The 72,089-nt window shown below is 35.1% G+C and overlaps 5 protein-coding genes and 1 non-coding gene across 9 annotated transcripts in view; 4 read left to right on the top strand and 2 right to left on the bottom strand.

The window, feature by feature from the left end:
* Window positions 1-7,230, bottom strand: part of LOC115966260 — a 12,877-nt gene extending 5,647 nt beyond the window's left edge. The window contains exons 1-6 of one of the 2 annotated variants that reach the window (XM_031085513.1): window positions 6,272-7,230; window positions 5,369-5,645; window positions 4,985-5,170; window positions 4,337-4,489; window positions 2,527-2,994; window positions 1-1,704 (exon numbers count right to left, since the gene is read on the bottom strand). The exon at window positions 1-1,704 is cut by the window's left edge and continues 900 nt beyond it. In XM_031085513.1, coding sequence (XP_030941373.1) covers window positions 1-1,704; window positions 2,527-2,994; window positions 4,337-4,489; window positions 4,985-5,170; window positions 5,369-5,645; window positions 6,272-6,987 — 3,504 coding nt within the window. In that variant the 5' untranslated portion in view covers window positions 6,988-7,230. The remainder of the gene's footprint in view (window positions 1,705-2,526; window positions 2,995-4,336; window positions 4,490-4,984; window positions 5,171-5,368; window positions 5,646-6,271) is intronic. The other variant, XM_031085514.1, reaches the window with a different exon arrangement.
* Window positions 7,231-12,090: 4,860 nt separating this feature from the next.
* On the top strand, window positions 12,091-13,080 carry LOC115969049 (auxin-responsive protein SAUR76). The gene has a single exon (XM_031088608.1). It carries the CDS (start codon window positions 12,180-12,182, stop codon window positions 12,534-12,536), a length of 357 nt encoding a protein of 118 aa, XP_030944468.1. The 5' UTR covers window positions 12,091-12,179; the 3' UTR covers window positions 12,537-13,080.
* An 18,678-nt stretch (window positions 13,081-31,758) lies between these two features.
* Window positions 31,759-34,131, bottom strand: LOC115967490. 2 transcript variants are annotated; one of them, XM_031086593.1, is made up of 3 exons: window positions 33,726-34,131; window positions 32,354-32,962; window positions 31,759-32,121 (listed from the first exon to the last, which is right to left on the bottom strand). In XM_031086593.1, exons 2-3 carry the CDS (start codon window positions 32,820-32,822, stop codon window positions 32,111-32,113), a joined length of 480 nt encoding a protein of 159 aa, XP_030942453.1. In that variant the 5' UTR covers window positions 32,823-32,962; window positions 33,726-34,131; the 3' UTR covers window positions 31,759-32,110. The 2 variants fall into 2 exon arrangements, with proteins under 2 accessions (XP_030942453.1, XP_030942454.1); XM_031086594.1 differs by having other exon boundaries at window positions 32,354-32,915.
* A 12,170-nt stretch (window positions 34,132-46,301) lies between these two features.
* Window positions 46,302-46,709, top strand: LOC115968490. Its single transcript, XM_031087900.1, has one exon. It carries the CDS (start codon window positions 46,302-46,304, stop codon window positions 46,707-46,709), a length of 408 nt encoding a protein of 135 aa, XP_030943760.1.
* An 815-nt stretch (window positions 46,710-47,524) lies between these two features.
* On the top strand, window positions 47,525-47,597 carry TRNAA-UGC. Its single transcript has one exon. It is a non-coding gene; the product is annotated as a tRNA-Ala (tRNA).
* A 52-nt stretch (window positions 47,598-47,649) lies between these two features.
* LOC115968812 (2Fe-2S ferredoxin-like) lies at window positions 47,650-51,497 on the top strand. 2 transcript variants are annotated; one of them, XM_031088320.1, is made up of 7 exons: window positions 47,650-47,991; window positions 49,336-49,451; window positions 50,252-50,358; window positions 50,749-50,798; window positions 50,912-50,994; window positions 51,103-51,195; window positions 51,360-51,497. In XM_031088320.1, the coding sequence occupies exons 1-7, from the start codon at window positions 47,851-47,853 to the stop codon at window positions 51,364-51,366; spliced, it is 597 nt and encodes a 198-aa protein (XP_030944180.1). In that variant the 5' UTR covers window positions 47,650-47,850; the 3' UTR covers window positions 51,367-51,497. The 2 variants fall into 2 exon arrangements, with proteins under 2 accessions (XP_030944180.1, XP_030944179.1); XM_031088319.1 differs by having other exon boundaries at window positions 47,651-47,991; window positions 51,103-51,497.
* Window positions 51,498-72,089: the final 20,592 nt, after the last annotated feature.

Below are 72,089 nucleotides of genomic sequence, written 5' to 3'. Positions count from 1 at the left end.
TTTGGTATGCTTCTTTGAAAGAAGATATTTACGTAAATATTCAGTGTATAAAGAGGTCCCATATGGATATGCAGTTATGTGCAGTGGAATACTATTTACATGTCTAATCTTATCTGGATTATCAGCAAGAAGTTTGCTACCAACTAATTGATCCTTCTTTTCATTTTTGTACTGAGCAACATGGATGTTAGTCTTACTACCCTGAGACCTATCCATACTTTTCCCATTAGAGGAATTGAGGTTTTGTGTGGTTTCCTCCTCTACCCTTCCAGTTCTTGTATCATGCTGTGAATGAATGCTATTCTCATGGTGATTATATACAAAAGGAGCATCTAAATTATCAGACCGAATGCTTTGTGTATTTTCGTTTTTTTCTTCCTCATCCAATTTGTGGTCATCAATGATGCTATGTTGGTCGGAACCAGAATCAGTTTTCTTCTCCTTAATGTCATTCCTGTCCTTGTCTCCATTTTCATCATCTGAACCCTCCTCCAATTGAGTTATCATATTTTCTAGTACACCAAAAACACTGTTCACAGCCACTTGGGTGGAATCATCCATCCCTGTTAGAGTATCAAATGCTTGGGATACACTGAAGGTGGAGGGACTAGGATCAGACATAATAGAATTAGTTTGATCCTGAACAGGCTGCACACTTTTGTTATCTCTCTTCAGATTATCGTTACCTTCATTTCCCATTGCATCAGCATCAGAGGAGGTCCCAGGAGTTACTTCTTCTGTTATACTGGATGATGCCACCTTGCCTTGGTCAGTTGAAGAATCTCCAGTTTCCTGGTTATTATTCTCCTCTTTTTCCTCTATTTGAGCTATTCCACCATCCTGGTCATTTTTCTCATTAATTGTAGGCTTAACATCTGTTTCTGATCCAATCTCACCATTGTCAAGATATGTAGCAGATTTTTCTTTAGAGGACTCATCATATTCATCGTTATTTCCTGACTCACTGGTGTCCTCGACTGAACCAGATCTTTCAACTCCATCACCCCTTGTCAATTGAGATAGATCTGATTCTAGATCCCCAGTAGGTTTGTCTACGCCAGGTTGAGTGTCAGAGGAGGTCCCAGGAGTTACTTCTTCTGTTATACCGGATGATGCCACCTTGCCTTGGTCAGTTGAAGAATCTCCAGTTTCCCGGTTATTATTCTCCTCTTTTTCCTCTATTTGAGCTATTCCACCATCCTGGTCTTTTTTCTCATTAATTGTAGGCTTAATATCTGTTACTGATCCAATCTCACCATTGTCAAGATATGTAGCAGATTTTTCTTTAGAGGACTCATCATATTCATCATTATTTCCTGACTCACTGGTGTCCTTGACTGAACTAGATATATCAACTCCATCACCCCTTGTCAATTGAGATGGATCTGATTCTAGATCCCCAGTAGGTTTGTCTACGCCAGGTTGAGTGTCATTCAAGCTATCTGTGAGTTCATCAGCCCTTTTTATCTGGTCTGAAGAAAGATGGTCAGTGTTTAAACCTTCTCCACCTGATATTCCAACTTTTTCTTGGATCTTGGCCTTCAATCCTGTTGAAACATCAAGAAGTCCATTAAAATTTAAGTTTGTGCCTTGGGTATGCAAAATTCCAGTTACAGCAGTTGTAAGCTTTTCACGAACATCTTCTGGCACAGCATCTTGCAAAGCTTTCACAAGTGTTTCTCCTTGATCCACAGCAGTCAAGACCTGGACATTATTATAAAATAAATGTCAATAAATACACACAATTATGGTAAGCAATGAAGTGACAGTAAATACATACTATCAACTATCAAGTAGCAGGTAGAAATGTCTTAGAAAACAATTAATTTTCTACATAATTTTAATTGATGCGACTCCTAAAAAGGTTTTTATTCTCCCTCCCAAGATAGATAATATGAGTCTAATCATCACAGGCCAGATGAAAGGTTAAATATCAAAAAATTCAGATATTCCTCTCTAGCTGCAAAAGGCCTTACATTCTACTTTTAAGCATTAACGTGAATCAAATCCCCAGAAAACATGAAAATGGAAAGAATACTAATTAGCATTTGCAGCAAGCAATTATCTTAAAAGGAAAAATAAAAACCATTGACAACAACAATGTAAAAGACAATCAAAATGTTGTTAATCCAGATTACAAATTAGATTAATAAGTAGTTAACGCAAGTTATAAATCCACATATATGACCAACATGAAATGACATACAAAAATCATACATTTTAACTAAATTTTTCTTCACATGCACATAATACAAATAATTGAATATCAACCTCAACTTTGCCAAATTACAAAATTTCTATGTTCGCTGCAAGTGCATAGAACACACAGAAATTATTAATGGCGATATTTTTTTAATAAGTAATTTCATTCAAAACGTGCAATAAAAAGGAGTGCAAACCTAGTACATAGGAAGTATAAAAAGGAAGAGTCAAAAGAGGCGATTAATAACAATATTAAACATTAATATGATTGTAGAAGTGACATCATGGCAAAAATATCATATAAATGGGAATTCTAAGCCTTACCTTCTGTTTTCTTTCTTCTGTTAGAGTACCAGGCATGGTTATATCAAGCATATTCATAACCGCTTGTGCTGTCTGTAGCCCTTGACCTCTTTCACCATCTACTGAGCTGACTTCCTCCTCTTTGATCAATTCTGAATCAACAGAGCTAATCTGCTGCAAAGCACCATTTTCTATTTCTTGCAGGCCTGCATCTTCAGCTTCCAAATTTTCTTGGGAATCTCGTCTGGAACTTAAGCATGAACTAGCAACAGTGTCGCCATCTTCAAGCATACCCTTTATAGGATCCACAGAGTATCCATTCAAAGCATTTGGCTGAGTAAGATCTGAGAGCTTATCAACCTCATCATTCTTATCAGATGATCTGCTTTCCACAAGAGCTAAGCCTTTTGAAGGGTTGATGGTAACGTCCACATCTTTTAGGAGAGGATGGCGGCCCTTCAGAAATCCCAGCTCCACTGCTGTCAGCCACTGCACATCCCACATCAGAATATCATTTGCAAGAATGCAGGGTAAAATTCCACCAAGTTTTTCAGCAGGGGGTTTTAGTAAAATAAATAAATAATAATAACCACATCTTCAAGAGAGCCAGAGAATCATATTAAGAGTATCAGACACTAGCAAAGATGGGCACCACATTTGCCAAGATTGATAAGTTGGAAATAGCAGAAAATTTAACCTTAAAAGCTTGTTCTTGATAAATCATGTGGAGTGAATTCAATAAGGGTTGAAAATTGAAAGGAAAAACTTAACTGTATTCTTTTCTCTTTATTAGTAATTACACATGCATCCAATGGATCTTGAACCCATGGCCTCACTCTTCACATTGCCCTTATAAGGAAATGACATACCATTGAGCTAGAGCTCAATAGAAACATAACTGTATGTTTCATAAAAAATACTAACCCTTACCTATGGAGGCCCCTAATCCCAAAGGCATCACCAAGATGCATTAATTACGTACATGCTTTGGCCTGAAAATAGTATAAAGGCTATATGAGAGTACCAAATAAGAATCAGGTTTGACTTTCTGGAACATTACATATTTACATGATGGTCATAACTCTACAATATCTAGATTGAATATTGAAAAGGGGGAGTATGATTTCAGAGCATGGTTTTTACTGTTGTTACCATAAAAAAGCCAACAATTCATGGAGCAGCATGATAGTGTAGGTAATGGGGTGCCTATGTAAGACTTGGCCTCAGCATAGAATCCCATTAAGTGAGAATTTCCCTTTACAAGACTTGGTCTTAGCACAAAATTTTTTTTACATACAGATTGATAAGGTTCAGTTAATACAAAAAATAATCATAAGTGAGAATTTCAGGAAGGTCAAAGTTAAAGACATGAAAAGTATATTAAACTCAATGATCAACCCATATTAAACACTTAACCCGGACTACAACAAAATATTGCAAAGAATCCAGAATATACTATATGCTTATTATTGCCTAACCTCAACATGGTTCTTAAAAGTTATATATAGATTATAAAGCAATAAAGTAAGTTTAAGCAACCGATATTTCAAAGGGAAGTTATAAAAATTTCATTTTTTTTTTTTTTTTTTGGATAAGTAAAGAAGATTTTATTAAAGGAGAGAAAAGTACTCTGTGTTCACGATGATGAACACAAAAGTACTGAAAAACAAATACAAGCAAATCAATTAGAAAGTCTAACAGAGGAATGAAAATCAAAAATCAAAGTACAATGCAAAAACCCCCCAATCCTGAGACCAAACAAACAAAATCCTGATATGCAGGACTTCAACTGGTCAGTAAAGATAAGAGGAACGCTAAAAAAGGCTATTACCTCAATCGTAAGTTGCTGGCACCAGGATATGACAGATGTGCCACTTGCAACAACAGTAGAGGGCATACAAGAACACAAGAGCAGGCTTGTAAATGGATTTTCTGCTATCAAGCCGCGTGGGATAGAGAATAGTGGCACCGTCCCATCATCATTCTGATAAATTGATGGATTTACAACTAGTTAGACCTTTTCTCATACCAACAGGGTGTTGGGGTTTGGGTTTGTACTATAAACAATATTATGAATATGTAATGAAAGAATCAATGAAGTATTTCACTTAATCAAAACTTAGGGACTTTGCAACTTTGATTACTGACAGAGTTGAACAACAGTAGCTCATTGCTCCATTGTTTCCAACAGAAACCAGTTTACAAAATTTTCTTGGAATAAATATTTACTCCCTTTTTTTCTTTCTTGTCTATTTCTTTTTAAAGTGAAACTAGGGAAATTTTAGCATGGCTCCAAAATAAGTTTTAGTAAACCATCTCTTTCAACTGATTTTTTTTTAACCAAAAAAGGCTAAGAATTGTTGAAATAAACAGGGTATCTACAGGAAGATTTTTAAACAGTAAACAGATGCAGGACATGACTAATCTAATCCTGAATAAAAATTAAAGCAGGATGGCATTAAAGTTGGATAAGTTTGACCTGTATAAAGAGAACAGGAATCTTCACATTCCCAACCACGTCTCTTGTGCTAGACTTTGAATAAAAGTCTTCTAGTACCTCAAAACCATAAGATACCATAGATATTGCTTTTTCAAAATCACGAACAGACTTTGCCAATAAAGCCTTCTCCACGTCAAACCCTTTTGCTTTGCCTTGAAATAGTTCCTAGAAGTTAAGTAGACATTAAACATAAGTTATTCCCAATTAAAAAATTAAGCATAAGTTATTATACTTAAATGGCCAACACAACTCAAAGCATACCACATCAATGATTATGTTTGTTCAACATTAAAACAATGCTAGAATGGAGGGGCTTAAAGCATTTGAACCAAAATAGATAGAAGATTGAAAGCAATCACCAACCTTATTAGATCTTAGAATATCTATCAGTCCACCAGTGAGCTTCTGATCAATGACCATGTGATAAGGAGAGGACCTTGTAGCCTCTTCTAAGTCAAATGGATTGTCTATGCATGTGGCAGCTGTAAGCGGTGTATTCTCTCCAGCTTCTGCCAAGTACTTTGTCAACATGTTTGCACCATATTCCCAACCAACAGCCATCAATGTTGTCCATGGCCTTGCCTTATTAATGAACTGTATAGCTGTGGAGATATCATCGCTGTCAGCAGCCGTAAATAACCTACAGAAAATAGAATAGTAAAGAAGATCCTACTATCAGCACATTCAAAAGAAACCTGTATTAGACAATTCTCCTGTCCATGAACCTGAGCATGAGATTGATTAAGACTTACCATTGACAACAACTATTTTGAAGTAAAAGTCCGTCAAGGTTTCCTCCCATACCCACACCACCGAAATTGCAGTATTTTAGAATCTTGTTTGAATGGATGACACCGTCAGGGTTATTTTCCTCTACAAACTTACTAGATTTTGATGATCATTGTAACTTTAGAGTTGAATTGTGGCACCAACAGCCTTGTAACTCAACTAATACTTCCTAGGGTTTCCAACGAAAATGTCCACGATTCAAATCCCCACTCCCCCAACTATCAAATTATCAAAAACCTTTATAGGGTTTAATTGTGGGTGTAACTATAGTATACTCCGCGTCTACTTGTTTAATATCCCAATTCTCACCTCATGCAATTTCAAAACCAAATCAACCACAATTATGTTCCATTATTATTGAATCATCACTGATATAACTCCAATGTTAGCACAAGCATATAAATACATAAATACCATACCAAAGTTGAAATGAATTCAAATTTCAAACACTTAAAAACAAGCTTAATCGGTACTTACCGTGCCGTGGTGAGAGGTGAACCGGCACAACCCCTCGGGTTCATGACGACCGGAAAACAACCGCGGTTGAGAGATTCAGCAACAAAGGACCTCACATTCTTGTCCAAGCTACCCTGAGGCGAACCAGGGATCAGCAACAACGTGGTGTCCAATCCATGCTCTTTCTCCAAGTCCAAATTCGCCGGCCAATCCAACGAAACCACTCCTCCATCCTCCGTACTCACACAAACTCTCTGTAACTCCAATTCCAAACTACAACTCTCAATTTCATTGCTCACTACAATTCTTCCTTTGTTCAACCTCACGAAATGCCTGTCCTCCTTCACCAGCCTCTCGTTCGCATCCTCGCCTCCAGCGAACGACACCGAAGGGCACCGCAGGAACACGAACCGGCTAAACGGCATCGGACTGGTGAAGAGAATCCACTCCCCGACATCGGAATCGCCTCGATGTCTCAGCCGATCCTTGGAGTGGCGGTGGAGAGCGAAACCGCCGGCGAAACCGAGCGCCGGAGCGATGAATTCCAAGGAATTGACGGAAGGGAACCGAGAAACTAGGGATTGGAAGAGGTCTTCGAACTCGAACTGGGCACAACGGAGCGAACTACGTGTCGTTTGCTTGAGCCTTCGGCGTCGGAAAACGCGGAACTCGCGCACTTGGAAGTGTCGTTTGGAAAAGAGGATGAGGGAATTTGTTGAGGCAGCAGCGAGAGTCATTATTGTTGTTGTGAGTGTATGGGAATTTGTTTTTGCTATTGCACTTTTGGTGGTTATGAGAGGTGCGTTTGCGATTGAGATATGAGAGGTGAGAAAGTAATAAATAATGACAAAAGAGAAACTCAAAACGAGTTTCGATTGCGATTTCGAAAGCTCCAGAAAAAGAGGTGTGCATGGCTCAGAATTTTTTGCAGAGTATTTTTTGGATCCCACCCCAGTCAGCCACAGATGGAGATTGGAGACGCTTCGATTCACGGTCAATTTTGTTTTGGAAGGAAGCGTTTTTGTTGCTTTCTTTTTCCCCGTACTAAACGGCATGCCGTTTATAGATATTTTTTGAATAATAGATAGAGGTAAGCGGCAATGGAATGGATTAGTGGGTCACATGAGCAATGAGCTACATTTGAGGTAGGCCCAATGATTAATGGGCCACAATCGTAGGCAAGTGAGGAGGGACTAGTCATGTTGAGTAAAAGGCCGGGTACTGTGGACTTGTTGGGAGAGGGAGATGATTACGAATTTACGATACTTAGAAATATAAAGTTGGCTGAGTTTTATGAAGGCAACTCCCAATGTTTCAACACTAGGGCAGAGCAGTCTTGCCGAGCACAATGATCGCTTGAAGTTAGAATGGTCATGAGCCACGAAACTCACATGTAATTCAAGAAAATATTATTTGGTTCTTTTGAAAGACAACCTCAACAATGTCCAATGATCCTTCCACCCAATAATATAATGTCATTTGTACAAATTAATTGAGTCAGATCCTATTCACAATCCAAATCACACTATCCAAATATATAAAATATAATAATTAGCCAAAAGCAACTATTTAGAATTGAGTCATTTGATACCATTCTCTCACTCTCATCGATCTGGCACGAATCTAGTGAGGACAAATCTGAAGCTAGAAAAACAAATGTCCACATTTGATGAGGCGGGCAACCATTGTGCTGCTATGGATCCAAATATGGGGACGGTGGATGGTGGTTTAGCATTGTTTTTTATTTTTATTATTTTTTTTGGTGGTGCAGGGAACTTGTTAGCATTGGGGTAAGTGGTGGTGATGGTCTCATCTATGAGGGTTATTTATTTATTTTATTGATTAGGACGCTACTTTATTAATTTAGACATATGGTATTATATTATTAGATGGGAGAACCACTGGACATTACTGAGGTGATCCTTTAAAAGAATTGAATATTTCCTCCAATTTAAGAGCTTCACTCCGTAGTAAGGCGTAACTCCCCGCAAAATGGTTTTTCTAATAGAAACCCGGTTGGACAATAGAGGTATACAAAGATTTCGTCAGAAATTGGGTTGTTAAAATGCTTTGGTGGTTGATAGAGTAAGCAAAGGTGGTGGCGTAGCAGTTGTTTCTATCACTTCTGAAGAGATAATACAAAGTACAAACTATTCCACTTCCAAAATGAAATTAAAACAATATTTTTTTCCTACCAAAATGGGATCAAACTAGTATTATAATCTACTTGGATATACAAAAATAAATAAATAAATAGTACATTATAAATACTTTATGGATTGGTGGGTTACAAGGGGGATGTATTCTTTCCTTTTATGTGGAATATTGGGCAATCCGGTTGGCTGATCGAGCTTGATTTGACCTCACTTTCTTAATGGCCTTCACTAATCACTCATATGTGACTTTCATAAATGTTAAATGGGTTGGTGAGTAACAAAAGCAGTGTAATCTCCCCCTCTATGCGCCTAATGAAGGTTGAAATTAAAAAAGGAAAGAGAGAAGACTCTCTCACTCAGATTATCAACTCTCTTTACTACTATGGTTCTTATTAGTCTCTGAATTTTGTGTGTCTAGTAAGCACAACCACGAGCAGTGGAGTTTTGTTAGCTTAACAGATAAAGTCATTAATAGTTGAATAAGAGAGTTGGGGTTTAAAAACTGATTAGTGCATTGATCTGATGATAAAGTTATCATCAGGAACAGACGTTATAGGTTAAAACTTTCTAAAAATAAATAAATACTATGTGCGTGGAACATAGAGATTAGATCACAACTTAAAAGAACTGCATACAAAACCCAAGAGATATATCTGATGATTAGAACTTGGAGAAAATCGAGGCTCTTGCTTCATTGCATGCTTATGAATCATTACATGCATCCATTATGTTGTTTTAATTATAGCCAACAGACAAAGCAATCAACCATTAAATTGAATGTTAAATAAAAACTTTATGCTCAGTTTCTTGATAGAGTTTGTGATATTAATTATATTAAACTGAGAATTGGACGCATGCAATATTTGAGCGGCTGCCTGACAAGATTGACATTAATGTTTCAAAGTTTTATAACTTAAGCACATGCCCTAAACCCTGATAATCATTCAACGATATTGGCCTGAACTCCTTAAGCACATGCTCCTAAGCACCATTTTGGGCCCTCAATCACAGAGATAGAGAAACATTTATTGTGATGCATGTTGTCTGTTTTATAATTATATATATGTTGATATTCTCTTGGTTGGATACCCAGCAATTTATAAGATTTGTGTTTCTAAAAGAGAATCAAACTCCAGTACCATCCAAAATAAACTTCTGTTCATTGATTTTGACAAAACCTGATCACCATCATTCAACTCTCTCTAAATCGCTATATATCTAATACAAATATTGTTTTAGAAAGTACATAAGAATCTTGAATACATTGTATCTCACACATATATGCTTTTCTTTAATTTAATTATTTTTGTCTTCTCAAAGTGTCATTAATCGTTTTTGTTTTTCATTTTCGTTCTATCTGCAAAACAAACGCGCGCTGACAAAGAGATTGGCTTATTTAGTATAATCACATTATTTTAATTTGACACAAACATTAATTATCAATTAGAAATTTAGAAATTAAGTTTTTATAAGATCATGACAAGATTATGTTCGGTGTCCAAGTTCTAATATTGAATTTCATTTTTTATTTAAAGAATGAAGATTTAAAAAAAAAAAAAATCATTTTAAGACATTTATCATAGTTTCCTTTACCGTGCAATGCTATGCGTCCATCATAAACTAAATTTTTAGCTTTTATGTTCAATTTTTTAAAACCTCTTTTTTTTTTTCTTTTTTTGTCACACTTTATTTTCTTAATTTTTCAAAAATATAAGTATGTTTTAACACACCATCAGCCAAAAAAAAATTCAATAAAAAGTTAAATAAACTATTCCCAAATAATTTAAACAAATAGTATATAATTTCTCTGCAACATAAACTTTGGGCACCTTATTAGTGTCAAAGGCTCTTAAATCTTAAATAGTTTTTTTAAATGATCCACACACCAACCTAAGATTTTATAAGGGTTTCAATGATTTACTATGATGCAAATTATTAATTAATTAATGTGGCTAGCTTGCATCTAAAGTATGCCTTCCTTATATATATAAATTCTCATACTGGTAGTTACCATCGGCAGGTCCAGAGATTCTAGAAAGAGCAGGGAATCCTATTCCTCTCTTCCTATATAGTAAATATATTATTTTACATTTTAGAAATCTTCTACGAGAAAAAATAATTAAGAATTTCACGTTAACCAGAAAAAAACAAACAGATTGAAGACCTTGACGACGCTCTTGCACATGTCCATCGCTTTCACTAGACAGTTTTTCTCAATAAATTAAAAGACAAGGTAGAATAAAATTAGTTTGGTCACACTGTTATGGAAAGCAGCAGCTTTCCAGTTGGTACGTGAATATATTTGAAGAGCTAGCAAATGTGGACAAAAAGACTTCGGCATTGTTACCTACTACATGTTAAAACCTAAAAGTAAGTAAAAAGTGCCCATCCATTCTCAAGTAAATTTGAAAACATACAAAATGCTTTACATTTTAAAAATATTTTCCAAAAGAATGTGAAATTTTTTTTTTCCCCTTTTTATCTTCAATCTTATCATATGGCTTTATTACTATTTTATTGTAAAAATTGCTACTATTTAATTAGTTCAAAAATGAAAAGCACAAAAGTAAAACACTGTTTCAAAAGAGCATGCGATGCAATCTTAAAAGGCAGACGTAGGACCATGGGAGAATATGCGAGCCAAAAGAAAAAGATGGCACTGGTGAGTAAATAAGTAGGATAGAACTTTTGTAACGAGAAAGTGTATCATAATTTTTTTCAAACTCTAAAGTAATTGATAGTGAATGTTAAAAAAAAACAATGATGGGTCAATTTGGAGCTTATTGTTTACCAATTACAATAGATTACGACCAAACAACTTGATTGAAGAATAATGGCTTGTAATTCACGCTTAAGTTATAAGCTGTTGTACCACCAGCTAGTGTGGCTTAGTGGTTGCCCCCTTCTTGATGGCTGTGCCAGGCACGGGTTCGAGTCCTCATACCCCATAGGTGTGAGGTTTTTGGACTTTGGTTTCTAAAAAAAAACAAAGTGCATGGGTGGAGTCCAAGTCGCGGGCACCATTATGTGCTGGTGGTACTCACAGGCGATGTATCTGTGGGGTGTGGTCGGCTGTGATATCACACGTGAGCCACCCTTTTTGGTTTCTCAAAAAAAAAGAAGTTATAAGCTATTGTTATCATTTAGGCCGAAGTGTACCCATGAGTATAACAACACATTATTATCTATCATTAACAGTTTGTCATTTAAGATCTTTTATAAAATTGTCATGGGCAGAAAATTCTTAGGTGCTCCTGGAACATGAAGAAATGTTGCTCTCTCCTCTTAGATTTATGATGAACCTCACTATGAATTTAATGAATACCTAAGAAAAAGTACAATTCTTCATACTCTGAGAGTATCTAAGAATTAAGGGGTGTTTATTACTGTTATTTAAACAACAATTTTCAGTGTTTAAATAACATTACACACATATTTTCATATATTTTTTAACCTACACATTTCTCCACAAAACAACAACAAAATCACTTACCAACCGTGCCTATGGTAAAATATTTGCCGTCACCCCAGAAATCATCTCCTTCCAAATTACATTACATCATCCAGGCCCATGAGCTCCACACTGGACCATAGTCACAAAACTGAAATGCAAAGTGAGTTTACCATTTCACCCCTATCACTTTTCCTTTATATTGAAACCTTCCTCTTTCTTTCTGAACTCCCCTTAGCCTAGAAGAAAACCCACTCTCCTTCTTTCTCTTTCTCAAAGACAAAGTCTTTCAGGCTTATAATTTGTCATAAGCCAAAAAAAAATGGCCAAAGGAGGCAAGCTGACCAAGCTGAAGTCAGTTCTAAAGAAATGGAACTCATTCAGCAACAAACAAAGCCGTCACAACGTGAGCTCCATTGCTTGTGACGATGACTCCTCTTGTAGCAGAGACCTCCACCCCGTCTATGTCGGCAAGTCAAGGCGGCGCTACCTTGTCACCTCCGATGTCATTGACCACCCTCTCTTCAGAGAGCTAGTGGAGAGGTCCGGCGACTCTGATGACGACACAATCAATGTCTCATGTGAGGTCGTTTTGTTCGAGCACTTGCTTTGGATGCTTGACAATGCTGATCCACAGCCAGAGTCTTTGGATGAGCTCGTTGAGTTCTACGCCTGCTGAGCAAGGCTGCTATATTGGTTTCTTTATCTGCAATGCATGGTAACTCTTAGCTGGGCCTCGGTGACTTCAAATAACTAAGAGGGTGTGGGATTTAATTTTATATATTTATATGTTATATATATATATATATATATATATATGGGTGATGATGATGATGATTCTCTCTAAACTCGTCCACACGCTATAAATTTGTACATTCTTTAATTTGAAGCTTAATTAGCGATGTAGAGACAAATGAAAGATAGAGAAGAAAGGGCATGTTGAGCATTTGAGTGATTGAAACGGTGAGGATTAAGGGTTTTTTTTTTGGTTTTTGCTTAATGAAAAAGGGGGTCTTATCGACTCCACTCTACGTAACGGCAATGAGTAATATCACACCTTACTGGCGGTGAGGATTAAGTTAAGTAAACCATTTTCACCCCGGCTATTCTTTTGGCTCGACTGCCTTTCTTTGTTCATTTGTACTCATATCATAATGTTTAATTATTTCCTAAATTTCTGTATAATTAGACATATTTTCATTGATGAGAATTGCTGCTTGTTAGCCTTTTCCTTCATTCATTAAGTTTCCTTTTTTTCTTTTTTTTCTTTTTTTCTTTCTTTCTTTTTTATCCATGTAGTATGGTGCACATGTTTGTTGATTTTATATGAAGAATAATAACATGAGGAATTTCTTATCCTCACAATAGATACCTGATCTTCCTGCTGCAAGAACTGCTAGAAGAATGTTAGTAATGTGGAACCATATATATGTCCAAATGATGAAGACATTGATCATGATAGGATCATAGGAATTAGAGGTGTTCACCAAACCGCACAAATCGCATAAACTGCAAAAACCGCACCAAAACCACCCGTAAAATGGCATAACCACGCCACACCGCATCCTCTCTATATATTAATATATTTATTTTTTTAATATTAATTATATTATTAATAGTTTAATAACCCTAGTTCCCCCCCCCCCCCCCAAAAAGTTTAATGGCCCTAACAAGTGTTGATTAGGAAAGCCAACCCAAAATAAAGAAAAACTAGCTCAATAGTTAAAAACTTTGCTCAAACCAAATGGAAAAATTAGTTCTAGGCTAGGCAAGAAAAACCTAAAATTTTAAAAATCAATTGGTTTCAAACCGTTCAAATCGCATTTTATATACCTCGCCGCACATATGATCGCAAAAATGAGATATGGTACTGCGGTTATGGTTTTAGCTAAATTCTAAACCGCATCGCACCGCACATGTAACCACAAATTTGAGGTGTAGTGCAGTTATGGTTTTGGCTAAACTGCACCACAAAGTGCGATGCTAAAAATAGTTCAAAATCACACCGCACTGCACTGCAAACACCTCTAATAAGAATTGAATCATTGATGTCGAAATTTTGTCATTAAACCCCAGTTCGATAAGTACCTTTGTATATGTTTGTCCTCCACATTGCTAAGAGGCCTCTTTCACCAAGTGATCAAGTACATTTGTTATTGAGGAAAAGTCAATTAGTGTTCATGTCAGGAGCTTTATAGCTCAACTAACAATCTAACACTTCCTAGAATTTTCAACATAAATGTTAAAAGTTTTATATCTTAACTAACTATCTAGCATTTTTTAAAATTTCAAACGGAAAGATTCTCCCACTATTGTAATTATCAATTTATATCTTAAAAAAAAAAAGTTATTATCAAACCGTTTGATGGACTTCATTTTAGGAAAAAGATTAAATTTAACTTCCTTGAGATAAGGGATAAAAAGCAGGGCCAATGGTGTCATGTATGCATAACGTATGTGATCATGATGGTGAAGTAAATCCACCACTCACCCGCACCCTTAGAAAAATTGACTCCATCATAATGCTCATGTATTAAAAGGGAGATTGGAGAACAAATACGTATATAATCCAAAAAAAGGGCTTATACATGCATTTATTGTTTCCGCATATATTGTGTTATGGCGTAGGACCGCCTAAGTATTAATGAGATTTTTCTTTACTCAAACCTACGAGTCCTAAACTCACACAAGTGTGATGGATGACAATAAGACTTGCTCCCTCTAGGCCACCTCCTCATGTGTGGTGAAAAACATAATTTACTGGTGCAAAAATTGACAATGCAATATAAACCTTCTAGCTAGATGGAGAGATTTATGAGATGTTCTGGTACCCCATAGAAATTGATGGATCCACTGTGTCTAGCTTATAAGACAGTTGCCTCATTAAATCACTAGTTAAATCAGCCATACTGTCATTCAAGATAAGGTATGCCGTTTTCTACGAAATATCAGACAACAAATCCTAGAATATATTTGTTGTGTTATATATTGTAGTTTTTTTTAACCACCCCCCCCCCCCCCCCCTCCCAACACGTACACGCACACGCATACAAGGGTTGTAGTGTGTGTTTGGCAAAAAATTATATTATTTGACTATTCAACTTATTTTTGTTATTATTCATGGGCTCCACTGCACTTTTTAATACTATTCATGGATCTCACTGTACTATTTTAGCAAACTTTTACCTTATATTTATAGTACTTTAAGTAAAAGTTTTTAGTTTCAACAAAATAAGCGGATCTCAAACAGACCCATAGTATCACACTTTCTTTACCCCAGGTTTACCATTTGGGTTTGGAGTTTTTTTTTTTTTTTTTCTAAAAGAGTTTGGGAGTTTATATACATAAGTCAACAATCTAATTAATCAAAATAGTTTTCTTAAAAATAACTATTATTATTCAAAATAGTTAGTTAGGATGGGTTGGATTGCACTGAAAAGGAAACAGACGCGCATTTGCATTTTTTCTATGGGTCTCGTGTACTGTTTACGGGACCCGCAAGTACAAATTTCAGCAATTTTTTTTTAAACTGAGTCCCACAACATTATTTACACATTTAAAAATTATTTTATTACAGTGTTTTCAGTTTTCAGTAATAAACGGTATCCAAATAAACCCTTAGTCAAATATCTAAGGTATTTTGAAAAGGAATGATAGATTTACTTTCAAACTAGTTTTGAGAAAATTTTTTGCAACCAACTATATAACGATTTATAAAATTATGGACAAAGTTTGGCTGACTCCCACCCACTAAAAATTTTAACTTTACTACATATTTTGAAATCTAACCGATAGATTAAATATTTTTTATGTTATTAACGCCAATACCAAATTTCATGCTAATCAAATGTTATTTACTATTCAGTATGTCAAATTATTTTTAATGCATAATTTTAAACTACAAAATTTTAAAATTTAATCATTTGATTAATTACATAGTTGTTGATCTTTGATCTTCTAAAAATTTTGCAAATGTTGAAGATATAAAAATAAAAATGTAATTTAATGATAGAATTTGTTAAAATTCACAATCAATAAGAAAAATATTGAATAGAGTTGTAACCAATTTTTTTTTTTTTTCTAAATGTGTACTTTTAGTCACCTGAGATATTAATGAGTCACATGACTCTTTAAAATAATTTAATGAGGCATAATGTGCTTTAACACATGGATTGCCTTATAAACCGTCATATAATGGATGGTAGAAGATTCCTCCGGGTTAGTTCGGAAATAAATAATGTCCAAGAAAAAATTCTCTCACCATAAGCTATTATACTATGACAAATTACCATTTGTTTAAAAAACTTTTTAACCACTAAATTAACCTTATCTTACGTGTGAGTAAAGTTCCGCATATTGAGTGGAATCCAAATAGGATAGAGAATGGAGGCAGGAATAGAATCAAGATCAGAAAAGCATTTTTTAGAAACTCTTTTTTACCTATAAAGTCTGATATCATGAGACTATATTACTTCTTCTGAGAATTTAAACGGTTAAGAAAGTATGAATTTAATAATTATTCTAATAATAACTTGCTTGTCTTGGCTAGACTTGGTTGTAATTGGATTGGTGATTAGTGATTACCAACCTGCCATACAAGTATAAAACAAAACAAAAATGGTCACTTTTTTCAAGTAACAAAGAGTGGTTGAAGAAAAGGTCCATATTCTGAGACAGCAAGGAAGTCAACAACTTTTAAAGGAGGCACTCAGGCAACATATATACAATACAACCCCAGGTTGATTATGGTTTTTATATTGGCCTTATAATATATATATATATATATATATATATATATATATTAATATTTTTCACTTAGTGTGCAAATGATAAGGTAGTTGGAGATGCTTTTGAAATATACCTTTACACGGCCATTCTATTTGCTTTGCTGGTTTGGTTAGATAAAAGAGCTCTTTATTATTGCAAAGTGGAAGACATGAAATTTGTTCAAAACACGCTTTAGTACCTGTAACGCGTTTTCAAGCTGCCATTGCCACCCTACGAATAAAGCTGTGCTTGCTTTCACAACAGAAATGTTAGTCATGCTGCTAATCATCAAATTAAAGATTGGCATGAAATATAGTTTCTGTTTTCGAATTTGGCTGCCCACCTTTTATTTATTTTTTAATATTTATGACTTTATTAATTATAAATTTTTGGATGAATGACTCAATTTAATGATGTCTATCCCCAAAAAAATAATGAAATAATAATAAAAGGTGAGTGTTACCTATAGTTTCGATGTCATTGGCTAAAAGAGAGAGAGAGAGAGAGAGAGAGAGAGAGAGATATATATATATTTATTTATTGGTCATTCAATTTTAGTCTCGTTTATCTAATAGACGACGATAGAACTTCTTTTGATAATCAAACTGTAAAGAAAGTTGGAGAATGGACAAATGGAAAGAATACCAGTATGGTGTTGGCCAAAGGCCGTTCGATGATCAAAGTTAAAAAGGTGAAAAGATTCACTTAATTAATATGATCAATAAGAAAGAATAACATGGCTAGTGTGTTTAGATCAAAGTGGATACCTTTTTACCTTCGTTCCTCTTGGATTTTATAGTCTCCTCCTTTATTCTCTATAATGAATATTTGCATTTATTATATACGAAACTACGTACGGTAGTAAATGGAAAACTTTTTTTTTTTTTTAAGAATATTAAGGATGCGTTTAGGTAGTTTATTTTTTGCCAACTTATTTTATTATTTAACTTATTTTTGTTATTATTTATGATCCCTATTGTACTTTTTGGTACTATTCATAAATTTCATTGTACTATTTCAATTAACTTTTATCTTTATTTACAGTACTTTCAGTAAAAAAATTTTAATTTCAGTAAAATAAATGAATCTCAAACAGACTCTAAATATTTTTAATGCACACAAGGGAAAGAGGAAGGGAAAAGGCCTTAAAGAATAGTAAATGGAAGACTATTAATGCTTCCAACGGTCTTCTGTTCATTGGTCCGTATCTTTGGTTGATTGATCTCATAATTGTCATTTATTACTATGATATTGCATCAATATGAACTATATTAATAAATTCATATGCATTCATCAAATGTTATGGATGACTTAACATCCAATGGACGACTTTGGCCTTTTGGATGACCTTCATATATATATATATATATACACTTCCTTTTTATTTTTGTCTAATCAAAAGTGGAGACCTAATTTTTTTTATTTTTTTAATTAAAAAGTGAAGACCTATGATGTTATACCTAACGATTTTAGACTCTATGCCTTTTTCTTTTTGACCCGACAAGCTCAATATATCACAGCACGTAGCTTAGATATGGTGCCCTTTAAATTCACGGGAAAAAAAAGAAATAGTAAAGCTAAGGTGACTGTTGTGTTACTGTATTAGTGCATTGTAATATATATCATTATGGAGAAATTTACAACATGTCTCTTCCCAGGCCGTTTATCCATAATTGATCTTAAAATTTTAGAAATTAAGATTTGGTTTTTTTTTCTTCTTTAATTTAACCATATGATAATTCCATATTTCTGTCTTAATCAATATAGATATATGAGATTGATTAGAAGGTAAAAAATTGCTAGAAAAAAAATTAGTATACAGATTTACAGATTCAATGTCTTAGCCATCTTTTTTTTTTTTTTTTTTTTTTTTTTTTATATACGATTTGTGGATATTAATTTAGCAATATAATTTAGCTGTTGAGACAAAATCAAATAGTTCAAAACACCCACTTAATTTAGCTTGTACTAAATTTTGGAATAGATGTTCCTCCACCAATTAGTTTACTAAAGACTTTTCGGTGGATGGATCAAAATTAATATAATTATAGACCCAAAAAAATAAGCATAAGTTGACAATAGGATATAAATAAGTTTATTTACAGTTTGATTACTTATAAAATAGAAGTAATGATGACTGAAGAGACTATCTTAAGTTGCGTTTGGAATTAGAGTTTAAAGTCAGTTTATTTTACTATTTAGTTTATTTTTGGTAATATTCATGAGTCTTATTGTACTTTTTTGTACTATTTATGGTTCTATTATATTATTTCAACTAGTTTTTACCTTTATTTACAATACTTTAAGCAAAAAAATTTCAATTTCAACTAAATAAGTTGTTCTCAAATGAACTCTTACTGATTTGAATTGAAACGAAAAAGTGCAAAAAAAAAAAAAAAAAAAAAAAAAGTCTGCACTAAGTCAGGAAAATTAGAAACTTAGTAAAAGATGACGGAAAAAGCTTAGGTAGTTCCGTGAGGCTGTTCCGATACTACCATACTACCTAAGTATTGTCCAAGGATACATGACAACATGATGACTTCATTAGTTCATAAAAGATGACGGAAAAAACTTAAGTAGTTCCGTGAGACTGCTCCGATACTACCCAAGTATTGTCCAAGAATGCATGACAACATGATGACTTCATTAGTTCATTAGACAATGAATAAAAGCTTTGAAAAAAAGGTTGCTTTCATGGACATTGAAACTTGGTAGTTATAGCCGATCTGGAAAGAACTCGAGCTTTAGAAAAAAAAATGATAATAATAATTTGATGGACCCAAATTAAAATGAGGAAAAAATTGAACTTCCTCATACAGAAACAGAATGAACGGTGCACAACATACCACACGGAACATCAAGAGCGGGGTGAAAAGACGAAAATACCCTTAGCAGTCTCCTGCTTGTCAGGAATGAAGAAGACAAAGCTGGAGGCCGTCTTTTGCGGCTTTTGATGAAAAGATGCTCCCGCAATCATGTTTGCTGTGATATGCTTGTCCGTTCGGGGGCAATCATGTCATTTAACATAGTAAACAGTGAACTCAGTCAGTCAGAGGCCAAAAGACCAGCCCACGTGGGGAGGGGTCGAGAAATCGGATTTTGGCTCCTCAAAGGACCCCACCTTGGCACAGCCACGTTTGTCAAATTTATAAGTTTTTAATTATTTTATAATAATATAGGTAAGTTTGAATGTCGTTTATTTGTTAAAAATTAAAAATATTGTAGCAAAATATTTTTTAAAGACGTGAATAATACTGTGGGATCAAAAAATGCATGGATATGTGCATTTTGCTGAATTTGGTGGTCTCATAAACAATGCCATGAAACCAAAAAAATGTCAAACGCAGTTGAAAATTTCATTCAATACTATCCAAACTCATACTATATCAATTTATAATATGGATAAACTTGGAAGTGTACTCTTAACAAATATCATTTAAACATTTGTTAATAAATCATTTTAGGAAAGTTTTGATATTACTTTTTTATGGACAATATAAAAAACTATCAAACAAGTCAATTGCTTTTTTCTTTTTCCATAAAATTTTTTAAAAAAAATTGTTAATTAACAAATGCCTTTAGGGCATCTGTTAATATTTTCCAGTTTGAAAAATGCTAAGATCATAACTTATTGCACAACTTTTTCCATTATTTGCTATGTTGCAATTTGTGAGTGGTTAAGAAAAAATGGTGAGTCCACACCACTATCACTCACAACTTGCCACATGGCTAGTTGTGGTAAAAATTGTGCAATAAAATGTGGTTTTAGCATTGCTTGATAAATTTAGCTACATCACTACATTAGGTTTTTCAATGTTTAAGATTTAATTGTTCTAAGAAAAGATAACACTTTTTTTTTTTTTTTTTTTTTTGCTTAGACCTACATTAAAAGAAATTTAAGAGATACAAAGTTTAGTGTAAACAATACCCACACTATCAGATAAAATATGATACAAAGTAAAGGGATGAGAATGACAATGCAATACAAATTTGCCCAAAAGGTCAGCGCAAGATTCTCTTCACAATGAATGTGACTAATATGAGCTTCTTCAAAATGCTGGAGGATGGACTTGCAATCAATAATTAAAATACTACATAGATGAGAAACGTCAATTAAAGAACTATGTGATGTAAAAATATTGACAACAACTTGTGCATCTATTCTAATGGGAAAGCTTGCATATATTGAGTGTTTTTGCAAGAGCAAAGTCGTCTCTAAACCTCATAATTAAACTGCCATAGAATTTTCAATGCTTCTAGTGAAACTAGACATGGCAAAACAAGCGGGTCAAGTCTGGTTCGGGTTGGGTCAATCAGGTTGCAGGTTCAAAACGGGTTCAGGTCAATCGGGTTTCGGGTCGGGTCGGGTTGACCCATATTTTTCACATGAATTATATATATATATATATATATAAAGAAAATAATAATACAAATCCTAACATTACTATCTAAAACAAAATAACACAAAGATAAGTAAAACAAATACACAAATTTTATTTCTACACAATATCAAGATTCCAAAATATAAAACAAAATTACAAATGACTTATTGGATAACTCATTTGATAAATAATAAAAACATATAAGAAATTTACAATCTTGAAAATTAATTTTATAATCTATTATCAATTGTGATTGGCACTCTATTTCAATTTGAGATATACATTAAAGTTTGATTGTTTACTTATTTATATATGGTCTCTTTTATGAATATCATATCACTATTAAGCAACACACACTCTAAGAAATATTATAATTTATTTTGGAAAGTCGTTTATTTTGGACATAAATTGTTAAAAAATAGGTCTAAGCATTTATTATTTATACTAATTTGATACTTTGACTTCACTATTTTCACACTTGTGAATATTTCTCACACATGTCTTCAATTTTAAATCTATATTTTTAACTCTATTGTAACCAAATTATCTTGATATATGCTTTTCTATTTAATATCCAAAAATCTTTACTCATTACAGAATGCTCAACCATTCATCTTTCAATTAATTTGCATGCAGTTATGTAAATGTATCAATTGTTTCCTTAAAGTTCACAACAAACAATTAAACCAATATTGTCTTAATTTTACTTTTTTTTTTACCCAAAAAAAAAAGTTTTAAAAAAATGCTTCGAGTCGGGTCACAAGTCGGGTCGGGTTGACCCACAAAAAACACAGGTTGGGTCACGAGTCAACTCATTTTTGCTTTGGGTCAAAAAAATGGGGTTCGGGTCAAGTATTTTTCAAATTGGGTTAGGTCAGAAAATTCTAACCCATTTTGCCATGTCTAAGTGAAACTTCCTATTCAAGAGTCAGCAAAGTCCCTAATGAGAGCACCAGCACTTGCTCCACCCAAATTCTCAATGGTAGAGCCGTTAGTGTTGAGCTTTTAGAAACCTGAAGGAGGGGTCTACAAGGGACAACGTGCTAGACAATGTAAAATATTGTACAAGGGACTACATATATTTAGGTAGAGTATGTGTGCTATAGAAGTTATAAGAGCACTAGTATTGGTGGTGCTAAAAAGTTATATAACTATTTTTAGCACCACCAAATACCAGAATGTGGCTACATTGGTGGAGCTAAAGCCATATTTTTTGGCTCTATAGCTACAGTGCAGAGCTACTTTTGGCTGTGCACTGTAGCTCATATGTAAAAAAATAAATAAATAAATGTTGTGTTCACACTGCTTTTTAATAAAAGAAAATATTTTTTCTCTTTACTTTCTTTTTCTCCATTTCTCCTCTTTGCTTTGTTTCTCCTCTCTCTGCCTTGTTTGTACTCTGCATTTCTCCTCTCTCTGCATTGTCCTCTTCTTTGTTTCTCATCTCTGCTTCGCCAACCATCTCGGTGACCCATCTTGCCGACCCACAAACCCATCTCCCCAAACCAATCTTGCCTAGACCCCATCTCCCCAGACCTATCTCGTCGAGACCCCATCTCCCCAAGCCCCATCACCGATCTATTACCCAAGCCCCATCGCTGCTGAGTTTGTGTTTGTGTTTGTGTTTGTGCTGGGTTTCCGCCAAGTTTGTGCTGGGTTTGTGTTTGTGTGCTGAGTTTGTGCTGGGTTTGAGCTGATTTGAGGTTGTTGGGTTTATGCTGAGTTTCACATTGGTGGTGGAGGTGATGCCTGAAGATAGTGATGAAGACAATGAAGAATAGGGAAAAAATAATAAATAAATGAATTGTTTAGTGTAGTAGATATATTATTTTATCGTGTTGAAAGCTAAAATAAAACGACTGATGTTGGATGTTTTGTAAAGTGAGAAGGTAAAATAGATAAAGTAGCTTTTTTGTGGTGTTAAATAGCTAAAAAAATAGCTCCACCAATGTGGATGCTCTAAGAGTGAGTGTAATACATGTTGTTTAATTGAAATATTTTATTCTCAGGATTTTTTAATGCTTTATTTATTTTGAATTAAAATATTTTCAGACGTGAAGTATTTTACATGTAAAAAGATTTACAAGTAAAACATTTTTAGTAAAATATTTTCAGATGTTCAGTATGGCAAGTAAATTTTTTTAAGCAAATCACCAAAATTGATGGCTCAAAACTGAAGCCTCTAGTGTCGGAGATTTGGTGATCAGACTGCTAGAATCGGTAGTCAGAGTGGTGGCCCCAACAACCAAAAATGGCCGACAGTCACTATTGGAGTGGTATCTCCGATGACTAGACCATCAACACCAGTTGACAAAATGACGTCTTCTATTTTCGAACCTTTGGCATTGGTCACCAAAGTGGAGTCTTCGAACACCAGTTGCCAGTGTGGTGTCTCTTTCCATCAAACCGCTAGTGAGGTGTCTCCTACTATCGAACTGCCGGTATAAATCATCGAAGTGAAGTCTTAGAACACAAGAATGTTGGAACTGGTCGCAAAGTGTAGTCATTGACCATTGAACCGTCATCACCAGTCACCAAAGCGGAGTCTTCAGCCACCAGACCAACGACACCAGTCACTGGAGCGGTGTCTTCAGGCACCGAATTTGTGACCTAGCAACCACATGGGGGAGGGAAACCCATTATGTATTTTTGGAAAATATTTTACCAAATTTTTAAAGGTAAAACATTTTACAAGTTTGACTATATTTTTCCAACAAACAAATACTTGAAAATGAAAAAAACATTTTCCGAAAAATATTTCACTTTAAAACAAACCGAGCTAAGTTACAACAACATTCATTTGAGATTTCAATTGTAACTTATAAACTTAATGTATCAAAATATCCACATTTTATTTTATATATATATATATATATATATGAACAATATCTAAGCTATGTAAGGGATTAACAATTTTAGGGAAACAAAAATCTTATCATCTAATTGATAAGTCGGTTCTTCTTGTGTTCGTTCTTCTAGTTTCTATACGAAATAAATTTTTTTTTTTTTTAAATAGATGAAAGGTATTAAACATAATATTGTGATAGTGTGAAGGATGAGCTTTTTGTGGAATTTATTACAATTATAATATTGAAAAAAGATATTGTTAACCATAAAGGTAATACTTGAAAAAAAAATTATATCAAAGATTTTCATTGAGCATAACTTCGAAGGAAAATGTTAAATTTATCTTATTTTTTTTAATATAATAATTATTATTTTATGTATAATAAATTAGACAATTTTTGTATGCTCATTAGAATTTTTAAAAATATGAAGTTCTCTCAAATATGATCTTTTAAAAATATATAAAATGTTAGTTTTATATAATACATTTATGATTTATAACTTATTTAGTATTAAAAAACAGATTTATAAATATATAGCTTGTCTTGATTGTTTAATACTAAAGTTCGGCCACCCAAACAAATTTTTTCGACTTGGCTCTTGCTTTTAAGTGCACTTTACTTTGAATAGGATTCTCTTTATTTTATTTCAAAATAAAGAGCGTGCATTCTATGATTAAGATTTTATTTATTGGATCTAATAATATATAGAATATCACATTATTTTAAATTTTAATTAACAAGATACTCGCCAATAATTTTGTAGTTCAACTCGTACATTTTCGGGGACCAAAAACATTAAGGGTGTGTTTGATTGAGGAGAAAAGTAGAGTAGTTTGTGGGGAGAAGAGAAAACATGAAAAAAAATAGTAGATGAGTGTGCTTGATCGGAGGAAGTGATTTGGGAGGGAGAATTGGAGAGAAAATGGTAGTGATTTTGTGAAGAGAGAGAATTTTATCTCCAAATTGGAGATAGAATGAGCCTAAGAAGGGAAATTCTCTCCCCCCCCCATCATGTTTTTTTTTTTCCTTGTAAACCATAATTTTTTTTTTTTTTACATAATAACATAATGAGAATAAATTTATACAAATACAATTTTTTAGAGAGTTTTAACCTATGGTATTCGTTCCTGATGGTAGCTTTTTATCATCAAACCAAGATACCAATTGGTTTTTGGTGTAGGCGAGGATTGAACTTCAAATTTCTTATTCAACTATAAAAAACTTTACTAGTTGAGCTAACTGAAATCCACACAAATACCATTTTGTATCCTCTCATTTTTATTTTCAATCAAACAAAAAAACTTTCCACTCTCTCAATTTTCCACCTCTAACCAAATACATATAAGTGAAAATTTAAATATTTTCTATTTCCTTATCTTTTTTTTTCTTTTTTCTTTTTCCATCCTCTTCATTTTCTATTCCCTTAGTTTTTCATCCTCCAAATCAAACCGGATCTTTAGTGGATAAAGAGTGATAAACTTTAGATATGGACAATGTATTTTAGCAACAAGTATAGAAACAACAAAATCAAAAAGAAAAGAAAGATATTGAATGCAAATTAATGATATACCTATCAACGTACGACGCATAAAAGATGAACAAATGACAATGACCCATGTTTTGTGTCGGAGCCAAAAGACAAAGACTAGTGCTTCGGCTTCCTCATCAAAAGAAACAAAAACAGATACAGATGAATGGAAGGCAAAATAGTATAGACGGACCACAACATATTTAGTAGATTACGGGTTGGCATTCCGTGTGGGGGTGGGCCTAGCTACAAAATGCCCACAACACCACAAAACACCGTCAGTTGTAGGGAAACACGGTCTGCGCGTACTCCCCACGCCACTCTCATCCTATGTATTAACACACAAACAAGTTATTTCGCGACTACACTCTTACCGTACTTTTTTTTACAACTACTCTATGCGGTAGATTGTCATTGCGTGACTGGATTACTTATATATAGATCCGTTATTTTTTCTTTACAACTCATAGTCTTTCACATCCGAGGTTTTTTGCTGATTTTGCAAGCTCCTAATTCCTAAGAAAATCTTTCATGAAATGAAGCTGATGATGATCAAAATGTATGATATAATTATATATGATCATCCCAAAATACAAATGTCAGGCTAATCTCTTATCGTAGAATAGTAGTTAAAAGTTTATGATAATTCTGTTAGTGAAATTTTGAATGGGTTAGTATTAATTTTACACCGATTGTTGGTTTACACTATTTGATGTACACTAAAAACATAATGTTTGTATTTTGTAAAGCCACGCATCCATGTTTTTCTTAAAATATTTACACAATTTACATTGAGTGTGTAAGTAGTGTGTAATAATCATTGTTTTTAATTTATATAAAAAAATTGATTATATGTTTCTTATGAATGGAGGGTATATATAAAAGTGGTGAAGTAAATAAGGGTCTGTTTGAATATCGTTTATTTTGTTGAAAACTGAAAATTTATTACTGAAAACACTATAGCAAAATAATTTTTAAGTTATGAATAGTACCGTGAAACTCAGTATTTACCTAAAAATTTACATTTAACATGTTTAATTGGGTCGTGAACAGTGCCGTGAGACCAATCAAAGATACAAAATGCAACTTCATTCATAGGCAAAAGCACGCTAACTATTTAATTTCGAACAATAGTATTAGTGATTGGCTTTTGAGCTAGCTTTTTTTCATGGTTTATTTTTTTTAACCTACCTTATTCAGCTGACCATGCGCGCGTCTAACTAACCATGCATTTTACCTACAAAAAACAAAAACAAAAAATTATTTTAATTCCTACCAAATGTGAGTAGCCGCTAGACTACAAAAGTTGGTAACCAGAAGACATAGCATGTGACTTCTCAAGTCTCAAATCTAAACCCCCACGTTCTCACCATCATAGAAAGTGGGTTCTATAGCACACAGAGAAAAGAAGGGTCAAAGAAAAAAAAGGCAGTAGCCCGTGACAAGCATGTGCAAATCAGCAATATATATGGACCGTTCAATGAAGGGGAATAGGGATAATAATCCTTTTAATTGGAATGCCGATAATGACGCTGCGGCTGCCACTGCCATTGTCCTCGTTGGTCATTCAATATGTTCTTCTGGATATCCCTAGTTTTACCTTGTCTTTCTAAAATTTTTTAGATACACTCAGGGTATGAAGAAATTGTACTTCTTTCTTTCACATTCATGGTGGATCTTGTCATAAATTTAATGAATAGACTCTACCGTGAATGTAAGAGGAGGAAGCATCGTTCTCCGTACTCTAAGAGTATCTAAAAATTACTTCCGCCCTTTTAAGTTATCAGAAGAATTTTAGAAGATTGTAAACTCAATTTACACGATAACATTGGCTTGTTTGTAAAAAGATCTTTTACTACGTTTCACTTTAAATACATTATTAGACTAGATTGATCATGAAATAAAATTTTAACAGTAAAATAAACTATTCTCGTTACAAATGAAAGACCATTCTTCTCACTTCTCAGGATGTTGTTTGCTTGACTTTACAAATTACAATCAATTCTCTCCATGGTATCACTCATCAGTCATGCATCAGCAATGTGGATAAGAATATATATGTTGTCCACATTTGTTAGGGAAGGGGACACACCGAATTTATGTCAAAAGAGTATAGCGGCAATCAATATTATATGGCACATGTTGATTTTTGCCATTCTTGGATAGGTATATTATGAGTTATGACTCACCATCAACTCTAAAGTGAGTCCTAAGTGAAAGCTAGGCTAGCTAGCTAAAGGAATGCCTACAAAAACTAAAGGATAAGAAGAGCTATCATATTCATATGCCAACAATTAAAGCCTCTCGCAGCTGCAACTTGCTTTATCTTTCTGCAACGTGACTGACCCCCCTCTAGCTATATGACAATAGCTTGCTTGCCGAGCTTATGAATTAAAAGACTGTTCTCTTGGAACTAGTTGTCCAGAGATATACTTTCATGGGTTTGATCTGACAGATATTGTCTTTACTTTAGTGTTCAATTTTGAGGTTTTGAGCTTGATATCAACTAGGTATACATTACGCTTTGAATGGTTCAGGTTCAAGATGGTCATATGGTCTTTTAAAAAGCAAAATTGCATTAGAAAGCTTATAAAAAAAAAACTTCACTGAACAATTAAAATTATTTGCAAGGAATGTGTTAGTTAAGAATGTACGTAGTGTCTAAAATCTCAGGGTTGATTTAGTAGTTCATAAGTATCATGTGATTCATAATATAGATTTATGTAGTGTTTGAAAAACTCTTGTATGAATTGTGTTTATAGAGAGCACAAGTAGTATTTGGAACAAACAAATATACAATGTAATTCATGGGAGCCCTTATTGCCTAGTGTCTAATATATATGATAGGTTAAATTACTAATTTGGTCCTCTAACTATAGAACAAAATTTGATTTGATTCTTCAATTATTAATTGTGTCAATTTAGTCTCTTATTTATAATCAAGTCAATATCATCCTCCTCAAAAAAAAAAAAGAAAAAAAAGAGAAGTCAATATCATCCTTGGATTTCTTCCTCCATTTAAATTTTAACAAAATTATTAATTGAAAATGACTTGATTTGGAAATTTTTACATTTTCTACAATAAAATTTTAATATATGCCATATTTTCCACATACATTACTTTTGTTAAAATTTAAATAAATAGGGTATTTAAGGCTGAAATTGACTTGTTTTGAAATTTGAGTGACTAAATTAACACAATTAATATTTAAGAGACCAAATTGAACTTTACCTCATAGTTGAAAAACCAAAATAGTAATTTAGCCATTAGAATTTGTGTAAATCACTGTTATGCCCATTTGTTGTGTAAATCACTGTTACGCCCAAATTAATATTACAAATTAGTATTATAATACCCAAAAACAAAACCAAAGGTTTCTAGACTTATTAAGAAAAAAGAAACAAAAACAAACCCGAAGGAAAAAAAATACAAAATAGAAAAGGAAAAAATAAAAGAAATTACTTATTAAATCTAGAATACACAAAAATTTTGTTGATCAAATGAATATCCAATTTGGGACTTAACACACTCTTGTAAATGAAAGTTTTTGTTTATATAATTATTTGAAATTATAAGAAATATTATTATTCGATCCAAATAAAAGAAAATGTTTCTGGCTATTATGGTCACACCTCACGACTCATAATTAAACATGACTAAACATGGTAAAGTAAGTTAATTTTCTAAAAAAGAGTCATTTTGCACCCAAAAAAAAAAAAAAACCAACAAAGCGCAAATATACAAATACAATTACCAAACTTTTATGACAATAGACCCAAACAGCCAAAATCTTCCACATGCTGGGCCGAAGGGCCTATACAACGGCCTAATAAATAAGAAGTGGTACGGGCCTAACACACACTACTCTCTCTCTCTCTCTCTCTCTCTCTCAACCTTACGTGGAGATCATTAGCATATTTTATATTATTGTTTGTATGAAGAATTTATTATGAATATACTAGTAGAAAGAGCATTTTCTAGGATTGAACAACATGGTTGGTTACTAAGGTCCAAGCTCATGCTCAAGCTGGAGAGCCTAGGCTTTCATGCTCCGCATCACAGGCTTTAGAGTTTACAAATTAATTTTGGGCTTGACATGGTAGTGTCTTAGGCAAGGAAATCAAAATGTGTTGCAGAGTGTCATTTTTCTAGGATTCGTTTGGTTGGAAGATTGGGAAGTGAGAGGATAGAAAATGAGGAGGAGATAGAAAAGTGGGAAGAAAGAAGAGATTTAGTTTTCTCTCATATGTATTTGGTTGGAATGATGAAAAAGTGGAGAGATGAAAAACTTATTTGTTTGGTTGAGAAGAAAAATGAAAGGATAGAAAATGAAACAAAAAAGTAACACATTTTTTTATTAAAAAAAATTGTGTAGGAACACTTCAAAATTTTTTATTTTTTTAATAAATAGCACAAACCAAAAAAAAAGAGCCCATAAAAATTTTTTTTTTAAAAAAAGAAAAAAAGAAAAAGAAAAGAAGAGGCAACGTACAAGACGAAGCCCATGTGCAAGTGCACAGGACACTTTCATTAATCACCCTCCAAATTTTTTTTTTTCCTTCATCCTTTCTAAAATCCACTCTACCATAACCTAAAGGAATGCCCTCATAGACTCATAATGTATATACCACTATGAGTATATGAGGGCATTCCATTAAGAAAATTAAGAAACACCATAAAGAAACACTAAAAAGATAAAATTAAGAAACACTATGAGTCTGTGAGGGCATTCCTTCAAATTCAGCCCAAAAAAAAAAAAATGAGGGCATTCCTTCAAGTGTCACAATGACAAAAATTAAGAATCATTATAAAGAAAAATCAATTGTAAGCAATTTATTCTTCTCAAAAAAAAAAAAAAAAATTGTAAGCAATTTATTGACCTACACGCATATTCGAATGTGTATGTTTTTCTTGGTACTAAGTAAGCAAATATCATTCAAGGAAAAAAATAATTAAAAAATAAAACATTGGTATCTTTTGATTCCCATTACTACACGACATGCACCTTAATTTTTTTTTACAATATTTTTATCGGATACACATGATTGTCTTCAACAAAAGCCACTGCAGCTACTAATTAAACAAATAATTTTTTAAAGACAGCATAATGGCTGTGATCTTGGAATCGTGTGCATATTGAGAGAGAGAGAGAGAGAGACATTGCTCTTAATGGTCATTCAAGGCTTCAGTTTTAAACCATAACATTTTCACTTAAAGGTGGCTAATCACATGGCACATGAACATGACAAACAAAATACAAAATACAAAAGACGATGATCTCTTGGCTAGGAAGCGATGAAGAGTTTGTTTTAAAAACTACAAAACAGTTTCACACGCATTATTGGAACATGTTTACAAGTAATCTACCTCATTAGTCATGAATGCTGGATGATTTATTTGAGTCCAAGAAGCTAATAAGAGGTGAAAATAAGCTAATTGATTAGGCAAGCTAAATGGTCTTGCTGAGAACAAACCAACCCCTAGGGGTGTGCAGAAAACTCGCCAAACTCGACCTGACTCAACCCAACCCACCGGATTAGGTCGGTTTTTAGGCTTTTGTGGGTTGGGTTGGGTTAATTTTTTTTTTTTTTTTTTTTTAATAGCGGGTCAGGTTGGGTTTGGGTCATAAAATTACAAATCCGCCAAACCCGACCCGACCCGGCATACCCACCCACCCATATTTTAATATATATTTAAAATATATTATATATTTAATAAATTTTGTTAAAAAAACCACCTGTAGAGTACTTTCTTAGTTCCTACAATCATATATAATATAAAATTCTATTAGTTCTTTTAATATATATTTAAATATATTATATAATTTAAAAAAAAATTAAAATTTTAGATATATTTTGTTTATAAGTGAATTAGGATACTAGTTCATTTATATTTTGTTTATTAACTCAGTTGGATACTTAAACATATTTGTTTACAACTAAGTTAGAATATTAGTTTATATATTAATGTATATTTTGTTCATCAACTCAGGTGACAAGTGTGATATATTTTTTTCTGCTCAATTTAATAATAATAGTAATAAAAAAAATTGTCCAATCCGTGAGTTCAACCCGACCCAACCCAACCCATGTGAGTTGGGTTGGGTTGGATTGAACTTATGTGATGGGTTGGATTGGGTTGAATTTTTTTTTACCCACCTTGGTGAGTTGAGTCAAAAAAATCCCTCAACTTGATCTAATCCAACCCATGTACACCCCTACCTACCCCATATTAACAAGTTCAAGAAACTTTGGTGGTTTTATTTAAAGGCTGAAAACACAAAGTAGAACTCTGTTGTAATATCATAAAAATGACTGCTCCACAGATCTTAATGAAAATGAAGAGCGCCTTATCAAGGTTGCTAACAACAGCGATTGAATGAACTCGGAATTTTTACTCCAGAACACATATGCACATGCTTGCTTAACAATTAATGTGTTCCCCATATTCAATCAAACATCAAATGTATATTCAAGGAGGTCACATCCCATTACAAAGAATAGAAAGAAAGGTGACACATTACCTCTCTAGCACCAAATCCGGACCCAATACATCTGAAAACTTTCTAACTAAAGCTTCCTAATCTTGTCACTTTAGAAAACGAAAAGAAAAAAAGAAAAAGAAGATGCATCTGCATCCAAGAAGACCCGATTTACACCAGAAAATCAGCTCTAAAATCTGGAGCACTAGAAAGATCAGTGTAACTACTTAGTCTTCAATGGTTAGTTAATTTCCAGCTGCCAAACACCAAATTTCAAAGGTTAGTAAACATGGTTTATAATTCAGGGGCCTATATATGCTTAAAGGTAGCTCAATTGGAACATAGTTTAGAATTCAATGTAATGTCATTTATTACTTATTTACTTTAACTCAAATTTCAAACACATCCACAAGGCAAGAAGATACTATTAAGGAGAGGAAAATGGGGGAAATTTTACTTAACAAAAAAGGAAAATTAAAGAACCTCACCTGAGCTCTTATCAGGGAGAGCCTTCTGATGGGTCTCCATGCACTTAATAAGGAACTTGAAAGTCTCAGTATCGCATGGTATGGTGAGCGCGCCACTATGATCAAACCCAAACTCCTCCTCAGCCTTTTCCAGCAACACCTTGAACAAGGAGTGGCTAAGATAGGTAGTGGGAATGATAAACCTCCGAAGCTCTGGCCCAACATAAACTGCCAAATAACCTTTGGGGACATCAGGTGGCGGTTCAGGGCTATGGCAGCCATCCTCATCTGAATCACAATACATAACATTTGTTAACCTTTTATTGATTGCCGGCGAAATTCGCCCATGATTTTGATCAGGTTCGTCAGGTGGGGGGGGATTGCTCGCCCTTGAGCCAAGAGTGGTGGATTGCCATTTCTGGAGGATTTCCTTTAGCCTAACAATCTGTCGTATTCCTGTCAACTTGCCATTGCTACCATTGTAATCCATTGCTAAACGTTCACCACAACACCCAAATGAATCCCAAGATTGAATTCTGAGTGTTTGGTTCCGGATGATAAACTCTCATCAGATCTTCTACCACTACATGTACACAAATACATGAGTTTCTGTGCGCATAAATGAAACATCTGAACACAGAAGCCATGTATAAGATGAAGATAAGTAAACACAAAGCCAATCCTTCCATCCGTTTGGCCAGAAATTTATATGATCCACATTTTTAAATTTATAACAAGAAGTACTACACTTGATCATAGCCAAACGGCCCAAGAAAAATATGTATCTACAAAAACCATCATTTGCTCCCAAAATTTTGAGGTTGGTTATGAAACCTCAACAAACTAATCAAGGACTCAAAGAACCAAAATTTCTATTAAGAATTTAAGATAGTTATTTTGTACCAGCTAACAGAGCCCTTTAAGGAAAAAAAATTAAATCTATCATAACCCAAAGCCTCTAACCAAAATGCAATAATTATTCAACACCATAAACTATATAATTGTGTAGATTTCTACAAACTATAATCAATTGGTGAATTAATCTGAAAAACCAAACCTTTTTGGACTTTAAACAAGTATCACAATTTATTGATCTGCTCGCCTCAAAATTTCATTAGCCAATCAGCATTAAAACTCAAATTATGTAAACACAAGATGAACCAAATATTGACAAAAACATTAAATCCAAAAAAGAAATCTAAAATCCATTTCAGATGTAGTGTTTACAAAATTATAGCTTTATTGATCAAACATGACCCCACCCTCATTCTCTGACATTACCAGACATACATACAAACAAACAAACAAACATCATTAACAACAATATCTCATAGATCCCACAAATCATATAAAAAACAGGTCACATATATTCACATATAATGAAAAATGGTACCTGGAAATGAGGTTAGATGAGAAGCCGAGGAAGAGAAGCCATCGTTGAGTAGCTTCGGAGGGGAGGGTACGTAGTGGAACGCAGAGAGAGACACTGTTTAGAGAGAGAGAGAAAAAAAAGATAGAAAAATTGGAGAGAGAGTTTTGGTTTATCTTAAAAGTTAAAACGGAATCCCAAAGCAATGGTTGAGAGTGTTTTTCACTTATTTTTGTTGTTGTTTTTGTTTAATGTGTTTTTTTTTTCTTTCTCGTATTCGGAGGAGAAACGTTGCCTCTTCCGATTGTTTCGGACCAGTCTGTGTTTTCTGTTTTTTTGTCTAATAAGTAATAACCAAGCAAATGCCAACGGTTTCTAAATTCTACATTAAAAAAAAAAAAAAAAAAATTGTATTGTGGAAAGGAACGTAGTATGAGAGAGAATAATGGTCTAGAGAGTAGAGAGAGAAGGTAAGAGAAGTAGTCGTATTTATAGCTCTAGATCAGCTCAACCATGTACGTGTCATTATCATATGTTCATATCATGGTATTAGCTTAGCTATCTCTCAATCCATGTCTTCTCTCTTCTGGGTCCACTAAACATGTATGTTTAAATGAGTGACGCCTTTAATTTTGGAACAATTTTAGCTTCGAATTGGTTTGAAGCTATCTTTTTTGACCTATTACTTGGTGATTAAAAAGTCTATTCATATGATTTTTTTTAACGGGTCAAGTGATCTATTTATATAATATAAAAATAGTTTTATAAATCATGACACAATAAGTTGGAGGACTCTGAATACCTAAGATTGAAAAGATAGTTTAAGGCTGCCGTTTGGGATAAGCTTATATTCGACAATTTCTTGTATTATTTAATTTATTTTTGTCATTATTTATAAATCTCATTACACTTTTTGATACTATTCATGAGTCTCAATGTATTATTTCAGCTAACTTTTAATTTTATTTATAATACTTTTAGCAAAAAATTTTCAGTTTCAACAAAATAAATTGTTCTCATACTCTAATTAGATTTGGAGCTAAAGTTGTCCTCTTATTATATTTCTTTTGATGGGGACTAGGCATTGGGTTGGGTCCTTGTAATGATTCTTCCCCGATGGACACTGTCCTCTTTCTGGACCCTCGTGTGAGGCTTAATCAGTATGTCACATGGAGACTGGAGTCCAAAGAAACCCAACAAAAAAGAAAAAAAAGGTACATCACATGGAATATGGTTGCTTCTTCAGTTTTATTTTTCGGGGTGGTTGTTATAATATAGATGGAATAGAGTAAAGGAGGATACTTCGAGTTGCAAAATTCAAGTGGAGAACCCGTGATAAGTAAGGTTTAATAAAGAGGAAATGAAGTGAGATGTTTGACTACTTACCGACTGATTTTGACATTGTACTTGGTTAAATAATAGAGAGAAGAAAGCAGAGAAAGGAAAATAAATGGAAGAAGTACTGGTGATACTTGATAGATTGGTGAGTTTGGGATTTTTGGACTATAGTGAGAAAGTAATTAGGGAAAGAACCAAGAAAGAAAATAATTTTTAGTGAAAAAGTTATCAGCCACGGAGAAAAGTTCCTGATCATGTCCCTTGTTTCTCTTTTCAATGTTCCTCCAACCAAATAGAGGAAATACTTTCCTTTCCTTTCCCTTCATGATATTCCTTTCAATTCACTTTTCTCTTAATCAAGTGCAGTGATTGTTAACCATATTCAAAGAAAAAGAAGAAGTTAGTAATCACACAAATGGAGTTTCTTTTTCATAAAAGAAAGACTTTAAAAAAGCAGCCATTTATCAAAGAAGTAATATTTGTTATAAATTAACTCAAGACTTTAAATAAGTAGAATCCAATAAATTCTCTCTAGAAATAATTAAATAAATTTATGATCTTTTCGAACCTTAATTTTTTCGTGATTAATTTTAACTCTCTAGCATTTTACAAATTTCTTTGGTATGATAGCTATCTTGATTTTTGGATTTTAAATTTAAGAAATCAACCCTTCCAAATGAGTTCCAGTTAGCTCAATTGATAATGCATTTAATGGTTGAATAAGAGATCTGAAGTTCAATCCTCGCCTATACCAAAAATCGATTAGTCTCTTTGTTTGATGATAAAGAGTTATCATTAGGAGCGGAAACAATAAGTTGAAACTCTCTCTCTCTTTCTCTCTCTCTCTCTCAAAAAAAAAAAAAAAAAAAAACTTCCCCCCGACATTAGGTTTATGACAAATCAAACCTTTTATTAGTATTTCTAGTTTTTTTTTTTTTTTTTTTTGCATGAACTGGAAATTTTATTTTATTTTTAAAAAATCCAGATTACAAGGAAACAAATGAGGCAGCCTCCCTTTCTACATGACTATACACATTGGGAGAGCAACAACTCAGACTAAAAGAACCAAATTGTCAAGGGTTCTTTTTACATTTCTTGTACCTTAGACACACGTCTTGATATTATTGAACAATACTTAGTCTTGGCTTTTTCTAAGAAGGAAGTTGGGTCTGGCGCTCCACGGAATGGGCTCCAAAGTACCATTTTGCCACTGCTAGTTTGTGCGCAAACGTTGAGTCTAAGTCCAAGGGAAGACTCTGTAAAGTGGGCTTATCCTCTGTTTTTGCCGTAAAAAGAACTTTTCTCCAATTTCTGCCACAAGACTGACTTTTTTGCTATGCGGTAAAACTTACTGCTATGCAGTAAAACCTTTTACTGTGCAGTAAAACTTTCTGCTGCGTAGTAAAACTTTCTGGGGTGTAGTAATACCTTCTACTGTGCAGTAAAACTTTTTACACTTTTCTGCAACGTGAATGACTACTCTTCATTTTTTTTTTACTGCAGAAATACTTTTTTACTTCCTGCACATAAACAAATCTAAAACCCAAAGAAAATACCCATCAAACAAATGTTAGTTTAAATGGGTTATCATATTTTCAAATATATATACATACATATATGCGTATCTATACTTATACGTATTCATATATACATATATAAAATATATGGCAGAATATAAGCTACAATGTATATGTATATATACTTATGGCAGGATAATGATTAGTTCGTGTCAAAAGTAAAACACGTAGTAACAAAGAAATAGGAAAACTTCAGTAGAAAAGGTTTAGCTAGTATAATAGCTAACACAATAAATATAATAAAAAGGTGTTATAGCAGAATAACTTGTACAACAAGTAAAGATACTACAGCAAGACAACTGACGCAACAAACGTGATAAAAACGTGCTACAGTAGAACGACCAAATACAGCAGATATAAGTTCTAATGAGTAGAATCAAATATATTTGCAATCAAAATCAAGTATTGAATCTTCCCATATGATAAGTAAACCAAAAAAGAACCCAAACCCCAACTTGAACAACCTTGTTATAGGTTTTTGCCATCAAAGTTGTGCATTTTGAAGAATATGCCTAAATGACTATTAGCTATTACTTTTGGAAACTTCAAAGAGTATGTTTGCTAAAAGGAAGAGAAAAGATGGTCTATTGATGCATGCCTCTATTCCTGTTGTGTTTTCTCTCTTCTTTTTACCACTTTCTTTCTTTCTTTCTCTCTCTCCGTTCTTTTTACTCTTAGTTACTTGCTACTCTCTTGCCGTGGGTTGTTTTTCTCCCTTGGGTATTTTCCCTTTTGAATCACCCCTCTCCCTAGGTGCCTCTCTCTCTAAGTGCCTCCTTTAGGTTCTTACTGCTCTCTTACCACGAGTTCCTCCCCTTAGGTGCTTCCCCCCCATTTTTTATCCATGGCTACCTCTTCCTTTTATAGCGAACTGATTCAATGGGATTTCTCCCTTTTACTTCTAAGGCTTCACTAATTGTTTTTGGCTTGTTGTGGGCATTCCTTCGGTATTGCTCACCAACCCATTGGTTGCTCGGCCACTACCTCTACTCAGAATACATTTGTTGCACCATTACTCATTTCGTGACAAAATTTCCTTTTGTTTGCTCTTACTGTATACCTATACCTCTAAATTCAAATGGATAAGAATTGGGTTACCTCACTACCTAGCTCTATGGCATGCATCAGAGGATCTTAACCATCTATTACTTCTTTTGGGTAAGATACAATCCTAGCAAGGTATATTCCCAAGAGAAGTCACAGTTGAAAACCAAATATAGACCCCTTTTTCCCATCACCACCAAACCATACCCTCTGAATCCCCTTGATCATGGGCCCACCTCCGTTGTATTGGTTGGGTATAGGTTAGTGATGTTCCGGCCCTTCTGTGCTTGCTCCACTATTTTATGTTTTTGTCTTCTTTCGTTTCCACGCCGTTTTTGCTGTAGTAGATTAGTTTTGTTTCGTTCTGTTGCGTGTTTTTGTCTTATTTCTTCATACGTTTCCTGCTGTGTTTGTCATTTCCTTTGGTTTGGCTTTTCTTTCCTTCACACAATTCCTGCTGCTAACACTTTCTACTGTTCCTTGTTTCTTTTCATTGTGCTTCTTCATATTAGTTTTCACGCCTATCTTTTTATATAAAAGGATTTGGGCCTTTGTAGGCCAAATAATATTAACTAGACCAAAAGGGTCTTAGGCCCAATTTGTCTTTATCTACTGAAGTCATCCTGCCAGAGAACTATATTTTGCGGTAAAGCTATATTCTGCTGCAGATTGCTTTCCCTTGCATTTCTTTCTTTGAACCTCTCTTGCTCTTTGGTCTTCTTGGTGGGCCTTTGGGCCTTGCTTTTCATTGGGCTTTCCTCCATATGGGCTTTTGGGTACAGATTCAAAAAATGGGCATTAACACAAATCAACCTTGATTCTTAGACTATTTAGCTAATTCATGAGCTATCCAACTAAAAGAAACTGAAACCAGAGAGAAGCAAGCCACATGAATAGCTTCAACAAAATGATTTAGCCTCCAAGGAATAGTATCCCTAGTAGATGAGATGGAATTAATACATGCCTTAGAATCACTTTCTATAATTACATGTGAAGCATCATAACAAGTTGCAAGACTGAATGCTGATAACATTGGCTTCGTCTCAGATTAAACACAAGGTTGATGTTATTCACTTTCTTCGATTCAGCAAAGAGTAAAAAATTAGTTATGTGATATGTACATGGATTCAATCATATTGTCAATAATTTTTAAATATCATTATTACTATGTGGATGCCATGTGATTAAATCGGTTAGACTTTGATAAAAATTCTTAACAGTAGACTTTATTTGCCACAAGAAAAAAGTCTAGAGGGTTAATTGTCCAAATCGAAAGTCCAATAATTAAATTAACACTTACATCAAATTCCAAGGGTGATGTGTGTAAAAATCTGTAACTTTTAAAAAATAAAAAATAATAATAATAATTTAGACTAGTGATTTATAAACAATGAACCCAATGATAATTTCAATGTACACTAGCTTTGATTCCCAACATAGTTATGTGAAATTGTGAATATCTCTTAAGAGATATGACATAAGAAATTTCTTTGCTCTATCTATCATTTGGGCCCAAGTAAAATTAGATTTCGGCCCGAACTTTCAAAAGTTTGGCCTCCCGTTTAAAATCAAAATCACAACCCAGCCCAAACAACAACAATCATCAGTCCAAAAGGCAAATATAAATTTTTTATTTATTTTAAAAATGACAAAAACCCATTTCATCCGAAATAACCGGGCATTTTAACAACTCAACCCAAACAACAACAATCATCAGCCCAACAAAGATCATCAGCCATTTTACCCGAAATTGCCAAAATAAATTAAAAAAGGAAATCAGTTTGAGAGAGAGAGAGAGAGAGAGAGAGAGAGAGAGAGAGACCTAGTTCCAAAGAAAACATTGTTTTGCGAACTATTGGAATACAACTATGTATTTGAATTTAATTAGGGAATATCTACTAGACCTAATGTATCATACTTAAGTTTTATCCAAATATAAAAAAGTCATTTATGTGTATATTAAGTAATATTTTATTGTAAGAAAACCCATAAAATGATAGCTGTGGGGGCCCCTTTTTTTTTTGGAGTGGGAAACTCTTGTACTCCCATCCTTTTTTTTACGTGCGTCCCACATCGAAGAAGACTTCTTCCCCCTTCTGCCTTATAAGCGTGAGCTGAAGAGAAAGGAGTACTATCAGTTATAAATAATTGATGGTACTCCTTTCTCTTCACCTCACGCTTATAAGGTAGAGGGCACGTAAAAATAAAGGATGGGAGTACAAGAGTTTCCCACTCCAAAAAAATAAAATCGGCCCCCACAATAGCATATTCATTATATTTTTTTTTATTTGTAAATTTTTTTTATATAGATAAACCTTTTATTTTTTCAAATTCATATTCCACTTATGAGTCTTAAGATTTTCAATAGTTAGATAGACACCAAGTACAACTTATGTAAATTTATATTATTATGTAATTATCCCAAAAATTTTATTGTCAGTTACACAAATTTTTGTGAAGGAGAATAAATTATTAAAAAAAGAATTTGAGGTTTCATTAATATTATTTAGGTATATCACTTTTGAAATATTACACTTGAGTGTTTTTTTAATTATTTTTTTTCCTTTTGTTAAATCTCTAACTTTGTTATTTTCCTTTCCCCGGCCCCAACTTTCGTTTTCTTAGGTTGAACCTTAGAAAAAAAAAATGAAGCATAAAATAGGATTTTTTTTTTTTTTTTTTGGAATGAAATTTAACATATAAAAGATATAATAGTTTATTGATTATAACTTATAAGTATGATAAAAGTAAGGGTCCGACTTTTGTTTAAAACCCTCCCATTCTCTATTATTTTTACATAGATAAAATACACGTGACAAATAAACTATCAAATGTTAAAAAAGAGAGGATATTGGAGTGAGAAAGAAAATTCTTGCATGACTTGAGAATTTTCTCTCCGTACTAGTCTCATTCCCTGTGAACGTAACCATCTCTGATGGCCACTCTCTCCCATGAGGAGGAGGCTGAGCTTGCTCAGAGCAATAAGAAAGCTAAAGATGTGAACCACACGGGGTTCGGTGATGGCCAAGGAATGGGGCAGCCTCAGCCTGAGCAGGTCCACGCTTTCCGGCCACCCTCCCCCCCGCCGTCCTTCAAGGATAAACTGGTGGGTGAGATACTGGGAGCATACACGCAAGCGTTTAACTTTTCTGAGCTCATGGAGGACGATGCGGAGTCGGATGTAGAAGTTGAACAACTGCGGGTAGGGTTGGCAGTGGTGAAGTTTACAAAGGAGTTCAAGCAACATATCAGGTCTCCTTGGCATAAAGCTTTGATAGTAAAGGTTTATGGTAGAACTGTAGGTTTTAACCTTTTGCATGCAAAAATCCATAGTCTTTGGAGACCAGTGGGGCGCTTGGATTGCGTTGGACTTGGCTATGACTTTTTCCTCATTAGATTTGCACAGAAGGAAGATTAATGAGCTGTGTTAAAAAAGGGTTCGTGGTTCATAGGCGAGCACTTTTTGTCCATCAGACCGTGGGAGCCATATTTTAAGCCGTCTTCAGCAAACGTTTCCTCTGTGGCGGTTTGGATTAGGCTCAATGAGCTCCCCATTGAATTCTACAATGCTGAGGCATTGTATCAGATTGGGAAAGCTATTGGGAATGTGCTCAGAGTGGACACGCATACAGCATCTGAAACTAGAGGTAGATTTGCACGTTTATGTGTGCAAGTTGATGTTGATAAGCCACTTATTGATACAGTGTTGATTGAGAGGTTTGAACAAGCAATAACTTACGAAGGCATTCAGAGGATGTGTTTCTCGTGTGAAAGGATGGGTCACCGGCGGGAGAGTTGCCTGTATACTGTTAGGGCTGGGAAAGATCAGGTGGATAAGGAAGAGGATGATAGCATGGACCGAGCTGGGCAACCATGCAGTACTCATGCTCCTGACAATCCTGAACAGGCAAGAGGGACCACACTTGAGACGCTAGAGGACAACTATGGTCAGTGGCTATTGGTTTTGCGCAAGAGAGCTGGGACAAAAGGACGTGGAGGGGGATGTGTTTGATACTGGATGGGTTCATGCTTAAGGGCAAAAGGAATGTGAAGCGCATGCTCCTATTTCTATGGCAAGTACGGGTAGTGCCACAAATTCAGGGAGCCGGTATTCATTGCGTGAAGGGAAGCGCAAGCTACCCTCGCCAAAAACCTCTATGACCCATGTTAGGAAAGAAGGAAATCATGGTGGTGCTGTTGAGAAGCCTTTTTTGGTCCAAGGCCTATCACTTTTGGGCCCATTAGATAAATACCATTCGGGGTTGGAAGAAGGTCCAGTAAACTCTAAGTTGGCATCCAGTGCTTCCATTAAGGGCAAAAAGGTCATTGCCAGGGCTAGGGCGCTTCAGACCGGTTTCAGGATACTAGAAAGATCTAATGCCACTCCTCTCTCGCATTCTAACATCACCCCTGCATCTCCAAACCACGGTGAGCCCAACCAGACAGCCTTGCACGATTTGCAGCTTGCTACCGGTGGTGGATCAGATAGTGGATACCAGTTTAGAGGGGGAGAGCTGAGCAATATTAGTCCAGGTTATGGGGCGGGTAAGTCTCAGATTAGTGAAGGTGTGGAGGGCGCTTTGTCCGCTAATGGGGAGGAAAAGCAGAGAAGTCATGATAATATTGGCAGAACCGGCTCAGTTGATAGAGCGCCGCTACACTTGGGAGTTGTAGGTGAAGCCGAGCGAGACTTTGAAGGAGAGGACGTGTTTCATGGGGATCAGAGTGATCACAATTTCGATTCCAATAAATCAATCAGCCACGGAGTTCAATATCCTGATGCTCGATCAGAAATTGATGATGGGAATGCGACAAATTTTTGTGACATTAATGCCGAGCAGGGTGATCGGATGCAATTTGAGGGAGGGGGCGAAGTTTCTACCTCCTTTTGAAGACTACCGTCCCGGATTTAGTGTTTATCATGAATCTTATAGCATGAAATTGTAGAGGGGCCTTGAAGGCCTCTTTTCAGAAGCATGTGAGGGAGCTTGTTAATAACCATAATCTTGCTGTTATGATTATCATGGAAACAAAAATCGGTGGTGAGCAGGCCAGGGAAATTACTGATAGACTCCCTTTTGATGGTGTGTTTCATATGGACACTATAGGATATGCCGGGGGGCTCTGGTTGCTGTGGGACTCGGATAGGGTGGAGATTTCGCCACTTTCAAGCACAGAGAAGGAAATCCATGCCATTGTGAAGGTACGGAGCTCTAATTTATCTTGGTTACTTTCAGCAATTTATGCTAGTCCTAGGTATGCCAAAAGGCAAGTGTTATGGAATAATTTAACTAGAGTTGTAGAGCTTTATAATTTGCCTTGGGTTTTAGCTGGGGATTTTAACGAGCTTATTGTTGGTGAGGACAAGTTTGGGGGGAGGCCTGTTAGTGTGAACAGATCCTTGATTCTGAAAGAGTGCCTAGACATTTGCAACATGATTGATTTAGGGTTCACTGGGCTCCAATTCACTTGGACAAACCGAAGAGAAGTTTAGGGTTTAATCCAAGAGAGAATAGATTGGTTCTTCGTTAATCCAAGCTGGTGCCTTCTCTACCCGGAGGCGAGGGTATCTCACTTAACAAGATGCCATTCAAATCATTGTCTAGTTCTCTTGGAGCTGCAGCCTACAGTCTAGACCAACCGGTCTAGGCCTTTCAAATTCCAACTGTTTTAGCTGTCTGATGTAACCTTCCCTAAGGTGGTGGAGAATGTGTGGGGGCGGATTCCGGGTCTAGCTGAAGCTATTGATACTTTTCAGCGTGAAGCATTGGCTTGGAATAAATTGCATTTTGGGAATATTTTCACAAGGAAGAGGAAGATTATGGCTAGGCTGAATGGTATTCAAAGGGCAGTAGCAGTGAGGCTATCGAACTCCCTTTTGGACCTTAAGAACAATCTCCTTAAGGTGTTGGACGTGGTGCTTGGGCAAGAGCAAGAGTTGTGGGCTCTTAAATCGAGAATCAACTGGATGGTTCAAGGAGATAGAAACACTGCCTTCTTCCATGTGTCAACCTTGGTTAGACGGAAGAGAAATCAAATTCTGGCCATCAAGAATGGGGTTGGAGAGTGGCTGTATTCATAAACAAATATTATGGATTTTATTAGGAAGGGCTTCAATGACATCTATACTTCCTCTTCAATCGTTTTAGGCAGAATACAATTGGGTTCTTCGCAGTGGCAAGCCAGGCTTTCTGAGGAGGAAAAAGGGAGCTTAGGAAGCCTGGTGACGGAAGATGAGATTAGGGCAGCCCTCTAGTCTCTCAAGGCTTTTAAAGCCCCAGGATTGGATGGTTTGCATGCGGGTTTTTTTCAACATTTCTGGCCTTCAGTTGGGTAGTTCGTGGTGGAGGAAGTGAAGAGGATTTTTAGGGAAAGGAAAATGTCGGAAAAGCTTAATCAAACTCACATTGTCCTTATTCCTAAAATCCAGGGACCAGAGACTCTTGGGAACTATCGACCGATTAGCTTATGTAATACGACTTACAAGATAGTAACTAAAATCATAGTGGCTAGACTTAGGCCATTTTTGGGAAAACTTATTTCGCCTCTGCAATCTGCCTTTGTGCCCGAGCAAAAAGGGATTGACAACATCATAATAGTTCAGGAACTTGTTCATACCTTCAGCAAGAAGAAGGGGAAAGTGGGCTATATGGCTATCAAGATAAACTTGGAAAAGGCGTACGATAAACTGGAATGGAGCTTTATAAGAAGGATGTTGATCAGAATTAATCTGCCCACCAACCTGGTGGATCTTATCATGAGCTGTGTGTCTTCGGTCACGACCTCGATCCTTTTCAATGGTAGCCCTCTTGATCCGATTTTGCCTTCCCGGGGAATAAGACAAGGTGACCCTCTTTCTCCGTATATATTTATACTCTGTGTGGATTTTCTCAGCCAGCTCATTGAAGAGAAGTGTCATAACAAGTTATGGAGTCTGGTGAAAGTGTCTAGAAGTGGACCTGCTTTTTCGCACTTAATGTTTGCGGATGATCTTGTGCTTTTCGCAAAAGTGGACTCCTCAAATTGTTCCATTATTAGAGATGTATTGGATGAGTTTTGTGCGGCGTCGGGGCAAACTATCAGTGATTCTAAGTCCAAGTTTTATTTTTCTCCAAACGTTGATCAAGACTCTAGAGAATCGTTGAGTGACATTCTTGGTTTTGTGTCTACCCTGAATTTGGGGAAGTATCTTGGAATTCCGATAAAGCACCCAAATTCTTCAACTCAAGAGTTCAATTTTATCTTGGATAGGGTAAAGGGGAAACTAGCGGGCTGGAAGGCCAATCTGTTGTCATTGGCTGGAAGGGCAGTGTTAGTCCAATCTTCGACTTCAACCATTCCATCTTATGCTATGCAATGCTCTTATCTTCCGGACCGGATCTTGCAAGGAGTGGATCGAGTGAATAGAAATTTTCTTTGGGGTTCAACTGATACAGTGAAAAAGATGCATTGGGTTGGTTGGCATAAAGTCACTAAACCAAAATCTGAAGGAGGTCTGGGTCTGCAAACTGCGAAGGGAAGGAATGTTGCCTTACTCGCAAAGCTGAATTGGCGGCTTCACACAGAAAGGGAGTCTCCCTGGGCTCGGGTGTTGAGAGCTAAATACTGCAATGCACAAAGACTCCATTCTAGAAATGCGAGGAACCTCCCATGCTCACGGGTTTGGTCAGCAATTAAGAAAGGGGTTGATACTTTCAATCAAGGAATTAGATGGGTGGTTGGTCGCAATAGTAATCTCAGGTTCTGGTTTGACCATTGGACTTCTGAAGGTCCGGTTCGCCAAATGATTCAAGGCCCATTGTCGCTGGCAGATCAGCAGCTAAAAATAAGGGACATTGTCAAGGATGGAATCTAGGATTGGGGATTTATCTCTTGTGAGGTCCCGTAACATATCAAATATATTATCCAAGCTACTCCGTGTGCTCTCACATCTACGAGTGGGGATAGACTAGCTTGGTCTGCCTCGGCTCAAGGTAATTTTGACCTTAGAAGCGCCTATAAAATTGCCATGGGAGATTTGCATGCTGAGGAGTTTCTAGGGAAGTGAATTTGGAAAACGGATATCCTGCCAAGAATCAAAACTTTTGTTTGGCAGTGTTATCATAATAGCATAGGGGTCAAGGAGTGTTTAGTGAGAAGGGGTATGCTTGTAGATGGTCTTTGCCCCCTTTGTGGTAGGTCTCCTAAAAAAATTATCCATGCGTTGAGGGACTGCAAGAGTGTTAAACCCGTGTGGATCCAGTTGGGAGTAAGATGGGCTGATCGAAGATTTTGGACAGAGGAGTTGCATGAGTGGCTTGAGCTTAACGGAAATAAGGGGAGCTGCCGAGTGTCCTGTGTTTCCCCATGAAGAACAATCTTTTTATTCGCAATCTGGCTCATTTGGAAAAGCAGGAACCAGGTGATGTTTAATGGAAAATCTCAAAATCCAAGGTTAACGACAGAGATTACTAACAGAGCCATGGAGTTCACTTTTTGTGCCTCAACTTGTGTTAAGCCCAGCAGAATAGTAATGAAGCAGGTTAGATGGGAAAAGCCTTAGGTTGGGTGGGTTAAATTAAATACTAATGGTGCTGCAAGGTCAGATGTGGATAGGTCGGGCTGTGGAGGCATCATTAGAGATGAGCACGGGCAGTGGTTCATGGGATTTTCTAGGAGGATTGGTGCAGCGAATAGCTTCATTGCTGAGCTGTGGGGGTTGCGGGATGGTTTACAATTATGCTGCTGTAGAAAGTTGGATTCTTTAGAAGTAGAGATTGATGCTAAAGCTATTCTTGATGCTCTTCTTAATCTTGATTATGTAAATCATATTGTGTCGCCCTTGTTGGATGATTGTAGGATGTTGGCCACTCGGTTTCGCCGTATCTGTTTCAAGCACTGTTATTGTGAGGCGAATTGTTGTGCTGACAAGCTTGCTGGGCTTGGAGCAAATCAGTCTTTAGATTTTATTGTTTTCCAAAGTACGCCTGTGGACATTTTAACTTTCCTTGAGGAAGATGCTAGTGGGATGTATCGTTCCAGGCCTTGCACTGTGAACTCTGTTTTTTAGTTTTAATGTTATTCCTCTGTTTACCAAAAAAAAAAAAAAAAAAAAAAAAAAAAAAAAAAAAAAAGAACAAATAATGAGAAAAAAACCTATACTTGACGTGGCTTTTTATTTTTAACCTTTAGATGGTTTATTTGTAACATTTCTTAAATCCATGTAAAAATGAGCCGGAATGAGAGGGTTTTAGATGGAAGGGGAGCCCCTATAATAGAAAATTGTCTATTATTATCTTATTAAATGTGTCCATTTTTCCTATCCAGGCTAGTAATTCTAGCAACTCTAATGATCCTAGCTATTTCAAATCACCTTGCCTTCTCTGTCATGAAAGCTCAATTGTGCTGCATGGAGTCTTACCTATGTGTTTGGCAACGCTTGTTTGCTGTTAGGTTGTTTATTTGAAGTGTCTTTAAACAAATAAGAACGCACATTAGGTAGACTAATCACTTTAATCTTTTTGGCCCCTATGATTCAATAAGCTTCTTCCCTACCTAGATATCTCTTGTGGATTTATCATTTGTGTATATATATATATTTTAATTTGAAATAAAAATCCTATTTTAACTTAATTTAAGTATATATGTGTGTTATACTTCTTTTTGCAAACTTGAACTTCAGTTCTTAACTCATACTCTATAAGAACCTATATTTATAGAATTATTACCACGCTAAGGATGTGCAACATACACTGATTTCTTTTGTGAATTTATCATTTGTGCATCTTGCTCGCTTGGAAAAAGAGGACATAAAGGTGAGTTTAAAAAGACTATTGCTGAGAATCAGAAGTTTCGTATAATTTATTAATACAATAATGTTCACATGGGGATGTAGCTCAAACGGTAGAGCGCTCGCTTTGCATGCGAGAGGCACGGGGTTCGATACCCCGCATCTCCATCATATTTTGATTTTTTTTTTTTGGGAATATAATATTATTAATTTATTTGGAAGCTTCGAGTTTCGAAGGTGCTTCACGAACACGGTGAGGAAGCCCTGTTATTAATTGGGAGTCCTGTCCTAGTCAAGAGAAGAAAACCCAGAAAAAGAGAATACCAAATTTCTGAGATTTGTTAACGGTAAAAAAAATCCAATTCCAATAATTTTTTTTTTCTGTAATTTAAATTCCAGAGTTTTAGTGAGAGCAACGATTATGTTGCTTTCTAAAGTTTCGAAAGGTGGACTTTGGAATTGGATGCTTCTTCGACAGCTCTCAACGCCCATAACTAGAGCTGGATATATACAACGGCCTTACAGTTACAGTTACAGTTACACCCACTATTTGCAACCGCTGGTCAGTTTCTAGTTTCTACTTCTACTCTTTTTTATTTATTTATTTTTTCACCGTTGCATTTGTTACTTCACAACAAAAATGCATTAATCAAACTATAAACTGTGAGTGCTATTTACTTTCCTCTAACTTACTAACCAAGCTCTCGCTAGCTGGTCATGTTTTGATTTATTAATCTTGGATGTTAGCTTAGTCTATATAACAAACACTAGTCATATAACTCATAAAATAGAAAATTCTAGGAATTGTGTTGATCACATTGAGCTAGTCGTGTAATTCGAGGTTTAGATGAAGAACATGTTAATTCGAACAATATAAACTTTTGGGACAATTAGTAATTTATTACGGTATAAGTGCAGGTGGTTTTGGGTTTGAACCCTGTCTGCACTTTACCTTCTATTAAAGAAAAATAATAGTTTGGGACACAATGGCTTGATCAATTTGTCAAATCAAAATGAGCAAAAGAGTATTCGATCATTCACTACCTTCATTTTTCAAGATAAATCAGATGTTGCTGTTGTTGTTGTTGTTGTTGTTGTTGTTGTTGTTTTACTCATATAATATGGAACCATTGTGTTTGCTGTTATAGATGTTCATTTAAGCTTATTATTAGTCAATATGCCCTTTCCATTTCTACGAAATGTAGCATCGGCCTGCAAGTCTGTAGTTGTGTGGAAGTATGGAACTATGGATAAAGAATGGGATATGCTACTTATCAATTAAAAATCAAAAGAAAAGAATGGGATAAGCTTGCATATCTATGTTGCAATGCCATGGCTTTGTCCTGTGGAAGATTTATGTACCTATCCTTCTATTGGAATCACTGTGATTCCAGAAATCTTACTCCTGCAGTTTTATGTTATAGATATCGTTTTTAAGTGATACATTGCATAGGAATGAAACAGTCTTGTTTGTCAATCATAGATTCAAATTCAAGATTTGGCCGAGCAAAAAATCTATGTAGTGTTTGTGCTCTGGGACAGTTGTGACGAAACTACAAACCCAGTTCAATAAAAAGATGTTTAGTTAGCCTTTGGAGTATAATTTGGAAAAGATTCAAGAGTGAATTTAAGAGTTAAAGCATTCCGTTTTCTGACATAGAAGTGTACATTGCTGTCATTGCATTATAAAATTGTACAGAGCTATTCAGAATATGTTGACTAAATTTGAAATTGTAAGAAATATATGAGATAATACATAAACTTAAATTAATGCATGTATACATGGGTTAAGATGGTTAATTGAAAATTTTGCATAGATCAGAGGTTCTTTACAATTTAGATGAGATTGATTCTATTCCTAAAATAATTATTGAAAATTGCATGATTTCCTTGTTCTTCAAAACAGATTGACTCACAGACAGAAACTAAGGTGGTCCAGGGTTCCATATTTCAGAAGCATCAACAATTTTCTACCACTACTACTAGCAATGCATCTAAGGAAGGAGGTGAAAAGAAAGAATCGTAAGTTCTTCTTCTTCTTTTAAGGCATTGTAAGAACATGGAATTTATAATTGTCACGCGTATTATACACCACTAGGGAATAATTTAGTGCTGTATGGCCCTCAAAGAGTGAAGTAGATGATCTGGATTTGTAAACACATTTTATGCAAAGTATAATTAGTTCTTCCAAAGAAGATCCATTTTTTGATGTAGCACTACTCCAGGCATGATTTGGCATATCTTGGATGTATTTGTTCTGTGCTGTGTTAAAAAAAAAAAAAAAAAAAAAATCAAATTAACATTTTGGCTCGCAGCTAACACAGGTAATTCTTGCTTTGTAGCATGGGTAATGTGCGGGAATTTCCCACATGATTTGGCATGTGTTGGATAGCTCCAGGTGTGTCCAGAATTATTCTTGTGGCAAAGTAAATGGACTTGTTCCAACTCAGCTAATCTAGTCGACTATGGTTAGGGCCTTAGGGGGATGATAATAGGATAGAAAAATATACAAAAGGGGAAAAGGTGTCTCCACTCTTACAGTTACAGGGGGAGTTGGGAATTGGATAAGCAACAGTACTAGTAGCGCGTATGTTGTCCCTATTCTTGTGTTGGGTTGCTTTATCTTAATTGCAAACTATATGTTTAGGTGCATCTTATGCTGTCAACCATTACGAGGATGGGTATTCTAATTGATAAGAGTACACTGATGGCATCTTTGAATAGAATGTGTTAAGCATCCAATGAGACATCATTGCTCTACCCTCTACCTTTCCTCCACTTCTGATGTGCCTTTCTTCTTACCCAGATGCTTTATGTTACAGGATATCTGTCACATTTGTTGACAAGGATGGAGAGGAAAAGCACCTTAAGGTCCCCATAGGAATGTCTATGTTGGAAGCTGCTCATGAAAATGATATAGAACTTGAAGGCAAGGATTCTGATGCTTATTTAGTTCAGTATTTTGCACCATTACCATAGCCTAATTTAGTTCTCCTACGATTAATGTCATCTGAGGTAATGGTTTTAATGAAAGTCATCTCTTATAACTTGGGGATCTTTGTAACCATAGCTGTACTCTTGAAAGACATGTTGACAGTTTAGATTACTTACCACATGTAACTTGTTTGAACAGTAACATGGGACTTTCCCCACGCCTCTACTTCCCACCTCTCATTCACTTTGTGTTTCTTTTTGGGCTGAAGTTTTTACTTTTAGTGGCACAAAACTGCTGGATGAATCATTTTTCCATGTCAATGATTTTTTTATCTCTTTGATCATTTGATACAAAATTAATGCTCTGCTTTTAATGTCATATCAGGAGCATGCGAAGGCTCACTTGCCTGTTCGACGTGTCATGTGATTGTGAAGGTGTGTTCTGGATATATGTTTCAAACAAGCATTCTTTTGGCCTTTTATTAGTTTTGGGTTGGATGTTTTATTTAGCTCAGATTCGAGGGGCTTACTATTGAATTTTATTACAGGACATGGAATATTACAATAAGTTAGAAGAACCTACTGATGAGGAAAACGACATGTTGGATCTAGCCTTCGGGCTTACAGAAACGTTGGTTCCTTTTGCATGAACTTTGCAATGAGAATTTTTCATTACCTTCAATCTTGATTTCTTCCTTTTTAAGGCACTTAGATTTAATCCTATGTTTGGGATTTTCAGATCTCGTTTGGGTTGTCAAGTGATTGCAAAATCTGAACTTGATGGAATTCGTTTAGCTATACCTGCTGCCACACGAAACTTTGCCGTTGATGGGTATGTTCCAAAACCACACTAGAGACATACAAGGGCACCAGAGAGTGCTTACTGATAGTATAGGGTGTAATCACCCCAATTTTGTAGTGCCTCTATTGTATTTGATCAATGAGAATTGATCGATCTCTGTTCATTGTTTTTCTGTTGTTTATTGTTTTATAAAGGTGCTGAATTAACACAACATTTTATAGATGACATGCTCATTGTGGTGCCAATTTAACTTGGATGACAACAATTTATAGGTAAATGATGTTAGAGATGAGCTGATTTTTGTGATGGCTGAGCGATTAATTTAAGTTTTATTCTTACTCTTCCAGGATAATTTCATTCTTTTTAAGTCCAAAATTTATACACATCTATGTTATTCTCTCTCTCCTTGATTTTCTCTATCACCTTTATTGCATAAGCAGGTGGTGTATGATTTTCATCATTGTCTTAACATCCATACACTTGAGTTAATAGTCAGCTGGAGCATACCAGCATGCAGTTCACAACTTAGAAATGCAGCATAGGTCGGTGCGATGGTGACGCAATACGTAAATGATGGTCTCAACTTTAAACTCTGTCTGAAACTCCAGAGGATGGATTCACCGAATGATATAGTATTCCTTTTTCTTTTCTCCCTCTTTTTTTTTTTGGTGTGTGGATAATGTGCATCTTTCATTAACCAAACAACGACTAACAAAGGAGCAATCAAACCTACAGGCATTGGAGATGAAAGTAGGAACAGTGCACTTGTTACAACAAAAAGAACTTCTAAGGCTAACTGCAAGCTTTGCAGAGGCATGAGCTGCAGAATTAAACAACATCCTGACCCATCAAAATTTACAACTAGAAAACAACTTACTAAGCTCCAAAATATTACTAATCATAGTGTGAATGGCCTAGTCAGTTTGAGCACCTTCAACAACTAGGGAATCAAAACAAGCTTCGGCATCTCCCTCGATAACAATATGCATCCACTCCCCTCCAATAGCAATATACAGAGCCTAAAGAATGGCGGTTGCCACAGCTTGCAATGGGAAAATAGATATGAATCTTGGTCCAACCCTTGATCACCTCACCATTGTCATCTTCAGCCACCATAGCTAGGGTAGTGAACTCTTTGAAAACTACAACATTAAAATTTAATTTAATCTCACCCTCAATAGGGGGTTCCTAAGAGTCCAAGACCCCAAATCTTCAGTCACCACATTGGCCTTCACTTTAGCTAAAATCAGAGCATAATTCTTCACTCTATTCTCAATGTTCATAATGGTGGCCATAAGATCGGCCTAGCCACCATTATGGGCAATATGATTTTCTCAAGCACCAAATAGAATCCAAGGTGAAAGCCATTTTCAAGGAACACAGTAAGGTCTCTTCCCTAGGGCCTGGCATTAATGCCCTCATTAGAAGTGATTGGAATATTTTCAGACCTTAGTCCCCAATTGCACGCATGTTAGATTGCCCTAGCTGTAGGATATTTGAAGAATAATGAATACTAGACTCCACTGCATCCCCACACAGGAAACAGTTTGAGTCACAACTGCCTATTCTCAGCGTAATGTTCTCTTTTGTAGGCAGAGACTTAGAACAATCCTCCATACTCCATAGCAACATCTCTAACCTTTCAGGGCCTTGAGCTTCCATAGTTTATGCCAAGGCCCAACAGGGGAGATAGGATCTCTTAGGTGTTTTTGGCTAACCTTGTATGCAGATTTCACAGAAAAAAGTAATCTTGATATCCTTTACCTAGATTAGCTTCTTAGGTCTTGGCCTTAAAGAAATTGGGATCCTAAGAATAGCATGGATTGACTTAGGTTCAAACAGTGTATATTACAATTCCAGCCATGCAGATCAGTGTTTATAAGACTAGATACCATCATTGGGATCTACTAAATGAAATCATTCACCATCTAGGATTCCAGTGCAATCAGTTTAACAGATGAGATGCATCAAGATTATGGTGCCTTTTTTTCCCCTTCTTTTTGGCTTTATTTTAGAATCATTGCAATTTGGACTATCAAAGAATTAGAAACTTAGTAAATTATACTTTGACACCTGTTTAGCCATTAAAAATCTATCCACATCCTATTATAATAAAAAAGAAGTGCTCTCGTGCTCTTGTGCATGTGGTAGTAGTGAGTGTCTTGTAGGGTCTTGTCCCTTGCAAGAGAGTGTGTGACCTCCTCTGGGTGTGGTTAGGGAGTAGATAGATGGAAGAAGAACTAGAATCTTGGTGGTAGAAGCTATTGCTCACAGAGGAAGAGGATTGGAAAATCGTCCTAGGAAGCAACAGTGCGAAAGCTATGAAAGAGGTGGGGAGGTGCTGTTTAGTCATCAAGATCCTGTCTCGGAGAAGTATAGGCATTGATGCACTAAGGAAGAACCTATGGATGGTTTGGAAACCGAATAAAGGCGTACAAATCTCGGAGATTGATGATGAGATGTTCATGGTTGAGTTGGTGATGAAAAAGACAAAAAGAAAGTCCTAGAGCTGTGTCCATGGAGTTATGATAAATAACTGATTCTTCTCCAAGACTTCAAGGGTGATCAAGTGCTGAGGGAAATATTATTGCGTTGGTCTCCCTTCTGGGTTCAGATACATAATCTGCCCCTCAAATGCAGAACAAGGGAAATAGGGCGCGCTATTGGTTCAGCCCTCAGTGAAGTTATTAAAGTGGATGTAGCTAAAAAGGGGGTACAATGGAGTAAGTGCCTTAGAGTGAGAGTAAAGGTGGATGTCACAAAAACACTGTTAAGGGGGAAGAAGATAACTATCGAGGGAGATGAAGGAAGGTGGGTTTATTTTAAATATGAGAGATTACCAAATTTCTACTACAATTGTGGTCTTCTAAGTCATGACCTTAGAGACTGTTCAAAGATTCAAGGTGGGGAAAACCAGCTAGACTAGGGGAAACTCGAATATGATGCCTGTTAAGGGGTGAGATAATGAGGAAATCTAGTAGAAAGCCATTTCAAAAGAGTAATACCGTGGCAATGGAGAAGAGCCTAGGTTTGGAAAAAGGGTGTGAGAGTCAATCGGAGGATGAAATGATGGGGGGTGGCGAGCAAGATAGGATAAAGGACCGGTCGCTGGAAAGATGCAAAAGCATCGGTGTGAATCTCGAGTCATCTTTGCCTCACCCTAGAAAGTAAAGACAAGGGGAATGAGACAAAAGTGGCAGGAAAGGAGTTGCAGGATGTGGAGACTTTTCACGAAAGAGGCAAAGTTTTTTGCATAGACAAACAGCAAGAAAGCATCCTTCCAATCCTAGGAAAAGAAGGTTAAAAAGCTACCACACACCGAAAAGAATCGGGTGAAGAGATGCAATTGGAGATGGTGACTGCACAAAGAGAGGACCTTATCTTCGTTTTCAACGAGAGACTAGAGGGTGTAGGGGTTCAGACCGTAGCAAACATAGGAAGGCCCAACATGGCCTTAGGCCTAATGGCAATGACTTACTCCAACGAGTTGGGTTGGACTGCGGAAAGTTTGGGGCCAACGAGTGGACATTGGAAGCGTAAGGCAAGGGCAGCTCAGAATTTGGGCCTGAAGGAAAACGCAAGTCTTAGTGAAATTAAAAAAGAAGGTGTAAGCAAGACTAAGAAGGAGAGTCCAATACCATTACAGGAGTTAGACTTAAACATAATAGAGCTGAAACGTAGCAAGAAGGGTCAGAGCAGTACCACGCAAAGAGAGGAAGTTGGCAACAGGGATGGCGGTGCGGAACTGCCGAGGTTTGGGATCACCCCTGGCGGTGCGGACTCTCATCGATGTGGTGAAGTAAAAAAAATCGATCCTGGTCTTCTTGTCGGAGACCAAAGCAAGCGAGAGTAAGATGAAGGGATTTCAACAAAAACTTGAGTTTACCCAGGGGATTTCAATTCCGAGTGATGGGAAGAGTGGAGGTTTGGCAATGATCTGGAAGGAAGGGGCCGATGTGCGATTGAAGAGTTGCTCTAATTCGCATATCGACGTGATAGTGTACAGTGGTTCGGGGGTTTCGCTGTGGAGAGTGACAGGCTTCTACGGTCAGCCCGACGCAGGTAAGAGACATATTTCATGGAAATTGTTGGATTCATTGAGAAAACAATGTGACATGCCTTGGGTATTATTTGGGGATTTTAATGAGATTACCCATTTGGATGAAAAATTGGGTTGGATGGAGAGGGATGCTGGGCAAATGAGGGAGTTTAGGGAATGCTTAAACAATTATGGTCTTACTGACTTAGGTTTTGTGGGGCAAAGGTATATGTGGTGTAATGGTCACCTAGGAGAGCATAGGACTCTGATCCGTTTAGATAGAATGGTGGCTAACGAGGAGTGGAGAGTCTTGTTCCTAGAAGCAAAAGTACATCATGTGTCAATGTTTGCCTCCGATCATTGCTTACTGGTTTTATGGTTGGAAAGGAAGGTTCGTTCAAGATCACCGAAGAGAAGGTTCTTGTTTGAGACTATGTGGTCCCGAGATGAGAGGTGCATGCAAGTTATTGAGGAAGCATGGAATCCATTAAGAGTAGACCCGGATTTTCAGATTCATGATAGACTAAGGAACTGTCAAGCCTACCTCCAAAGGTGGAACCAAGAAGTCTTCGAAAATGTGAACAAAGTTTTAAAAGTGAGGCAAGAGCGTCTCTAACATCTTGAGGCCCTAAATATGTTACATGAAACTGCCAGTGAGATTGAGAACCTCAGGAAAGAAATCAATGAAGTGCTTACGTAGGAAGAAGTAATGTGGAACCAAAGGTCAAGGGCGTTGTGGATGAAATGTGGAGATAGGAATACTAAGTTCTTCCACGCAACGGCAACTTAAAGGCAGAGGCATAATAGGATTGAAGGCCTATGGGGTGCGGATGGGCAATGGCATGAGGAGAAAGGAAAAATTGAGGAGATCATTATTGATTACTTCAAAAACATCTTTAGTACAGAGCAGTCAAGTGACCATGAAGTCAAGGTGGAAGCCATGGATGTTCGGATTACACCGGAAATGAATGAGAAGTTGTTGGAGGAATTCCGAGAGGAGGAGATCAGATTTGCACTAAACCAAATGCATCCCACAAAATCCCCCAGCCCAGACGGTATGCCCCCTATCTTTTATCAAAAATATTGGAATGTTGTTGGACCTAATGTAATTAGTTGCATCATGCAATTTCTAAATTCTGGTATAGTGCCTTATGCCCTTAATGAGACTTATATCTGTCTAATCCCAAAAGTGAAGTGTCTGCAGAAGGTTACTGAATTTCGTCCAATTAGCCTGTGCAATATATTATATAAAATCATGTCCAAGGTCCTAGCAAATAGGCTGAAGAAAATTTTGCCAGAGGTGATAAGTGAAGCTCAAAGTGCATTTGTTTCCGGAAGACAAACAACGGACAATGTATTTGTTGCATTTGAGATGATGCATTGTATTAATACGAGGAAAAAAGGGAAGAAAGGGTTGATGGCAGTTAAACTCGACATGAGCAAGGCGTATGATAGGGTGGAGTGGAGGTACTTAGAGGAGATGATGAGGAAAATGGGATTTCAAGAGAGGTGGATTCAGCTCACTATGATGTGTGTAAAAACCGTGTCGTATTTGGTTCTTATTAATGGCAAACCAAAAGGAAAAATCTTCCTGACAAAGGGTCTTCGTCAAGGCGATCCTATTTCCCCATATTTATTCCTTTTGTGCGCCGAAGGTCTCTCGGCCATGTTCCAAAGGGAAGCGAGATTGGGTCAAATTAATGGGGTATCAGTGTGTAGAAGGGCCCCTCAAATATCACATTTATTCTTCGCGAATGACAACATTATTTTTTGTAGAGCAACCATGGATGAGGCTATTTGAGTAAGCTAGATTTTAAAAGAGTATGAATGGGGGTCGGGTCAGAAATTAAATAAAGAGAAGACTTCTCTCTTTTTTAGTAGGAACACACCAAAGGAAGTTCAGGAAGATGTGAAGAATCTGTTTAGGGCCCAGATAATCAAGCAACATGAAAAATACCTTGGTTTGCCTTCATTGATTGGAAAAGGAAAAAAGAAGGCCTTCAATTGAATTAAAGAAAAAGTGGGAAGATGGATTGTGGGGTTGAAGGGTAAGCTTCTTTCAAGGGCGGGTAGGGAGATACTTATTAAGTTGGTGGCTTAAGCCACCCCGACCTATACTATGTCCTGCTTTAAGCTTCCGGACTCGTTATGCATGGAATTGAATTCTATGGTAAGAAACTTTTGGTGGGGTCAAAAGGAAAACGAGAGGAAAATGGCATGAATTTCTTGGGATAAGCTATGTCAAAGGAAGTTAGAGGGCGGATTGGGCTTTAAGGACCTCAAGGCGTTCAATTTAGCATTACTAGCCAAACAGGGGTGGCGGATCATCCAAAATCCATCTTCTCTTCTTTATAAAGTGCTGAAAGCAAAATACTTCATAAGTACTAGCTTCTTAGAAGCTCAACTAGGAAAGAGGCCATCTTACACTTGGAGAAGTTTATTGGAAGCCAGAAGCATCCTGAAGAGAGGAATGAGATGGTGCATCGGCAATGGCAGAAGTGTGGACATTTGGAGAGACAGATGGCTGCCAACCCCGAAGTCCTTTCGAGTAATCAGTCTAAGAAGCCAACAGCTAGAAGGAGAAAGGGTGGAGAGCCTGTTAGATCGAGAGAATGGCACATGGGACTGCGAAAAGGTGAGAAATGTTTTCCTTCCTCATGAAGCAGAGGTTATCCTCAGAATTCCAATTAGCCCGAGCCTCCCTGATGATTCTAGAATATGGGCATGGACAAGTAATGGAAAGTTTATAGTGAGGAGTGCATATGGTGTGGCTATCAATGAGTTGAAGGAAAAGAAAGGGACCATAAATGGTGGGGATTGTTCGAATGCTTCAAAAATGACAAACTTCTGAAAGTCTATATGGAATCTTAAATGCCCAAATAAAATCAAGCATTTCCTGTGGCGAACTTGTAGAGATATACTGCTGACAAACCACTGCTTGGCTATAAGAAAAGTCATGGGTGAGGATAGGTGTGCAGCTTGTGGTGAAAAAGAATCTTCAACCCACGCCTTATGGGATTGCAGGTTGGCGTCTGAGGTATGGAAGGAATCAAGCATCAAATTCCCTAGATAGAACAACAACCAACGCGACTTCATAGAGGTTTACTGGAAGCTCAGAGAGGAGGCACCAAATATTAATGGGAATGTGTTTGCGTTCCTAGCATGGAACATTTGGAACAACCGTAACCATCTCAAGCACGAGGGGAAATGCAAGACTGCAAAAACCATTGTCAGTGATACTAACAGATTTGTTGAAGAATTTAGGTAGGGAATAACCTCGACCGATCACGCATCTCAACCAAGGCTTGAAGCCGTAGCACAATGGCGCCCTCCAGAGTTTGGCTGGTACAAAATCAATGTTGACGGAGCGGTTTTTAAGGATGTTGGCATTTGTGGGGTGGACATTATTATTAGAAATGAGGAGGGCAGTCTGATGGGAGTGATGAATAAAAAGCTCTCTTTGCCTTTGGGAGCTCTAGAGGTGGAAGCTAAGGCGGCGGATGAAGGAATCCGCCTGGCAAAAGACCTGGGCTTGAAGGATGTAGTAATTAAAGGAGACGCGAAGGTAGTCATGTCTACTCTAGCTTGGTCTGACACTACACCAAGTTCAATCTAGAAGATCACTGAAGGAACGAAGAAATGTTTACAAGATTTTCATGCTTGGAAAGCAAATCATATTAGCAGAAATGGTAATGTTGTGGCCTACTTACTGGCTAGGTGTGCTTGTAATGTAACAGATAGTATTATTTGGGTAGAAGATACACCCCCAATAATCTATGATCAGGTTTGTGTTGATGTATCATTTTCGGGTTTAATCCCCAATTAATGAAGTAGTTTGAGTATTGACTATCAAAAAGAAAAAGAAAAAAAGAAGAAGACTTTTCACATGAAAGCCTATTTATATTTTAGTGTAAAAGAACTAAAAAAGCAATATCATTTTCAACAAGCTATGTTTATCTTTCAAGACTTTTACAGTTTTATTATCTAATTGGTGTCAATCTCAAAATATCACATTCAATTCACATAAAGGGCCTTTTTGTTGTTTAGACTTTAGATATGTCCAAAACGCAGGATACTTGAGTTTCTATTCTTTTTTAGAGTGTGTTTAGATATTGCTTATTTTGCTAAAACTAAAAACTTATTACTGAAAGTACTGTAGATAAAGGTAAAAGTGAGTTGAAATAGTACAGTAGGGCCCATGAATAGTACCAAAAAGTGCAGTGAGTTTGGCTGGTACAAATTCAATGTTGGCGGAGCGGTTTTTAAGGATGTTGGCATTTGTGGGGTGGGCATTATTATTAGAAATGAGGAGGGCAGTCTGATGGGAGCGATGAATAAAAAGCTCTCTTTGCCTTTGAGAGCTCTAGAGGTGGAAGTTAAGGCGGCGGATGAAGGAATCTGCCTGGCAAAAGACCTGGGCTTGAAGGATGTAGAAATTAAAGGAGACACGAAGGTAGTCATGTCTACTCTAGCTTGGTCTGACACTACACCAAGTTCAATCCAGAAGATCATTGAAGGAACGAAGAAATGTTTACAAGATTTTCATGCTTGGAAAGCAAATCATATTAGCAGAAATGGTAATGTTGCGGCCCACTTACTGGCCAGGTGTGCTTGTAATGTAACGGATAGTGTTATTTGGGTGGAAGATACACTCCCAATAATCTATGATCAAGTTTGTGTTGATGTATCATTTTCGGGTTTAATCCCCAATTAATGAAGTAGTTTGAGTATTGACTATCAAAAAGAAAAAGAAAAAAAGAAGAAGACTTTTCACATGAAAGCCTATTTATATTTTAGTGTAAAAGAACTATAAAAAGCAATATCATTTTCAACAAGCTATGTTTATCTTCCAAGACTTTTACAGTTTTATTATCTAATTGGTGTCAATCTCAAAATATCACATTCAATTCACATAAAGGGCCTTTTTGTTGTTTAGACTTTAGATATGTCCAAAACGCAGGATACTTGAGTTTCTATTCTTTTTTAGAGTGTGTTTGGATATTGCTTATTTTGTTAAAACTAAAAACTTATTACTGAAAGTACTATAGATAAAGGTAAAAGTGAGTTGAAATAGTACAGTAGGGCCCATGAATAGTACCAAAAAGTGCAGTGAGTTTGGCTGGTACAAATTCAATGTTGGCGGAGCGGTTTTTAAGGATGTTGGCATTTGTGGGGTGGGCATTATTATTAGAAATGAGGAGGGCAGTCTGATGGGAGCGATGAATAAAAAGCTCTCTTTGCCTTTGAGAGCTCTAGAGGTGGAAGTTAAGGCGGCGGATGAAGGAATCCGCCTGGCAAAAGACCTGGGCTTGAAGGATGTAGAAATTAAAGGAGACACGAAGGTAGTCATGGCTACTCTAGCTTGGTCTGACACTACACCAAGTTCAATCCAGAAGATCATTGAAGGAACGAAGAAATGTTTACAAGATTTTCATGCTTGGAAAGCAAATCATATTAGCAGAAATGGTAATGTTGCGGCCCACTTACTGGCCAGGTGTGCTTGTAATATAACGGATAGTGTTATTTGGGTGGAAGATACACCCCCAATAATCTATGATCAAGTTTGTGTTGATGTATCATTTTCGGTTTTAATCCCCAATTAATGAAGTAGTTTGAGTATTGACTATCAAAAAGAAAAAGAAAAAAAGAAGAAGACTTTTCACATGAAAGCCTATTTATATTTTAGTGTAAAAGAACTATAAAAAGCAATATCATTTTCAACAAGCTATGTTTATCTTCCAAGACTTTTACAGTTTTATTATCTAATTGGTGTCAATCTCAAAATATCACATTCAATTCACATAAAGGGCCTTTTTGTTGTTTAGACTTTAGATATGTCCAAAACGCAGGATACTTGAGTTTCTATTCTTTTTTAGAGTGTGTTTGGATATTGCTTATTTTGCTAAAACTAAAAACTTATTACTGAAAGTACTATAGATAAAGGTAAAAGTGAGTTGAAATAGTACAGTAGGATCCATGAATAGTACCAAAAAGTACAGTGATGCTCATGAATAGTATCAAAAGATGCATGAACAGTATCGTGAGACTCACCATTTTTTTAGCAAAACGTAAAATTTTTTCATCCCAATGCAATCCAAACGCATGCATAATTAATAGAGACCAGTCAAAAAAAAAAAAAAAGTATCATTATTTTTATTTTTTGGAGTAAGAAAGCCCGTCAAAGTTATGTACATCATTTGCAACAACGTGACTATGGGAGTAGGGGCTTCCTCTACCCAAATCTTATCTACACCATGTGAAGTGAACCCTGCCTGTACCGTTCTGTTCCAAGAACTACAAACATTTAAAATTTAACAAAATTGAAGTTCTATCTTTTATCTAAAAAAGCAAAAAAAAAAAAAAAATGGAAGAATCTACACTGCTTTTTGCAATTCTATGAACAAGTGCCACATACTAGCCCAACAATGCTCCACTTTATCAAGTTTCTATTTTCAAGTAAAGTTCTTAAACCAATTACCGTGTGACTCATGAATAGTACCAAAAAATGAATGAACAGTATCATGAGACTCACCATTTTTTTAGCAAAACGCAAAATTTTTTCATCCCAACGCAATCCAAACACATGCTTAATTAATAGAGATCAGTCAAAAAATAAAAAAAAGTATCATTATTTTTATTTTTTTGAGTAAGAAAGCCCGTCAAAGTTATGTACATCATTTGCAACAACGTGACTATGGGAGTAGGGGCTTCCTCTACCCAAATCTTATCTACACCATGTGAAGTGAACCCTGCCTGTACTGTTCTGTTCCTAGAACTATAAACATTTAAAATTTAACAAAATTGAAGTTCTATCTTTTATCTAAAAAAGCAAAAAAAAAAAAAAAAAAAAAAAAAAAAAATCTACACTGCTTTTTGCAATTCTATGATCAAGTGCCACATACTAGCCCAACAATGCTCCACTTTATCAAGTTTCTATTTTCAAGTAAAGTTCTTAACCAAGTAAATTATAGATGTGAAATCAGTTTTTTCAATCCTAGATGTGAAATCAAATTGATTTAACTAAAATTTCGAAACTTAATTTGAAACTAAGGCAGGGGCGGCGGCACTACTTGTTTAGGTTGTACTGATCAATGATCAGGGTTTGCAAGATTTCAGTCAATGTATGCAAAAATATTTTTAAGCATAAAATAAACTAATAAAAATTTATTTTTTTATCTATTTTTTTTTTTTGAAGTCATTCATTTTGTCATTTTAATTTAAAATATTTCTATAAAAATAATGACAACTGCATAAAAATAAATAAATGTTATACAAACTTAACAAAATAAAATAGTCACACCTAGCCACATTGACAATATATAATAAAAACTGATAATGAACTATTATGTAATGATTTAAAAATATGAAAACTCGTAGAAGTTGTAAAATTTCATATATTTGCATTTATTTTATGACTTGATATATTCAAGTTTTTTTTTTTTTTTTTGGTATTAAATTTTATTTAATTTAAACTTCTTAATGTCCCCCTAAAAAGGAGAAATTATAATTATTCCCAAACAATAAAATAAAATTACAAAATGAGAAGAAAACAATAATTGTCATAATGGTGAAATGAAAGATCACAATCTCCACTTTTCTGTTTACTACTACTACATGTTTTTTTATATCATCTCTTTGATATTTGACATTGTAGAGAATGTAGAGCATTAACTTACACACGTATTTGCATGCATATAATTTTGGAATGAAGGAAAACCGAAAATTTGGTTGCTTCATTAATTGGCAAAATATGAAATTGAAATATGGAAACACAAGTAGATGAGATGAAATAAATAAAGACCTACTAATAATTCTCGAAGACGTCTCATTTACTTTGCTTGATTATGAAGTATTTCCTTTACCAAATGGGCGACTATCCTCTCATCTTTATGGATTTTGTTTCGCTGTCATCAAAAGATATGCTTGGAATTATGTTTCACCCCCCAAATTAGTATCACTATCTAAAGTGGTTCACTTCAACAAATATTTGTCCTTTCTCTTTTCAGTTGATTTGTAGATTTCACCTTAATCGCAAAGTGCCGCTCAAGAAATCTTGCTTCTTTGTCTCTCAGTACATTTTTAGTACAATGCAGAAGTACAAACCTAGACCCTAAAAGAAACCACAGTAAAATTGATTTTGATTGTTTTCTTTTTCGCATCCTCCTTCCCCTTAATAAAGTAATAAGTAATAACCATTAACCACCCCCTTTTCTCAAAAAAAAAAAAAAAAAAAAAAAAAACCATTTTCTACCAAAAAAATAAAAAAGTGGGGAAATTACAACTTACCCACCTGTGGATTGGCTAAAATTTAAGTTGTCTACCCGTGGTTTAAAATCTCATGATGCAAGTGTTCCGCTAGATTCTTTTTTATCTAATTTGATATTGTATTTTTATGTTTTTTGCATTTTTGGAAGAGAGAAACATAAAGTGAAACAAAATCATATATTTAGTCATGTTTTTAACAGAGATGGGTTAAGGAAATCTAATAGAACTAATCTTAGATGGATAAAATGTCAAATTTCAAACTACAAGTAGGCAATTTAAATTTCGGCCAAAACACATGTGGGTAAGTTGTAATTTGCCTTTAAAAAAATTTGCAAAAAAAACATTTTAAACTGCTCATATATATTTTATTGGATGTGAATTTTGAAAATCTAATTGTTGGATTATATGTTCTTATTATATCCTCCATGCTTGCAAAATTTCAAGAAAATCAAATATTAATTGCTATGTCATCAATTAAATATTTAAATTTCAAATTTTTGTGGTCTAAAATTATGCATAAAAAATAATTTTATTGATTGAATAGTAAATAACATCCGGTTTGAAATGAAAATTGACATGCATTTTAAGAAACATAAGAAACATGTAATCCAACGATTAAATTTGAAGAGAAACCTTGTTAAAAAAAATTCATTACTTTATTGGATTGTAATAGTTTTTATAAAATTCGAAAAAAAAGAAAAAGAAAAAGGAAAAGAAAAATAGAACAACCCCCTCGCAAAGAAAAAGAGAAACAAACAAAAAAGAAGTTTTTAAGCCATATTATATCTTTTTCTGGCACAACACAAAATAAGACAAGAAAAAAAAAATAGTAAGTAAAAGCTCATTTACTGTTTTTTCCTCTTTGAGTCAAAAGTAAGTAGTTGGGTTTAACCTGTCAAATTCTACATCTCTATATAAACTTTGTTTAATATGTAACATTTATATGCATAAAGACGAAGTGACAAAGTATCGTCACTTCGTCAGCCATTGCTTTCAGAAAACAATCACTGACATGGAAGTCGGTGTATTCAGTAACAAATCATATATCGCAAGGGATTCCAACTTTCAAACCTAAACTTTATAAAATCCAAACTTTACCCAATCTAAAAGACTTCTAATTAATTAAGTTCGACTTAATTAAGCAAATTAGCGTCATGTGGTGGCATGGCTAACAATTTTGACAATGATGCAAGAATTAACTAATATATATATTTATAAATGCTTTGAACCAGTTATTAAGAAGTGACAATATTTTTTTTTTTTTTAAGAAAAAGTAATACTTATTAAAATACATAAATACGAAAGTAGTATATAGAGTATTTTAAATAGGCTTATAATATATTATAAGCCTGTTTAAAAAACCAGTTATTAAGAAGTGAATTTTTTTTTTTTTTTTTTTTTAGGAAAAAGTAATACTTATTAGATCACATAAACACGAAAGTAGTACATAGAGTTTTTTAAATAAGCTTATAATATATTATAAGTCTGTTTAAAAAACTTTATATATTACTTTCGTGTTTGTGTATTCTAATAAGTATTACTGTTTCCTATAAAAAAAGGATGTTTATCCCACATTGGTTGTGTGTGTTAGAGTTTCAATCCTTATATATAACCCCAGACTACTATTATAAAGGTTAAACCTTTTTATAGTGGTACTGTGGTTATCTAATATATTAGAAGTATTATATTATATGATTATATGATTAATTTATTGGTCAATACATCACAACTATATAATATTAACTTATTGGTTAATACTATATAATATTAACTTATTGGTTAAAGCAATTGCTTAACGTGATCTTTTATCTGTTTCTATAATTAAAAAAAAAAAAGATTTTTTATCCAAAAAAATATAATACTTTTTTTTTTTTAATACAGGATAGAAATTCAACTCTAGCATAATCTAAATATATATATGTATAAAACTTCCTCCGAAAGATTTGAACCCTGGCCGTTGTCCCTTACATCTTACCAGCACTTATATTTATCGAGCAACTATTGCACTAAGGATGCGCGGTAGTAAAAAATAAAATACTTAAAATGATTAGGTTGGCTGCTTTACTTGAGTTCAAAAGAACTTAGGCCGATTAACTTAATTTGCTTTTAACATGATCATAAGTGAATTTGGCTTGGGATGAGAAGTTTCCAAACCAAACTGAAACCAACTTGATTCAAAGCCAATCCAATTCACTTCATTTCTGCCCATAAAAATAACAAGAAGATTAACAAATCTGTTAGTACAGGTACATAGAGTAGTGAAAATGTCAAATAAATAAATAAAGGCTAAAATGCAAATTGCGCTAAGTTTGACTAAAATTTACTCTAACTTTATTTTCGTTCAATTGAGTCCTCTAAATTTCTAATTTATTCAATTTAGGTATTTTGTTTAAGTCCGTTAAATCATCTCCTTTTTTTAAGTATGCAACCTCCAATGAAATAACTTAATGCTTAATGAACCACAACCTCCAATTTATATACAAAAATGTTAACAAAACTCTAGATGAATAGAAACCCTAATTCATTTTTAGCATGAAATTCTAGAAAACGCCCTAGAATCGATGAGACTAATTTTGACTTTTAAAATGGGAGTTTTAATTAATAGAAACAAAATTTTACTAGTACTCTTTCACTTCCCGAATTTTTCAAGTAACAATTGATGTTGATTTCTTTGTTTAAGCAAATTAACCGCACTTTCACTTTGTAAAAATGACCGTACTACATCCGCTCGAAGAGCAACAATTTAGGCATACAATCTATACCCTCTATTAATTTTGCCCAAAAATCATTTTGGTTCTTTACGTCTGAAGTTGGTCAATATAATACCTCTCCCCAAAAATCATTTTAGTTCTTTAAGTTTGAAGTTGGTCATTTTAGTCAAGCTGCCCAAAAATCATTTATCATTTCAAGGATTCACTTAGTCGGGTAACTTTGCCTAAAAATCACTCAAAACAACTAATCAAAGAATTAAAATGATTTTTGGGTAAAGTTATCAGATTAAAATGACTAATTTCAAACTTAAAGGATTAAAATGATTTTGAAATAAAGTTACAAGACTAAAATAACCAACTTCAAACTTAAAAGACTAAAATGAATATTTTTGGGCAAAATTAACAAGTGTAAATTGCATTTTTGCCAACAATTTATGCCTTGCAATTTGGCATTATGGGTGCTGTTATACCTGGCCATAAATGGTTGTAGCTTTAGCACTTCTTAAATAATAAAATGCACGTTAATAAGAGAGTTATCTTAGGGAGTTAAATCAGACTCTTTTTCAAATGTTATTGCAAGCAGGGAGGGTACTGAGGATGATGAATTCCAATCAAGGTTGGCGGAGAGAGAGAGAGAGAGTCCCAAGATTCCAATTGATCTCTCTGTGTTCAGTTGCCCATTTTTTAATAAATTTATTTATAATGACCATTTTTTTTTAATTGCTGAATTATTTATATAAGATGGGCATATACATTGCAAACATGGCCACAAACTCATACAATTAACACGTATATCCATTCCTTGTCAAGTTCTTGCTTTTCAATATTTTTTATGGTCTTCCAACTTTTTTTATTATAAAAAATGTAATACCCTTACAAAATATATGTCAAACGTAATGGTGGAATCAAGATTTGATTTCAAGGGGTAAAATCTATAACTACCATACATAAGTTTTTCATATATACATCCACGAACATATATAAATTTATACACATTATAGATGAGCACAAGCACACACATTAGGGGTTTGTGTACATAAGACCAATTTACACAACAAAATGCATTTATGCTAATATTAAGCAATATTTTAATGATGGAAAATCCATAAAAAAATATAAGAGCCAAATCCAAAAAAAACTCGCACATTGACTTCCCAAGTCATCCCTTAAAATATCATTTTATTACCGTGTATCCCTAAATGTAGGGAAGCACCGTTCATTTTCCAAATACTTATTTTATTATTTTTTGTGTCTCGGTAACCAAAATAGAGAAAAATTGGTGTCTTGAAAGGCAGAAGAAATAATTAAAAAAATAAAGAAATAATATTTAATGAAATAGAGTATATGATAAAGAATCAAATGTCACTGTTAGGACTGTTCACCCAACCCGTACACTCGACCAACCCGAGCAACCCGCCCGAGCCCGAACCAAAAACTGCCCAAACCGACACTCCGACGGTCGGTGGCGAGTCGTCGCCCACAGAACCCGACGCCTTCGGGTCAGTTGGCGGGTTTCCTCTCCCAAAACCCGAGCAACCCGACCCGATCATAAACCCAGAAACTTCCGACGATATTCGAAGGTTCTTTGGAGAAAACATACAAAATCCGGCGATATTTGAAGTTATTCGACGAAACTTTACTTGAAACCCATTAGATCGGATGAGATTCGGCGAGATCTTGTCATGATTTGGCCAGATCTTGACGATCCGATCAAAATAACGGCACCGGCGATAAAAATCAAAACCGACCGGTGAACCCGAAAACCCGACATGACCCAAACCGGCCGATCCGACTAGCATTCCGGGTCGGTTTCGGGTTCTATTTTTGCCCACCCGAAAGTTTCGGGTCGAGTCCAGGTTAGGCACAAACCTGACTCAGTCCGACCCGTGGACACCCCTAGTCACTGTGGAGGGATGAACCTCTCCTTTAGAAGGTATTTTCCATTTTGGGTGAAGACCCTCACGGATTTGTTCAATCCCACATCGAGGAGAGAAACCTCCCACTTTCGACTTATAAGCGCTGGGCCTAAGTGAAGGTGTACCACTCATGTGAGACACACACATGATGGTACACCTTCACTAAGGCCCAACGCTTATAAGTCGAAGGTGGGAGGTGTAGTTCCCTAATGTGGGACAAATCTGTGAGGGTTTTCATCCAAAGCGGACAATACCTTCTAAGGGAGCTCACCCCTCTACCATCACTATTTTGAAAATAACAAGCAATTTTTCATACTAATATAGAGAAAAATATTTAGGAAAACCAATGTGAATGGTCTTATGTTGATTTATTTTATATATATAACCAATGTGGTAGTCAAAATTTCACTTATAATTCACTTGTAACTATTTTTGAGTAATTAGATAAACCTCAAGTGCAAATTAGATAAGTGTTTTTTTTTTAAATAAATTTTTTAACTCATAAATTGATTAAACTATAAAGGATTTAAACTCATAATAATTTTGAAAGATAATATTTGTACTTTTTTTCTCTTGAAATTAAACTGTTGCTTCTTTATTTTTCTTGATAAAATTTGATATATAAAAGAGATATAAAAGACAGACAAGGAAAATCTATGCACGCGCACACACACACACACACACACACACATATATATATAAAGCCAAAACTTAGAGAAAATTCAATTAAATTCTAAATTAGATTTCAATTGTGGGCTAATTTTGTGCCATGTTTCCACTTAAGTTTTTTGATCTTTGTGCCAAGTGAATTAATGAGTGCAAAATACTAAGAGTCTAATATTAATAAATTATAAAATAAAAATAAAAAACCAACCATATATCTACTCAATAAAAATCACCACACAACAAAGATCATCACACGTTCTATCTTATTAAAAATTAGAAAAAAAATGATCATAAGTAGTATTAAATTTAGGAAAGAATTTTAAAATGTAACTAATTACGTTTATTTTTTCTTATAATTTGACTAATTATTTATATTTTTATGATAAAAAATGTGTTTATTTTTAAATGCATTCATGCGTATGCATGAGTTACGAACTAGTATAGAATAAAATAGAAAGCGTAAAATATATAATGCGGGCATGGGAAGTTTTGGTGGGGCCCGTTCCCTCCAACCTTGGTCACACACATGTTTAAATCACAAATTGTTATTGGAGGCTGAAAAGCTTATGGTAATGAACTAATAATTATAATAGATTCAAATGCATAATAATCATTTCTTATCACCTCGATAAATTGAGAAAAAAAGTTGTCAAATATGTTATGTCACTAATATTACTCTACTAAAGCACTAAAGGTAACATAAGTTGCAAAACTATTCCTATAATCTTTATTCCTGTTGTATCGTTAAAGTCTTAAAGATGAAGATCCATCTTTAATAAATTGTTCTCCCTACCTTTTCATCTCTTTGAGGTGCGAAAAATCCAAACAGGAATGAGTAGGGCAAGGCTAGTCAGGCGGGTGGGACGTTTTTGACTTTTTTTTCCATCCTAATATCTATACATGTCTTGCTTATAGGAGTTGTACTCTTATTATTTTTCTCATTATTTATTCATACACATAAATTAATAAGTAATAAGTTTGACATTTGTTTGTAAATGAAGGATAGTTGATATGAGTAAATAATTACTATAAGACTAGTATATATATATATATATATACATATTTTATTTAATATAAATACATATTAAATTTCTAAAAACTATTGTTTTATATTTTCACGCTTTGAAAAGGATACGACACCCATGATTCGAACCCATCCATTTTTATAGCCATCTCTAATAGATATTTCAAGAAATAATAAAAAACATCATTTGTGATTTTATTTTTATTTTTATAAGATAGAATTCTACTCTAGCCTATTTTAAGTGTATATGTGTGTGAAACTCCCTCCTGGAGACTTGAACCCTGACTCTTATCCCTCACACCCCGCAAGCATTTATACCTGTGGAGTGATCATTGCATCAAGGATGTGCGGTGGTAGAACTTCATTTGTGCTTAATTACAAGGGGTCACATCACACAATCATGCTTTTAACTTCAAGTGAAATTAATGGTCATAACAAGTGATAGTTGTGGCGATGGGAAAGAGTGAAATTATACATCACACAAATTATAAACCAAATAGATAATCCATTTATCTAAACGTTTGTGCATATAAGAAGCTTATCTAAATTGAAGCAAAAAACTACAGCCTTAAGTAAACTTCAGCCTTAAAAATTCTGTTTCTTCTGTTTCAGAAAAAAAAAAGGGGTCATGGATCAGACCAGAAAGACACGGCAACCGTCGCTTTTACGTTTAGAAAGACAAGGAATGTTAACAAGCACCGACGTTTCCTTTTTTGTGTTTCACTTAAAAAAGAGAAAAAAGTCGTCAAAAAAATTGACAAAAGGGATAAAAAAATTTCCAAAATCTGAACAACTGCCAAAAACTGAAAAAGTTACTCAGAAAATTATTCAAAAGTGTGTCGTTAACGGGCACCTTACGGTGCCCGTTAACACAACCCGTGATTAAAAAGCAAAAGTTGGTAAGCAACCTAAGTTTCTACAAAGAGTCCCAAAGATCGATATGGAAGTACTTTACCCAAAATATCTATTGCAGTAATGTATGTACTGCATATATGCTTGCAGTACATTCTAGAAGAACGTACGTGCAAACCCAGACCAAGTCTTTCTCATGGCAGTGTGGCTTGTGGATTGCTTCTCCAGATCCTCGACGACCTTGATAATAATATACACACCAAACTGTGTTCTATGACTCTATATAGTCTATAGCCACATCTTTCTTTTTTTTCTTTTTTTTTGGTGTAAAGACTAATGAGACAAGCTACCACCACCAACCTCTTATGGGCGGCAGAAGTGGAAGACACGACCACAATGACTAAATTAGCTTAATTATTTATATAATTTTACGCTACTTAAACAAAAGCAACTTGCAGTACTATCGATCTTGTAATTAATCTTATATATCTAAGTGTATTGTTTCTACCAAATTAAATGTTAAAGAATATTTCGGTTGAGCCTATTTACACGCAAATAAAACCAGCAGCTCACCGTTGTTTTTCAGATGATATTACGTAAAAACCAATTGGTATCATGGAGCAGATAATGTAAATTAAAGTTCTATCTTATTATTATTATTTTTAATAAAAAAACATAGCATAATTTTACAACTCTTGCATATATATTTAATATTATACTATAGATACAGATGATCATTACTGATCATGTACTTTTTCTTTGGGTGGGGTGGGGGGATGAAAACAAAGAACTGAACATGCATGTTCAGTTCCTTGTTTTGCCAAATTCCTTCCGGCATAAATTGCTGTGAAAATTTTCAAATTGTTTTATGAGAAATGTTAACCAGTATCATGTGATACTTGTTAAGGTTACTTAATAAAAGAAACCTTACAGTTTATTTTAATAATTTTTTTCTTTATGAAGCTGGCCTCACATAAAGAAAAAAGTGCAAGTACAGTTTTCTAATTTAACACTTTCATAGCGAAAAGATGCCAAGTACTATGGCCATTCTAGCATTTAGTTAAATTAGTGGGAAGGCTGTCAAGGAAGGAACCTAAATCCAAGCAATACTCACATGATTTTACAATGCACAACCTAAGCAAGTTATGACAACTTTCACGTGACTTCCTTAACCAAAATGTCAAGTCCTATTAGCTAAGCTAGAAACATCATGCAGCCAATAAATTAAGGAAATTTCTCCACACACACACTCTCTCTAGTGCATTTTGATTAATCATCAACCAGAGATAAAATAATATTAGGATACAATTAAGATAATTTATTGTTAATCTCTCAACTTTTCTCCTGTCGTAGTTTTCATCTAACATATATTAAATACAATTAAGATTGTCTTATTCTTGTTAAGTTATCTAGCTAGTTGGTACTCATATTTCCTAGTCAATGGCGTTAAG

The sequence above is a fragment of the Quercus lobata genome, chromosome 11, assembly GCF_001633185.2.
Source record: "Quercus lobata isolate SW786 chromosome 11, ValleyOak3.0 Primary Assembly, whole genome shotgun sequence".
NCBI lineage: Eukaryota > Viridiplantae > Streptophyta > Magnoliopsida > Fagales > Fagaceae > Quercus > Quercus lobata.
The sequence above is the reverse complement of the archived record's forward strand: the minus strand, read 5'-3'. Positions and strand labels throughout refer to the sequence as shown.

Bases quoted from the DNA above. Each gene is read 5' to 3' on its own strand.
- LOC115967490 (XM_031086593.1), bottom strand. From the start codon at position 32,822: ATGGATTACAATGGTAGCAATGGCAAGTTGACAGGAATACGACAGATT.
- LOC115968490 (XM_031087900.1), top strand. From the start codon at position 46,302: ATGGGATTTTCTAGGAGGATTGGTGCAGCGAATAGCTTCATTGCTGAG.
- LOC115968812 (XM_031088319.1), top strand. From the start codon at position 47,851: ATGTTGCTTTCTAAAGTTTCGAAAGGTGGACTTTGGAATTGGATGCTT. The intron at 50,799-50,911 runs GTGTGTTCTGGA...ATTTTATTACAG, and splicing joins CGTGTCATGTGATTGTGAAG to GACATGGAATATTACAATAA. The intron at 50,995-51,102 runs GTTGGTTCCTTT...TGGGATTTTCAG, and splicing joins GCCTTCGGGCTTACAGAAAC to ATCTCGTTTGGGTTGTCAAG.
- LOC115969049 (XM_031088608.1), top strand. From the start codon at position 12,180: ATGGCCAAAGGAGGCAAGCTGACCAAGCTGAAGTCAGTTCTAAAGAAA.